This window comes from Rana temporaria, chromosome 3, assembly GCF_905171775.1.
Source record: "Rana temporaria chromosome 3, aRanTem1.1, whole genome shotgun sequence".
NCBI classification, from domain to species: domain Eukaryota; kingdom Metazoa; phylum Chordata; class Amphibia; order Anura; family Ranidae; genus Rana; species Rana temporaria.
The window spans coordinates 83,271,266-83,343,354 of record NC_053491.1 but is presented as its reverse complement, the minus strand read 5'-3'; the positions used below and the strand labels follow the sequence as shown (position 1 = coordinate 83,343,354).

At 45.6% G+C, this 72,089-nt stretch overlaps 1 protein-coding gene across 1 annotated transcript; it reads left to right on the top strand.

The window, feature by feature from the left end:
* The first annotated feature begins 19,784 nt into the window (after positions 1-19,784).
* On the top strand, positions 19,785-58,094 carry GTF2A2 (general transcription factor IIA subunit 2). The gene is made up of 4 exons (XM_040342828.1): positions 19,785-20,054; positions 28,685-28,789; positions 43,011-43,137; positions 57,796-58,094. Exons 1-4 carry the CDS (start codon positions 19,983-19,985, stop codon positions 57,819-57,821), a joined length of 330 nt encoding a protein of 109 aa, XP_040198762.1. The 5' UTR covers positions 19,785-19,982; the 3' UTR covers positions 57,822-58,094.
* Positions 58,095-72,089: the final 13,995 nt, after the last annotated feature.

The window sequence follows — 72,089 nt, the reverse complement described above, 5'->3', positions numbered from 1 at the left end:
ACATAGTCTTTCATTAAGCTATGAGTTATTAGTACGATCAGGAGGTTGCCCTCTGAGGTGCGTTCAGGAATGGGAAAGGGAATTGGAGAAGTCCTTCAGTTCGAAACAGCGACAATGCATATACAGGCGAACACACGAAACATCAATATGTGTGAGAATACAAGAGACAAACTATAAGATCTTCACAAGATGGTATAGGACACCAGAAAAGTTAAGCAAAATGTTTGCAGAGGTATCAGATAAATGCTGGAGGTGCCAGAGAAGCAAAGGAACGATGCTACATATATTCTGGGAGTGCCCAATGCTAAGGAGTTTTTGGGCAGAGATTAAAAGTGCTTTACAGTTTTGCTCAGATTATGAGATTCCGGAAGATCCGGAATTCTATCTTCTGCATTTAAACCAAATACCAGAAAAAGCCTATAGGGAAATGATTATATACCATCTATTAGATGCCGCTAAGGCCTGTATAACGAAGAGGTGGAAGTCACCAGTTCCACCAACAGCGGAGATGTGGATATGTAAAGTTAGGGAAATAAGCAAATTAGAAGAGTTAGTCCTGACAACACAATATAAAAGGGAAAAATATTTAAGAACTTGGACTCCCTGGAAGTCCTATATGGACCACAGGGGGGAAGGTTAAGGGGGATAAGGCTGAATGGTATAGAAGGAGCCCGGGAACTTGGATTGGGTATATGTGGGATTTAATGAGAAACCACAGAAATATGGAGAAGGGTCGGAGGAGAGGGAAGTAGGGTGGGTTGTTGTGTTTTTTTTTTTTTTTTTTCTCCCTTTCTTCTTTCTCTCTCAGGGATGTTCGGGAAGGGGAGAGATATGTAAGAAGGAGATATATGTTTGATTTTGACAACAAGGTTAAAGGGGATGTATAATAATAAGATGGACTGTGACTGTTGTTTTGTAATAATGTTCTGTTAATGTATTTTTTTTTTTTAAATATATATGTGTTGTACTGATTTGTTTTAAAATAAAAAAGAATTATAATCGAAAAAAAAAAAACAATGCATGTCTCATGAACAATGCCACATATTGTTGATTTGCCAACCTTGAATTCATAGTGGAGACTTCCGAAAGAATTGCCTGTAGCTAGGTACCTTAAACAAAAAGTAAATAATACATTAGTATTTTATTCTCTGTTTTTCAGTGCAATACATAAAGAAAAGGTGGCGAAGCATGCGGGATGCCTTCAAAAAATACAATCAACACCTCAGAGAAGTGAAGAGTGGCTCGGGGGCAACAGCTAGAGTACCCTATATGTATGCTGGTGACCTCTATTTTCTGAAACCACTCATAGAGATGAGAGAGTAAGTTATCATCTACATCATCATTGTATCAGGCCTACATATTATGTATTATTATTATTTTTTTTATAAAAATACAGGACCGAAGCTAGTTGGGATGAACAAGACGTGCTAGAGGATCAACCGGAGAGCCATTCTGAGGCACAATCAGAGACACCAGTAGATCCAGTTTTGAGGGAACCAAATGAGGATCTCACACAAATCCAACTAGGGTCTAATCTATGGTTAAAAAACACTGAAGAGGAATCTGTATTGGCAGAGCCAATCCCTGGGCCCTCCTCTGCTCCTGCAACCATTGCTCGGCCTGCCAAAGTGGCACGTAAGCGACCACCAGTATCGCAGACGGACATAAGTGAGCGTCTACTAGATATGTTACAAAAAATGTCGGAAAAGGTGGATGCTTTCTTATGTCCGGCTACGATACTGGCTCTCAATTTTGTTCCTTTGATTAAAAAAGTAAGACCTGAGCGATATTTTGAAATGAGAACCACTGTAGAACAAGTTCTGCAGTAATTTTCACTGCCAAGTGAGGAACCAACATCAGAAAGGCCATATGTGTCGCAAGCAAAAACTCACATTCAGTTACCAATGTCAGGCCAGTACCTGGACCCGGAACACAAACCTTACCCCTATGTTCCTCCATCCTATCCTTCCAGTTTTCAAGAGGCTACTTCTATATATGACCTACAACACAGGCGAATTCCCTATCCCATCCCATCCCCAATCCCTTCAATTAGGCCACACACTAAAATTCAGGGGATGTATGTGCCACAACAACATGTGCCACAGCAACATGGCGAGTCTAGCCATGCTTCCAGCACTGCCATTGCTGAAAAACCATCTGAAACTCTATACTCCACTGAGGCTGCATTATTTAAAAGAACATATGAAAATCTGTAAGTATGAGTTCTGCCCACAGTTAACGAGCATGTGTGCATTTTTATGTTAAAAGTTTTGTCCTGAGGTATACTTGAATTCAAAAAAATTTTTTTTGTATATTATTTAAAAAAAAAATTGTTGGCTATTTGAGCTAATTTTTTTATACAAAAAAAATATATAAAGATTTTTTTTTGGTCATCTTCTGTCTGGTTATTCATTTCTAATTACACAGGTTGGATAGTTCAACACAATAAATATTACATGCTCACAAATAACAATGACAATGGACATAGGTGGTGAAAAGTACCTTAATGTGATTAGTAATCTTTCTGCAGGCTGGATGCTTGCTCTGTAGCATGTGTTCTGTCGCTCCAACCTAGGGTACGTTAGTCCTAACAATTCATCAAAACTTAAAAAATATAAAAAAAATTGACTTCAATAAAAAAAAACATCTACTATGGAACAATGGAGGAACAAAATGTTTAGCAAGGAATTAAATAACATTACCTATTTATTGACCTTCATGCCCACGGAGATCTTCATACAATATCATGAACTGCCCTCTTTCATCCCTATTTGCAATGATGGGATGAACCCAGTATCTTCTTCTTCTTCTCCTCCTCCTTCTCCTCCTCCCAACTTCCAGCAAGATTGCTGCTGTTGCAGCAACAACTGTAGGCATGAACATGGGCAGGGCAGCACACATTTCCTCACAAATCCTAATCCAAATCCACACAATACTGATTGCTGGACAAAAAGTCCAAGAAAGTCCAAGAAAGTCCAAGTCCAAGAAAGGTCACTTCCTTTTATTAGCTACATCATCACACAGCTAACAATGATTGGCCCTCACCAAAAACGCAGCTCTGAAGATAATTTCTTCAAATTCGCAGCTGATCCACAGATAAAACGCATTGGATCCGCAGAACACCTTATAGAGAAATTCGCAAAAAAACAACGGAGCTCAAAAACGCAACGCACTAGTGTGAATCCGGCCTTAAATAGCCTGTGAGGCTAATTAGGCCAGCTGAGAAAAAGCTTAGAAGCAGCCATTCTCAGTTGTGATGGATGAGGCAGACCATTGCGTCGCATTGGCTGCAACCATCTGCCTCAAAGTTTCCTGATGGGACAGTGACAGGCCCGCCCCCAAAAGGGATGGCTGTGTCCCGCGTCATCCCGCCATTGGCGCGCGTGTAGCCCATCCCACTGTGCCCCAAGCTGGGATGCAAATAGGAAGGAGCAAAGTCATAGGCAAGACTCATATTGGGCAATGAGACACCATATCCCCCGCTGGTGAGGCAGGGAATTGGAGCTCTCACGCGCACCGAGCAGTACACACATGGCAACCAGCCCCCGCCTTGCCCCATGTGGTGAAAAAGAGAACTGGAAAAAAGAAAAATATATGTGTGTGTGTGTGTGTGTGTATAATATATATATATATATATAATATATATATATATATATAATGTGTGTATCGAACAGGTATGTCAAAACCGAAGGGAGAGATGGTGCCACCCAGTGGTGAAAGGTGATCAGCTCAGGCATGAGGACCATACAGGACATTGCATCGCCAGTCAGTTTCTGAATGAATCTAGGAACAAACAGAATAATTAAGTTACTGTTAAGTTACCACTTACTGTTATCTCACATATATATATTATTCTTATTATAGCCATATTAACCACCCCAACTCCTCCCACAGCTTTTACACTACATAGACAAGTAATATACCGAAACGTGTGGATTGTTCCCAATTGGTGTGCTTTTACTTTGTGGAACGTTTTGCCAAATGGTTCATGAAATATTGTCGTTTTACAGCGAAATTGGTCCCATAGGAATGAATGGCGAAACTAGAGTGTGAGCTGACAAAAGCTGAAAAATCAGGACATGATTTCTAAACTGCCACCACTCCCTCATTTTCAAGCCCACCTACACAAATCCACTATACATGTCCCGGCTAAGCTATGGTCCTGATAGTTTTCACAATATAACCATTTGTTTGCAACTCACGCCATCCATTGAAACTACACTCTAGACACCTAAAATTTGAAGGGCAATATCTAAACTGCGAATGTGCCTTAAATTTTAATATTTCAGAGACATACTCCAAAATGTAGGTCTGGGTCTTGTGATTCTCACAATATAAAGCTCTTTGCTGTAGGATTTATAGTTTTTAAAATACGACCGTTTGAAGAATGAAAAGTATTTAGAAGAGGCAAAATACTCTGACCTGTGCTTAGAGCCTGCATAAACAGGGCATGAGCATTGCCAGGTAACATTGGTTTCCTGGCAACGCTGAGGGGAATTATAGCTCCTTCCACACAGCTCTGAGGGGAATTGTAGCTCCTCCCACACAGCTCTGAGGGGAATTGTAGCTCCTCCCACACAGCTCTGAGGGGAATTGTAGCTCCTACCACACAGCTCTGAGGGGAATTATAGCTCCTCCCACACAGCTCTGCAGATAATTTTAGCTCCTCCCACAAAGTTACTATTTTTTTTCTAGAAAATTACTTATAACCTCCAAACATTATAACCAACCCATATACCAACTGGGAGGCCATACCTCAGACGGGTCCCTAACAATGCCTTCTAGGTGCCCATCTGACCTAGCAAGGATCTTGCACCATGTCCGTCTACGCCCCCAAAAAACCTACCTTTGTACTGATGGGGATGTAGAAAAGGGTGCAGAAACTTGTGGACTCAGCAGGAGCTAGAATAGTCCTGAAGGATGGAGATCTTTTTCCAGGGATAGGAGCCGAGGAGTAGAAGGGGTGATGGTGCTAAAAGTTGGCATCAATCGTACATCGGTTGCATCATCCACTGCCATCTTGCAAGAGCAGCTCAGAGCAAGGAAAACAAATAGCAGAGTGCTGGTCATTCCATTTTATTAAGAATGTAATAGCAGACCGAACGCACTTAATCTGGAGGTGGCCACAGCTTCACCACTATTGGAATACAGGGAGAGAGCCTGCTATACTGCAGATTCGAACAGGGTCTCTCCATTCAAGCTTCCGCTGCGACTGGTCAGATAAAAAAGCAAAGCCACGTTGGTCGTGCCAAAATGTAATAGACTAATTCATTTCCTGACACAATTTCTCAGGGTGAAACCCATCCTGCCGTTTGTCCAAATTATAAAGTGAGAGCATGCAAACCAGAGAGAGATTTCACATCCTCACCTTTCAGGGTCCAAGTCAGAGAGGCGGGCTATGGCCCACACAGCTTCCTTTTATTAAAAGCATAGAATCACAAATACATGCATTTGATTGGTTCACATTATACACCCACACACCCATTCTACCCTCCCCCTCCCTGTGACGTCTGTAGCACATGGCACCCTCATAGGTCAGTTCATATAGGGATGGTTTCCTGTTCCATGTTTGGGCATGCTGCCCACATCATCCAGTGTAAAAAAGTTCATTCAGCTCTGCACGTTTTCTTCCAAGCGTCACACAGGGGGGGGGGGGAAGGGGTGGTTTTCCTCTTACAACTGAGTCCATACAGAGCAAGGAACGAGAAGGGGGTTTTGGAATGAAGCCATCTAGGAATGCAGTAGGGGGGAAGGGCCGGAGGACACATTTGTAACAAGAGGGGAAAATGGAGAATGACAGCATCTGCTCTTGATAAAAGTCCTTTGTATTTTCAATGCTGAGTTCATAACTTTAAAACAATATCTGATATAAAATCCTCAAGGAAAATAAGCAGTATTGATCATTCCCATACATACATATGCATAATGCGTATAAAAACATATAAACAGTATAAGGAATATAGGAAAGAAAAACATTTCAGTGATTCTAATAATAAAAAGAATTAGCCTAATTTGAAAAAAGGGATTTTTAGAATCATCTCCACCACAAGTGGTTACAACAATAAATACTGCATTCCAGGTCTCCATTCCAGTGGAGCCCAAGTACTGTATATTGGGTATATTTGACACTGTCACTCAGGATAAGTTTGGAAGGGAGGCAGCAGCAAGGGCTTTGTTTCAGTCCCGTAGGCTCGTACTCCTCCATTGGATCTCACTAGTTCCACCTGCGCCACGGATGTGTCTTGAACAAATGGGTACAAAACTACGGTTAGCTACCCCAGGTTTAGCCCCTGCTGACTTGATAATAGATAGATTGCTGCTCTGAAACTCTATATTTAATGTACAGAAATGTCTCCATGGATATTCTTTAGAATGATATGGTGATTAAACTTCTCAATTGACAAAGTTTCTTCTCCTCTCACGAATATGGTCCTAATAACCAAGGTTACGTACGGCATTAGATGTGGTCTTTGTTTAGTGATGGAGTGACTTCTATGTGTTTCTATGGGAACCACGAGATGGAGATCTGCAAAAAACATCCAAGTAAAAGCAGATAGTTTACAAAAAAAAACAGCAAAAAAAAATAATTGTAATAACGTATTCTTTTTTTAAAAACCATGTATCCTGGGTCTTTTTGTACATTCAGTGTATAAAGGGGAATTACCAAAAAACACCAGCAGGGGGAGGACAAGTACCAACTATGTGTAAAGAACCATTTGACAGACTGAAAGAAGTAGTTAAAAATTGCAACAATTGTAGTACAAGAATGTCATATATTAGAAATAATAACAGCAATTACTGAGCAATAAAGATTTAAAATTCACACAAAAAAAGGAAAAAAAATCTAAAATTAACATATTAATCCACAATGATGAATAATAATGAGATGTTGACAGTAAAAGTATCATATAAATAATGTTAGATGGTGAATTATACAGGTAGTGCAGAATTATTAGGCAAGTTGTATTTTTGAGGATTAATTTTATTATTGAACAACAACCATGTTCTCAATGAACCCAAAAAACTCATTAATATCAAAGCTGAATATTTTTGGAAGTAGTTTTTAGTTTGTTTTTAGTTTTAGCTATTTTAGGGGGATATCTGTGTGTGCAGATGACTACTATTACTGTGCAGAATTATTAGGCAACTTAACAAAAAAAAAATATATACCCATTTCAATTATTTATTTTTAACAGTGAAACCAATATAACATCTCAACATTCACAAATATACATTTCTGACATTCAAAAACAAAACAAAAACAAATCAGTGACCAATATAGCCACCTTTCTTTGCAAGGACACTCAAAAGCCTGCCATCCATGGATTCTGTCAGTGTTTTGATCTGTTCACCATCAACATTGCGTGCAGCAGCAACCACAGCCTCCCAGACACTGTTCAGAGAGGTGTACTGTTTTCCCTCCTTGTAAATCTCACATTTGATGATGGACCACAGGTTCTCAATGGGGTTCAGATCAGGTGAACAAGGAGGCCATGTCATTAGTTTTTCTTCTTTTATACCCTTTCTTGCCAGCCACGCTGTGGAGTACTTGGACGCGTGTGATGGAGCATTGTCCTGCATGAAAATCATGTTTTTCTTGAAGGATGCAGACTTCTTCCTGTACCACTGCTTGAAGAAGGTGTCTTCCAGAAACTGGCAGTAGGACTGGGAGTTGAGCTTGACTCCATCCTCAACCCGAAAAGGCCCCACAAGCTCATCTTTGATGATACCAGCCCAAACCAGTACTCCACTTCCACCTTGCTGGCGTCTGAGTCGGACTGGAGCTCTCTGCCCTTTACCAATCCAGCCACGGGCTCTTCCATCTGGCCCATCAAGACTCACTCTCATTTCAGCAGTCCATAAAACCTTAGAAAAATCATTCTTGAGATATTTCTTGGCCCAGTCTTGACGTTTCAGCTTGTGTGTCTTGTTCAGTGGTCGTCGTCTTTCAGCCTTTCTTACCTTGGCCATGTCTCTGAGTATTGCACACCTTGTGCTTTTGGGCACTCCAGTGATGTTGCAGCTCTGAAATATGGCCAAACTGGTGGCAAGTGGCATCTTGGCAGCTGCACGCTTGACTTTTCTCAGTTCATGGGCAGTTATTTTGCGCCTTGTTTTTTCCACACACTTCTTGCGACCCTGTTGACTATTTTGAATGAAACGCTTGATTGTTCGATGATCACGCTTCAGAAGCTTTGCAATTTTAAGAGTGCTGCATCCCTCTGCAAGATATCTCACTATTTTTGACTTTTCTGAGCCTGTCAAGTCCTTCTTTTGACCCATTTTGCCAAAAGGAAAGGAAGTTGACTAATAATTATGCACACCTGATATAGGGTGTTGATGTCATTAGACCACACACCTTCTCATTACAGAGATGTACATCACCTAATATGCTTAATTGGTAGTAGGCTTTCGAGCCTATACAGCTTGGAGTAAGACAACATGCATAAAGAGGATGATGTGGTCAAAATACTAATTTGCCTAATAATTCTGCACTCCCTGTAATGGCATGGCTAAATGTATAGATGGATGAGGGAATAGATAATATGAATTATAAATTCGCCCCGGTCTCTTTCCGCTCTGAGCTCCGACCGGCTAGGATGTAGGCCAGCAGACACCATGGCAGACTGGGAATCTGTTCCTGTTGGGGCCGAGTCCCCTGAAATTAAACTGTTCAAGAAATGGAGTACTGATGATGTCCAGATCAATGACATGTCACTGCAAGATTACATTGCAGTTAAAGAGAAGTATGCCAAGTACCTTCCACACAGCGGAGGACGTTATGCCGCCAAGCGCACCGAAGCTCGTGAAGCTGCCTTCAGGAACATTAAGACCATTGCTGAATGTGTCGCCGAAGAGCTCATCAATGCAGCAAAGGGTTCCTCTAACTCCTACGCCATCAAGAAGAAAGATAAATCGGAGAGAGTTGCCAAGTCCAACCGTTAATGTTGTCAAAAGCCTCCTGCAATAAAATCAAAAAAATTTCACCCAAAAAAGTTAAAATAAATAAAATTACATGTATACATAAACTGTGAACATTTATAAACAAACCAAATAAAAAGGAGGAAGGGGCTAACACATGAATGGAAGGTTAACAGAAAAAAAAACAATAAAACCGAAGTATATTCCCCCAAATACCTCACATCCAATCATCTCAACCTTCGCAACATCTCCAAAATACACCCCTTCCTAACCAATGCTTTCTAGGGGTGCAACGGATCAAAAAACTCACGGTTCGGATCGTTCCTCGGATCAGAGTCACGGATCGGATCATTTTTCGGATCGGCAAAAAAAAAATTCTCCCCCACTGTAATATCCACATCTCCGTCCCCCACTGTAATATCCACATCTCCGCCCCCCACTGTAATATCCACATCTCCGCCCCCCACTGTAATATCCACATCTCCGCCCCCCACTGTAATATCCACATCTCCCCCCACTGCAATATCCACATCTCCGCCCCCCACTGTAATATCCACATCTCCCCCCCCACTGTAATATCCACATCTCCCCCCCACTGTAATATCCACATGTCTGCCCCCCCCCTGTAATATCCACATCTCCCCCCCCACTGTAATATCCACATCTCCCCCCCCCCCACTGTAATATCCACATCTCCCCCCACTGTAATATCCATACCCCCCTGTAATATCCACATCTCCCCCCACTGTAATATCCACATCTCCCCCCCCACTGTAATATCCACATCCCCCCCATTGTAATATCCACATCCCCCCCACTGTAATATCCACATCTCCCCACTAATATCCACATCTCTCCCACTGCAGTGGCGTCACTAGGGTTGGTGTCACCCGGTGCACAAAAAATGGTGTCACCCCCCCACCAACTATAGTCCCCCCTTAGTAAAGACCCCCCTCCCTTGGTGCAGACACCTCCATCGGTACAGACACCCCCACCTCAGTGCAGACCCTCCCCAGCAGTACACTCCCCCCAGTAAAGACACCCCCCTCTCAGTACAGACACCCCCCCTCTCAGTACAGACACCCCCCCTCTCAGTACAGACATCCCCCCACTCTCAGTATAGACACCCCCCACTTTCAGTACAGACACCCCCCTTCTCAGTACAGACCCCCCTCTCAATACAGACACCTCCCCTTAGTGCAGACACCCCCCAGTAGTACAGACAGTAACCCCCCTCAGTGCTACAGACAGTAACCCCCCCTCAGTGCACTGCAGACACCCCCCCTCAGTGCAGACACCCCCCAGTAGTACAGACAGCAACCCCCCTCAGTGCAGACACCTCATCAGTATGACTCCCAGTCCCCCTTACAGACCTCAGATAGCGGTGTGTGTGTCCCACGAGTGCGGGCTCCTCCTCCTCTGTGCGTGTAAACAGAGAGGAGGGCCGCCTCTCAGTACAGACGCCCCCACTCCCAGTACAGACACCCCCCTTCTCAGTACAGAACCCTCCCTCTCAGTACAGACACCCCCCCTGAGTGCAGACACCCCCCAGTAGTACAGACAGTAACCCCCCTCAGTGCTACAGACAGTAACGCCCCCTCAGTGCACTGCAGACACCCCCCCTCAGTGCAGACACCCCCCAATAGTAAAGACAGCAAAATAACAAAAACAGAACTCTCCTAAAAAAGATGATTCCTAAGTGCCCGACATGTTTCTGGTATTAGACCGTCATCAGGGGTCACAGATAGGGAGTAGTGATGTATAGAACGGTTCGCCGGCGAATAGTTCTCGGCGATTTTCGCTTGTTCGCGTTCGCCCGCCGCCGGCGAACATATGCGATGTTCGACCCGCCTCCTATTAATTAACATTGAGCAAACTTTAACCCTCTACCTCACAGTCAGCAGACACATTCCAGCCAATCAGCAGAATACCCTCCCTCCCTGACCCTAGGGCAGCATCCATTTTAGATTCATTCTGAACCTGCATTCTTAGTGAGAGGAGGGACAGTGTTGCTGCTGCTGATTTTATAGGGAAAGCGATAGCAAGGCCAGTGTACTCCAGTCCTGAAAGACTCATATGATCTCTGCTGTTAGAACAGCACCCCAAACAGCTCTTGTTAGGGCTAATCAATCAGTCTGCTTTTTTTTCTCTCTCTGTAATCTGTGCTGCGTGGTTTACAGAGAGAGTGTAATTTTTTGGAGTTAGATAGAGCAGGCAGGCTAGTCAGTTAATGTTACAGTGTGTAGAGGAAATATATACATCCCAGGAGTTGTACATATATTTATACACTGTATAGTTTAGTTATATTAGAGGTGCAGGGTACTGTGTAATATAAAGGGGTCCAGTGGTGCTGGGTGCTATGTAGAGGGGCCCAGAGCTGTGGGGTGCTGTGTAATGTAAGGGGCCCAGTGGTGCAAGCTGCTGTGTAATATAAAGGGGTCCAGTGGTGCAGGGTGCTATGTAAAGGGATCCAGAGCTGTGGGGTGCTGTGTAATGTAAGGGGCCCAGTGGTGCAAGCTGCTGTGTAATATAAAGGGGCCCAGTGGTGCAAGCTGCTGTGTAATATAAAGGGATCCAGTGGTGCTGGGTGCTATGTAGAGGGGCCCAGAGCTGTGGGGTGCTGTGTAATGTAAGGGGCCCAGTGGAGCAAGCTGCTGTGTAATATAAAGGGGTCCAGTGGTGCAGGGTGCTATGTAGAGGGGCCCAGAGCTGTGGTGTGCTGTTCAATGTAAGGGGCACAGTGGTGCCATCTGCTGTGTAATATAAAGGTGTCCAGTGGTGCAGGGTGCTATGTAGAGGGGCCCAGAGCTGTGGGGTGCTGTGTAATGTAAGGGGCCCAGTGGTGCAAGCTGCTGTGTAATATAAAGGGGTCCAGTGGTGCAGGGTGCTATGTAAAGGGGTCCAGAGCTGTGGAGTGCTGTGTAATGTAAGGGGCCCAGTGGTGCAAGCTGCTGTGTAATATAAAGGGGCCCAGTGGTGCAAGCTGCTGTGTAATATAAAAGGGGTCCAGTGGTGCTATGTAGAGGGGCCCAGGGATGTGGGGTGCTGTGTAATGTAAGGGGCCCAGTGGTGCAAGCTGCTGTGTAATATAAAGGGGTCCAGTGGTGCAGGGTGCTATGTAAAGTAGTCCAGAGCTGTGGGGTGTTGTGTAATGTAAGGGGCACAGTGGTGCAAGCTGCTGTGTAATATAAAGGGGCCCAGTGGTGCAAGCTGCTGTGTAATATAAAGGGGTCCAGTGGTGCTAGGTGCTATGTAGAGGGGCCCAGAGCTGTGGGGTGCTGTGTAATGTAAGGTGCCCAGTGGTGCAAGCTGCTGTGTAATATAAAGGGGTCCAGTGGTGCAGGGTGCTATGTAGAGGGGCCCAGAGCTGTGGGGTGCTGTGTAATGTAAGGGGCCCAGAGGTGCAAGCTGCTGTGTAATATAAAGGGGTCCAGTGGTGCAGGGTGCTATGTAGAGGGGCCCAGAGCTGTGGGGTGCTGTGTAATGTAAGGGGCCCAGTGGTGCAAGCTGCTGTGTAATATAAAGGGTTCCAGTGGTGCAGGGTGCTATGTAGAGGGGCCCAGAGCTGTGGGGTGCTGTGTAATGTAAGGGGCCCAGTGGTGCAAGCTGCTGTGTAATATAAAGGGGTCCAGTGATGCAGGGTGCTATGTAAAGGGGTCCAGAGCTGTGGGGTGCTGTGTAATGTAAGGGGCCCAGGCTCACAGCGTAAACTGTGCCCACCTGTCCAGTGCCACATCTCATCTATATTGTGTTGGCACAGTTGATAAGATATAAAAACAAAATTCACTGCAATACATAATGGTAGTCATTTGTCTGCCAGGGTGTCTTTGCCTCACAAGGTAAACTGTGCCCACCTGTCCAGTGCCACATCTCATATCTGGTGGCACAGTAGCTTGCACGGATAGTACAACTAAACTAATCTAAGAAAAATGACAGGCAGAGGCAGGCCACCCCGCCGGGGCCGTCGTGGTCTTGGTGCTGTGATTCCCTTTGGCCCTAGAATAATGCCCAGTGTTCAGAGGCCACGTACCCTGAACTCGAAAAGTTCTGAGGACATAGTCAGAGTTTGGTCTGTCACTGTGAACCCTAACCCTATTACAGACAGGGTTAGGGTTATAGATAGGGTTAGGGTTACAGATAGGGTTAGGGTTATAGATATGGTTAGGGTTACAGAAAGTGTTAGGGTTACAGATAGGGTTAGGGTTACAGACAGGGTTAGGGTTACAGACTGTAACCCTAACCCTATCTGTAACCCTAACCCTATCTGTAACCCTAACCCTAACCCTTACACTACCTGATCGATACAAGATCATACCTGATGTTTTAAAGCATGTTATTCCAAACAATTTATGAATGTTAGGTGATTTATGCCCTTTATGGATTAAAAACTGACTCTGCGACAACTACGTAATTTTCCATGGGAGTTTTGCCATGAATCCCCCTCCGGCATTCCACAGTCCCCTTGAAACAACTTTTCCATCACTATTGTGGCCAGAAAGAGTCCCTGTGGGTTTTAAAATTCGCCTGCCCATTGAAGTCTATGGCGGTTTGCCCGGTTCGCCCGTTCGTGAACATTTGCGGAAGTTCTCGTTCGCCATTCGCGAACCGAAAATTTTAGGTTCGCAACATCACTAATAGGGAGCTGTGTAGTCGTGGTTCTTTCTTTTTAGCACTATGATGATAATAAAGAAATACGTCATAGAATACTGTGCACATTGTATGGATTCAAAGTACATATCCTCAAATTCAAGAAATGCAAGTAACAAACAAGCTACATACCGATCCGAATGATTTCATAGTTACAATTAGTTCAAATACAAAGGGCCAGATTCACGTACAGCGGGCGCAGCGTAACGTAACCGGTTTACGTTACACCGCCGCAATTTTTCCGAGTTAGTGCCCGATCCACAAAGCACTTACCTGGAAATTTGCGGCGGTGTATCGTAAACAGGTCTGGCGCAAGGCGGCCCAATTCAAATAGGGCGGGTACCATTTAAATTAGGCGCGCTCCCGCGCCGGACGTACTGCACGTGCTGCCTTCGCAACATTTTCTGACGTGCTTTGCGCGAAATTACAACGCGCCGACGTTTTGTGAATCGCGCCGTGAAAAAAGATTTACGCCGGGAAAAATAAAAGATTTAGAAAAAATTCAAAAGCGACGCGGGAAAGACAGGCATACTTTAACATGGTGGAGTACTTTTACACCATGTTAAAGGTGCCCTATCTTTGCGACGGAAATCTAACACTCGCGACGACAGGAAAAATCTTCGTGGATCGCCGTAACTCCTAATTTGCATACCCGACGCTGGTTTACGACACAAACTCCCCCCCAGCGGCGGCCGCGGTACTGCATCCTAAGATCCGACAGTGTAAGTCCATTACACCTGTCGGATCTTCTGCCTATCTATGCGTAACTGATTCTATGAATCAGTCGCATAGTTAGAAACAGAAATACGACGGCGTATCAGGAGATACGCCGTCGTATCTCTTTTGTGAATCTAGCCCAAAGTATCTAACAAGATGGGTTTGCATCTGAGCGGAGGTCCAGGTAGGGTTGCTACCTGTCCGGGATTCACCCGGACAGTTCGGGTTTGGAATCATGCGTCCAGGTTTCAGACCGCCTGAAACCCGGACACATGATTCAAACCAGACTATAGCTTCCCAGCAGGGTTGTTGGCTGTTTTTTTTTTTTTTCAAAATTGTTGCTCTTGTTTTATTTATAGCGCAAAAAATAAAAACTACAGAGGTGATCAAATACCACCAAAAGAAAGCTCTATTTGTGGGAAAGAAAATGACGTAAATTTTGTTTAGGTAGAACGTCGCACGTCCATGTAATTTTAAGTTAAAGCACGCAGTGCCGTATTGCAAAAAATGGCCCGCCGTTATGCAAATTCTTTGGGTCCATAAGTGGTTAAAGAAGTTGTAAAGTCTCGAAGGAAAAACTTTTGTGCTGCAGCAGCCTCCCAGAGCCCCCCTTTAACTTGCCTAAACCCGTTCTAGCGTTAAGGATAAACCCAGCAGCTGCCTTGGATTCTCATTGGATAGATTGATAGCAGCTAGGGAGTCGGGGCAGGGCCGAGTCCTGCTGTCTGTGTCAATGGACGCAGCAGCAGGACTCGGGAGCGCACCCGCATGAGTGCCACCATGGAAAGTGTCTCTCTGTAGGGGCACTCGATGAAGAGGAGGGGCCAGGAGCGCCACCGGGGACCCCAGAAAAGGAGGATCGGGGGCTGCTCTGTGCAAAACCCTTGCACAGAGCAGGTGAGTATGACATGTTTGTTACATTAAAATAAAAGAATAAAAAACTTTAGAGCCGGTTCACACAATCACTTTAACTCACAAAGCCATCCACAACTCTGTCCCCAGTTACATCACTAACCTAGTCTCAAAGTACTTGTCCTCCCAAGACCGCCTGCTCTCTAGGTACCTCATTACCTCCTCCCATGCTCGCCTTCAGGACTTTTCCTGAGCTTCTCCCATCCTATGAAATTCCCTACCCCGATCTGTACAACTATCTCCTACTCTGCCTAGACAATCCCTGAAAACCCTTCTCTTCAGAGAAGCCTATCCTGCCCCCACCTAACAAATGCACTTTTATTTTCTTCATCCACTCATCCACCACAGTTATTACCATTTGTATCACTTAACCCTCACTTAGATTTAAGCTTCATGCCCCGTACACACGAGAGGATCCATCCGCTGGAATTGATCCGCGGACCGGCTCCAGCAGATAGATCCCCAGGTGTGTACAATCCAGCGGATCTGTTTCTGCGGATTTTTATCCCCTGGGATGGATTTCAAGCGGATAAAAATTTGAAGACATGCTTTAAAATCTATCCGCTTGAATCCATCCCAACGGATTGATCCGCTGGTCTGTACAGACTCACCGGATCAATCCGTCCGAATGGATCCCCCGCATGCGTCATGATTCGACGCATGCGTGGAAGTCCTTATATCACAGCGTCGCACACGTCGCCGCGTCATCATCGCGGCGACGGCGCGACACGTCATCGCGATGGGATTTCGGCGCGGATTTCGATCCTATGGTGAGTACACTCCATCGGATCCAAATCCGCGGAAATCCTCGAGAGGATTTATCCGCGGAAACGGTCCGGTGGACCGTATCCGCGGATAAATCCTCTCATGTGTACTAGGCCTTAATGAGCAGGGCCTTCTAATTCTTCCTTTATTAAATTGTATTGTGACTGTTCTGTCTGCCCTTATGTTGTAAAGCACTGCCCAAATTGTTGGTGCTATATAAATCCTGTATAATTATAATATATTGTAAGGGATTAGCTCGGTAGCGGGGGGGTGTGACCCCCTGGATGGGTTCACTACACACTGAATGATACAGAGAAACAGACGAAGACGGTTGAAAACAAAGAATTTGGTTTATTCTTCCATCTTGCTGGAAACAATTGCAAGCATCCAAACAGCATAAACAAAATCAAACATAAAATAAACCCTGGCCACTTGGGGCGTCTACCTTCACCACACAGGAACCTATCTATGGAGTCTGACACAGCCTACTGCTGAGCAGACACTGCTGGTCATACAGCAGAAAAAAAAATTGTCTTTTTGATTTTTATCACAAAGAAAAATCAACAGCACCTCACCTCTTCAGAAGTACTCTCCTTCACTCAAAAAGCCTAAGGATGCAGCAATCAGTAGTAATTCTCTGGGTTACTTATAGAGGCCTTAATTGCCTCATTCTGAACAGCTGAAGTTTTCCAACGCCCTTAAACCTTTCTGGTTACTTCTGCTACTTCTCCCGTCTGTGACAACACCTCTGGAGTTACAAATGCTGTTTTTTCCCTGGCCGACTCTGAGAGAGGAATTTGCCAACAACCCTTGGTCAGGTCTAACGTCGTCATGTACCGGGCAGTACCAAGGCGATCAATCAGTTCATCTATGCGGGGCATAGGATAGGTGTCAAACTTAGTGATTTGATTCAGGTGGCGAAAGTCATTACAAAACCGCCAACTTCCATCTGGTTTGGGCACTAAGACAATGGGACTGGACCAATCACTATTTGACTCTTCTATCACCCCCAGCTCAAGCATTTTTTTTTTACTTCCTTGCGAATTGCCTCTCGCCGGGCTTCTGGAATTATATAAGGCTTCAACTTGACCTTATCCCCTGGTGTGGTGATAATGTCATGTTCAACTCCGGAGACCCAACCTGGCAGGTCTCAAAACGTCTCCTTATTACAGAGCATGTGAAAACGTCCTCTTTTGCGACGAAACGTTGGGAGGCGGCGCTTTGACGTCACCGCGTTACACGTGCGAGGACCTGGATCTCTGGGCACGCGCTTCCTTACACAGACCGGCCGGCTGTGTGTTATTTTATCTGTTACATGCCATTTATTCATCGGATTGATGTAAGTGCACTACTTATTTATTATTAAAACACCTTGCAGTATCACGCTATGAGTCCTTTTTAATCTCGTTTCATATACTGGAGCATTTTATTGGGCTGCCATCAGAGAGGAATACTGCTTATCGTGGTGGTTTATTGAATGACAGTTTACCTGTTCCTTAGAGGAGGCTGGATTTCGTTTATGCTGAATATTGATTGATCTCTGGTAAGAGTCAGTGTGTTCCATTGGTGGAGGTCTCCTGTCTGCTATTCATCACAGCATCTGTGGATTCCCCCCCTTTTTTTCGGCACTTTCGGGACACTCATTATTTGGGACTGTGTCTTATTTCTTTTTAGTCCATTTCGTTTTTTGGTTCATTTCCTTTTTGAAATTTTTCACTATATGGACTATTTTATGTTGGAGCTGATATGAGAATATCAGTTCATGTCCTATATATATGTGCACTGTTCACTCACTGTGTTCACTTTATATTTGTATTCACTTTAACCATTTAGCGCGACTCCTTCTTTTTTATGTTTTATTGATGTTGTATGACATTTTGAGACGCAGCTGTTACACTTCTATTCACTCTGGTATGCGCTATATTTTTTTAAATTTTTTTCTGTTTGTACCGGGGTGGTGCCTGCATCTGCAGACATCACCCCGGTGCGATTTTATTGAGCCGACAGTCGGCTCCCTTGTAATAGTAACTAGCTAGCCACTCATTTGCAATTGCAAGCGTACACACAGGTGGTGTCCGCCTCCCTTCCGCGGCTCTCGGTTTCTCCTGTCCCACTAGGAGACCTGACCTACTAGCCAGCACGTCGCCGGATAGTCGGAGACCCATACAAAGCCGGAATCGGCCTTGATTGGGTCTCTGCTGTAGTAATCTGGAAGAAATGCATAGGCGTGCGAACAGGGTATGCCAGGTGTGCCCAGGCACACCCTAATAACTCCCTGCAGTGCAGATTCCCCCTGCTGCCCGATGCCCCCTCCCACAGCATGGCTGTCTTCCCTCCTCTCCCATTGGCTACTGCAGTGGGCACACATAGATAATATTTCAGGATGAGTGGGGAAAGAGGTAATGTCATTTACTGGCCCCTTCCCTTTCTAAATAAACACAGTGAGAGATCTGTACTGTGTTTTTGAGCTTTCAGGTGCACACCCTAATGCAACAGGCTGCGCACACTTATGAAGCAATGACATGACATCATTTCCGGTTTATCTGGATGTCAACTGCAAAAAAAAAAAAAAAATCGAAAGTATTTAAAGATGCTGATCTTGCCGTTTTGAATGCTTTCAAGTGCAAAAGAGGGATTTGGGGTCTTATTGACTCCAGATCCCTCCGTAAAGAGTACCTGTCGCTGGCTATTGCTGTCACAGAGATGTTTACATTACTTGTGACAACAATAAAAGTGCTAAACAAATAAATAAAAAAGAAGGTAAAGCAACAGTGTAAAAATAAATTAATTAATAATTTACAAAAGAAAAATATTTTTAAAGTGCCCCGTCCCCCCATGCTAGCACGCACCCCTCCAATGTCGGATCATGGGCAGTAATTCTATCACTAGACCTTCTCTGTAGATATAAAGTGGTAACCTGTAAAGGCTTTTAAACCGCTGCCTATGGATAGTTAAATTTATGTTGTTTTTCGCCATTGCGTGGGCGTGCGCAATTTTAAAGTGTGACATGTTTGGTATCTATTTACTTGGTGTAACATCATCTTTTATATTTTACAAACATTTAGGTTATGTATTTTTGTTGCATTAAAAGTTAAAAAAAGTGTATTTTTCACAAAAATTGCATTTGGAAAAACTCTGCGCACATACCGTGTGACATTAAAAAAATGCAAAACCCACCAATTTATTCTTTAGGATCTCTGCTGGAAAAAAAAAAAAATTTTATATATATTTTGGGGGATATTTATTATAGCAAAAAGTAAAAAATATTCATTTTTTTCGCAATTGTCGCTATATTTTTGTTTATGGCGCAAAAAATAAAAACCGCAGAGGTGATCAAATACCACCAAAAGAAAGCTCTATTTGTGGGAAAAAAAGGACGCCAATTTTGTTTGGGAGCCACGTCGCATGACCGCGCAATTGTCAGTTAAAGCGACGCAGTGCCAAATGCAAAAAGTGGCCCGGTCATTGACCAGCAAAGTGGTCCGGGGCTGAAGTGGTTAAAAAATATATATATATATAATGTTTGGGGGTTCTATGTAATTTTCCAGCAGCAAAATAAAATCCAAAAATGTTGTTTCACATGGAAACAAAAAGTCCTAGAAAATGCCTTGTCTTCATTAATTGTGGCCGTCTCTTCCTCTCCTACCTCGGCTAGATCGGGATCATGTGATTACACATTGTTAGATCGACGCATGCGCAGTAGTACAGTGTACATGCACAGCTAATTCTATCCCTATTGGAACACAGCGAGCAGGAAATGTGACTATTCCCTGTGTTCTGTCAAATCTAGTTCACGCCGTGCGTGCTCCGCCCATTTCCGGTTCCTCTGCATCACTTCCGCCTCCCTCCAGTGGATGGGAATTCGCCGCTGCCGAGTTACAGAGCTTCCGGTTTCTGCTTTAGCTGTACACGGCGGTTGGGAAGAGCGGGTCTGCCCCGGCAAGCGGCGGTAATTGTGTGCCGTACTCCGCACAGGAGAGCCGGAGAGCCTGGTGAGCCGTGTGTGACCTCCGTACATCATGGCTTATCAGCTGTACAGGAACACCACACTGGGCAACAGTCTGCAGGAGAGCCTGGACGAGCTGATACAGGTCAGAGGACGTACCCCTCCCCCTCTCCCCCCCACTTCCTCAGGTCTCCCGATGGGGAATGCACTTTAGCAGATGGGGGGACGTTACATTGGTAGAAAACTGAAAAGGAAAAAATAAAAAAAATGTTCCTGCAAGGCAATGTTGTAATGTGTTGGTATGCATTGCATTCTATAAGATTATGAGAGACTTACCTTAGAACAAAGCCACCCAGAACGACGCTGTCACCACTGACTGGGCTTCCATCTTCCTTCCGGGTTCCTGCCAGCTGAATGGCGGAGCCACAATGATGTCACTCCCGCGCATGCATGTGGGAGTCACGGCACTGAGCACTGAATGGGTGGTATGAGTTTGTCGTCCCGTCAGCGCGCATGCGTCAGTGATGTCACCGGCTACAGCTCACTGGAATATCTCCAAAACGTGAATTCACTTTACTGAGCTTTATTATAGGCTTACCTGTACGTAAAAGTACCAGAAACAAACAGATCTAAGGCCTCATGCCAACAGGGGGCACACCCAGTTCTTCTAGACACCTGTTCTGGCAGGAGGAAAGTGGTAAAGATTGCGCGATTGGCATTAAAGCGGAGGTCCGCCAATACATTTTTTTTGTCAGCAGCTACAAATACTGCAGCTGCTGACTTTTGAAATATGGACACTTACCTGTCCAGGGCGCCTGCGATATCGGCACCCGAAGACGATCTCTCCCTCGCCTCTCTGGTGCTGTCGCCGCCATCTTCGATAAGGGAATCAGGAAGCAAAGCCTCGCGGCTTCACTTCCTGGTTCCCTACTGAGCATGCGCAAGTCGTGCTGCGCGATCCGAATGGTCCCTTCTGTCTTCTGGGACCTGTGTGTCTGATGATTAGCGATGCCCCCCCCCCCCCCCTCGTTTTACTTACCTGACCCCTCGAATGTTCCGTGCCGTGAAAGCGCTGGCTTCTCGGCCGGGCTGTTCGGCTAATTCATTGGTTGATTGATAGCGCAGCCATTGGCTCCCGCTGCCGTCAATAAAATCAATGATGCAGCGCGCCGGGGGCGGGGCTGAGTGATACAGCCAGCAGCTATAGCCGCCAACTGCATCACAGGAGCGCGCCCGCAAGCTAACCCCCTTGGAAGAGAGCTTTCCCATGAAGGGGGTTAGATGATGCGCGGAGGAGCCAAGACAGCTGCCGAGGGACCCCAGAAGAACAGATTCAGGGGCACTCTGTGCAAATGAGCTGCAGAGTGGAAGTATGACATGTTTATTAGGGGAAATTTTAGTGTCTCTTTTAAACAGGTATCTTCCCCCCCCCCCCCCCTGAAAAGGTGTGAAATGTGACACCGGAGGGGGGGAGGTTTACGAAAAGCGGAAGTTCCATTTTTGGCTGGAACTCCACTTTTAAAGTGTTACTAAACCCAGAACAGTAAAATCAGTGTGTAAATGCAGTAAAGCATGCTTGTTATACTAAATATCAAACACGGTGCTGCGCTACTAGTAAAAAAAAAAAAAATCTCTATAAAGACGTATAATGTGACAATCCCAATATTAAAGCGGTTCTCCACCCTAAAGTGGAGTCCCGCTGATCGGAACCCTCCCCCCCTCCGGTGTCACATTTGACACCTTTCAGGGGGGTGGGGGGTGCAGACACCTGTCTAAAGACAGGTATTTGCACCCACTTCCGGCCACACGCTACGGGCGAAAGACGGGCATTCCGTCACATCCCGTCTGTCGCCCGTTGTGTGCTGGGAACACTCGGCTCCCAGCACACAGCGTGTGAGCCAATCGGCGGGCGCAGCGCGACTCGCGCATGCGCCGTAGGGAACCGGGCAGTGAAGCCGCAGCGCTTCACTTCCTGGTTCCCTGAGCGTGGATGGCGGGGGGAGCAGCAGAGAGACGAGCGATCGCTCGTGCTCTGCTGCGATCGGCGCTGGACTCCAGGACAAGGTAAGTGTCCTAATATTAAAAGTCAGCAGCTGCAGTATTTGTAGCTGCTGGCTTTTAATATTATTTTCCCGTGGCACATCCGCTTTAAATGTTTGCAGCCTCAAATTGTTGCATCACAAAGACTTTTCTTCACCAAACTGCATAAATGATATCCAAAGTGCTGCACAGCAGGGAATCCGATGCGCTCGGCCTGACTGGTGCGGTCGCCGCCGGCCGCACGCACGAGCGCCAGCACGGGGATTTGTGTGTAAACACACACATCCATGTGCCCTCACAGGAGAGGAGACAGATCGTGTGTTTCTACAAAGTAGAAGCAGCAAACTGTTATGTCTCCTAGGAAGTCCCATCCCCACACAGTTGGAACACACAAATAGGGAACACACACTTAACTCGATCAAACACACACTTGTTTGCCCCCTAGTGTTAACCCCATTCCCTGCCTGTGACATTTATACAGTAATCGGTGCATTTTTATAGCACTGATCGCTGTATAAATGTCAAGGGTCCCAAAAATTTGTCAAAAGTGTTTGATCTGTCTGCTGCAGTGTCGCATAACTGCTAAAAATCACAGAACCCCGCCATTACTTGTAAAAAAAATGCCATAAATCTTTCCCATGGTTTGTAGACGCTATAACTTTTGTGCGAAACCAATCTATATATGCTTATTGCGAGAGGTGTGTGTGTGTGTGTGTGTGTGTGTGTGTGTATATATGTGTATGTGTATATATATATATATATATATATATATATATATATATATATATATATATATATATATATATATATATATATATATATATATATATATATATTATATATTTTTTTTTTTTACCAAAAATATGTAGAAGAATACATATTGGCCTAAACTGTCGAAGAAATTTAATTTTTTTAAAAACATTTGGGGATATTTATTAAGGATGAGCTCCGGCGTGTTCGCACAGTCCACATGCACAGCCGCCAGGAAGTCGACGCTGCGCTAATCGCAGGCAGTTAGACATTTCCCGATCCCTGCAGCCAAGCATCAGGACAATGTCTCCCTGCCTGTGATCAGCGCAGTGCCGACTTCCTGGATCAGCGCAGTTCCGATTTCCTGGCCGGAGCTCATCCTTAATATTTACTATAGCAAAAGGTTAAAAATATATATATATATATATATATATATATATATATATATATATATATATATATATATATATATATATATTATATTCAAGTCTTGAGCCACTAGCCAGGCCTCAAGGGTTACTAGTTGTCCCACCCAACCCCGCCCCCAATTCTCCCGCTAATTACGCACTCATAAATTATCTTGGAAAATGTTTTATGCAGAATTAAGTTGCAAAAATAAATATTAACAACAACTTTATCAGTTCCCCTCAGCACAGCCTCACCTGTGCCCACCATTGCAGCCTCACCGTGCCCACCATTGCAGCCTCACCGTGCCCACCATTGCAGCCTCACCGTGCCCACCATTGCAGCCTCACCGTGCCCACCATTGCAGCCTCACCGTGCCCACCATTGTAGCCTAGGGCTGCACATCTTCACCGGTCTCACGATTCGATGCGATTACGATTATCTAGTCCACGATTCGCTTCAACAATGCATCACGATTGCAGCGCAAGTGCGCATGGCTCTCCCCCCAAAATACTAAAGGAGATGATCAGAGACTGCAGACATGCTACAGGAGATGATCAGAGACTGCAGACATGCTACAGGAGATGATCAGAGACTGCAGACATGCTACAGGAGATGATCAGAGACTGCAGACATGCTACAGGAGATGATCAGAGACTGCAGACATGCTACAGGAGATGGTCAGAGACTGCAGACATGCTACAGGAGATGGTCAGAGACTGCAGACATGCTACAGGAGATGGTCAGAGACTGCAGACATGCTACAGGAGATGGTCAGAGACTGCAGACATGCTACAGGAGATGGTCAGAGACTGCAGACATGCTACAGGAGATGGTCAGAGACTGCAGACATGCTACAGGAGATGGTCAGAGACTGCAGACATGCTACAGGAGATGATCAGAGACTGCAGACATGCTACAGGAGATGGTCAGAGACTGCAGACATGCTACAGGAGATGGTCAGAGACTGCAGACATGCTACAGGAGATGGTCAGAGACTGCAGACATGCTACAGGAGATGGTCAGAGACTGCAGACATGCTACAGGAGATGGTCAGAGACTGCAGACATGCTACAGGAGATGGTCAGAGACTGCAGACATGCTACAGGAGATGGTCAGAGACTGCAGACATGCTACAGGAGATGGTCAGAGACTGCAGACATGCTACAGGAGATGGTCAGAGACTGCAGACATGCTACAGGAGATGGTCTATATTTCTCCTTCATACAGCCCAGTCCCTGCCTGCAGTGACAATGACTTATCACAGGTGACACATTCGATTCCACTACATCCCCGACACGTGGTATCACTAGTTTAGCCAGTCCTGAACAGCAGAGGTCCCTTTTTCACTAATTTCATTAACTTATGCACTTTGAACGTTTAGAACACAAATAGCATCCTATTATGGTTTGCCTGATAGATGTTTGATCATTTACACCGGATAAGCTGCTTATACTGGTTTAGTTGCCATTCCCTTTATGGAGGTCAGGCGTTTTCATTCAAACAGTAAGCTTACCTCATCTGTTGAGATAGACCTGCTATAACATTTAGTGCAGTCTAAACCAAGATAAGCCCAAATTAGTGCAGTAGATTGGTGCTTAGGTTAGTCACATTAATTAGTCAGGTTAAAACAGTTTGAAAAACAGTTCGTTAGTTTTTCCAGGCTCCAGTGGGTTATATATATTTAACAGTATTGGAACGATTAAAAGTTTAAGCAACTTAGGCTATTTAAATAATTGGGTAGTTTTAGTAAAAGGTAAGAAATAGGTAGGATAGTGGGTAAGATTCAAGGTATTCTCGTATATATTTCTATGCCACTCTATTGCTGACCGTCTTCTGCATGTCTGGTAACAGCCGCTGGTATAGTGTAGTAATGTAACATGGTAATAATAGTGTGGTAGCAACAGTAGTAATGGTAGTAGCAATGGTAGTGATGGTAATGGTAGTAATGTCTCCTCTGAACATCAGTATCACCCACTCTGTCTCCGTGTGCCTGTCTACCTTGTCTTGCTGTTGTTGTCTGCTGTTTTGCGTTATTTTCCAGGCACAATTATGGGGGACGTGCTGCGAGCTGCTCACACCAGCCGGTACGGTACCTTGTGGATGCGCACAGCGTGGTTTCACTTCACTTCCCTCACTTACCTCTGCTCTGCTCGGCCCCCCCTCACGGGGGAAGAGACCGCACTGGACCCTGCCACAGAAATACCTTTACCGCGGCTCCCCGGGTCCCTGTATCACGGCTCTCGGGCTCCCAGGTCGGCTCACGCTTCACCCTTAACCAGACCTCAAACAGCAGGTTAGCGCCAGTACAACATCAGCTTAGACGGCTTACTCCGAGATCCAGGACATGCAGAATGTAACGGGCGCACAAGGGCAGGACGCCGGCATTAGACTCCAATGCCGTCGGAGGGTGGATCAGCGAGCCTCAGCATTCGCTCCGTCCCTCCGCCCTCATCAGGCTCCTCCCTCCCGCCTTTCTACTGAGAGACGTAAGAGAGCAGTCACATGAGCGCGCCTTATACAAACAAGGCATCGTCTTGGTGAACGGAGCGCTCTCCCGGATGGGGGCAGGGCCAAACATCGATTTTTACGGTCGCCTGCATCGGGGACACCTGAATCGCGATGCAGCGATTATATTTGACACCACCATTGCTGCCTCACCGTGCCCCCCATTGCCGGAGAGGAGGAGATTAAGATGGAGAGGAGGGTGACACCGGGAGAGAAGGGTGACGCACAGCTAAACACACCGGGGGGCACTACAAGTACCAGGGAGGAGACACACTGCTATACACACCGGGGGGGACTACAGGTACCAGGGAGGAGAGACACCGCTATACACATCGGGGGGGGGGGGACTACAAGTACCAGGGAGGAGAGACACAGCTATACACAGCGGGGGGACTACAGGTACCAGGGAGGAGAGACACAGCTATACACACCGGGGGGGACTACAGGTACCAGGGAGGAGAGACACAGCTATACACCGGGGGGGGGACTACAGGTACCAGGGAGGAGAGACACCGCTATACACATGGGGGGGGACTACAAGTACCAGGGAGGAGACACAGCTATACACACCGGGGGGGGGGGACTACAGGTACCAGGGAGGAGAGACACCGCTATACACACCGGGGGGACTACAAGTACCAGGGAGGAGAGACACAGCTATACACATCGGGGGGGACTACAAGTACCAGGGAGGAGAGACACAACTATACACACCGGGGGGGACTACAGGTACCAGGGAGGAGAGACACAGCTATACACCGGGGGGGACTACAGGTACCAGGGAGGAGAGACCCCGTTTTTGTCATCTCCTACCGCAGAAATATTTTTTAAGTCGGCCGCTGCAAATACTGCAGCAGCTGACTTTTAAAATAAGACACTTACCTGTCCAGGGCACCCGCGATGTTGGCACTCAAAGCCAATCTATCGCTTGGCTCTTGGATGCTGCCTCCACCGCCATCTTCGGTTAGGGAATCGGGAAATGAAGCCTTGCACTTGATTGCTCTTGCAGATCACGGATGCAATGTCAGACTCCAGCACGCTCTGTCTCCAGCCCTCTGCCTGTACCTCTATATGGCTTTTAATTAGAAAGCTGGAACAAGTGTCAGTGGACTAAAAGTGCGCTCTTATCCCATGAGAACTACAAGTTTCGTCTGCCACAGTGGTGTTTATTTACAGATCTCTAATCAATAATGTGGCTCTGTGGGGGGTGCATAGACACATGTCTGCTTTAACAACTTTAGACCCGGACCATTATGCAGGTTAAGGACCTTGCCCCCTTTTTGACATTCGGCACTGTGTCGCTTTACCTGACAATTGTGCGGCCGTGCGACGTTGCTCCCAAACAAAATTGGCAGTTTTTTTTCCCCCCACAAATAGAACTTTCTTTTGGTGGTATTTGATCACCTCTGCGTTTTTTATTTTTTGCGCTATAAACAAAAATTTGCTATAATAAATATCCCCCATAAAAACATATTTTTTTCCTCAGTTTAGGCCGATACGTATTCTTCTACCTATTTTTGATAAAAAAAATCGCAATAAGCGTTTATCAATTGGTTTGCGTAAAATTTATAGCGTTTACAAAATAGGGGATAGTTTTATTGCATTTTTATTAACAATTATTTTTTTACTACTAATGGCGGCGATCAGCGTTTTTTTTTTTTTAATTACTATTATTTATTTTTCGTGACTGTGACATTATGGCGGCGTATCGATCGAGTGATCCTTTTTATAAAGGAGACTCGATCGATGACGTCAGTCCTACAGCCACACCCCCTACAGTTGTAAACACACACTAGGTGAACCCTAACTCCTACAGCGCCCCCTGTGGTTAACTCCCAAACTGCAACTGTCATTTTCACAATAAAGAATGCAATTTAAATGCATTTTTTGCTGTGAAAATGACAATGGTCCCAAAAATGTGTCAAAATTGTCCGATGTGTCTGCCATAATGTCGCAGTCACGAAAAAAATCGCTGAAATCGTAAAAAAATTAATAAAAATGCAATAAAACTATCCCCTATTTTGTAAACGCTATAAATTTTGCGCAAACCAACCGATAAATGATTATTGCAATATTTATTTATTTTTTTACCAAAAATAGGTAGAAGAATACGTATCGGCCTAAACTGAGGAGAAAATTTTTTTTTATACATGTTTTTGGGGGATATTTATTATAGCAAAAAGTAAAAAATATTGAATTTTTTTCAAAATTGTCGCTCTATTTTTGTTTATAGCGCAAAAAATAAAAACCGCAGAGGTGATCAAATACCACCAAAAGAAAGCTCTATTTGTGGGGAAAAAAGGACGCCAATTTTGTTTGGGAGCCACGTCGCACGACCGCGCAATTGTCTGTTAAAACGACGCAGTCCCGAACTGTATAAACCCCTTGGGTCTTTAGGCAGCATTTTGGTCCGGGGCTTAAGTGGTTAAAGGGATTGTAAAATTTTGCGTTTTTTCACATGCATCCTGTGTTAAGGTTAAAAAACACCTTGCAGTGTCTGGCCCCCCAGCCACCCCGTTTTACTTACCCGAGCCCCGAATTTTCGTGAGCGCGTCCTCACCGCTGCTCTCTCCACGGGTTCCTGGTTTTTGATTGGATAGATTGATAGCGGCACAGCCATTGGCTCCGGCTGCTGTAAATCAAATCCAATGACGCGGGGATAGGCCTGAGTCATACACTTAGCGGCTATGGACGCCGAATGAATGACTCGGTAGTGCGCCCGCAAGGTAACCCCTCTCGGGAGAGAGCTTCCCAGAGGGGGGTTATCTAATGCAGGGAGGAGCCGCCGTGAGACCCCACAACAGGAGGATCGCGGCCACTCTGTGCAAAACGAACTGCATTGTGGAGGCAAGTATGACATGTTTGTTATTTAAAAATAAATAAATAAAAGAACCTTTTAGTGTCACTTAAAATACTGGTGTAACGTGTTCCCAGTCAACTTGGCCTTTTAAAATACACCTGTCAGATTAGTGAAAAGCAGGTCTGGAGTCTTGCATCCTTGTTTGCTTTAATACAAAGGCATACCTGATGTAATCCTGTAATCATGTTTGGTTTTTTTTTGTCTTCCTCCAGTCTCAACAGATTAACCCTCAGCTGGCGCTACAAGTACTGCTTCAGTTTGACAAGGCGATAAATTCTGCACTGGCACAGCGAGTCCGAAACAGAGTCAACTTTAGGGTAAGAGAGAGACACTTTATACTTGTTCTATATGGTGAGAACGTACATGGTTTAAAACACAAAGTTAACAAATGATTACGTTTTATGCCAGTAAATTATTGTATTCGTTTTTAATAATAATAATAAAAAAAAAAAACAGACCAAATAATATTATGGTAAAAAAATATTGAAAGTTTTTAAGTCATAATTAGTACAAACAGAATTAAATGGTAAAAATCTGTCTGACCTGTTAAAGTGGTAGTAAACTCTGTACTACCACTTTCACTTACAGGTAAGCCTTATTATAGGCTTACCTGTAAGTATAAAGAATATCTCCTAAACCTGTACGGTTTAGGAGATATTCCCCCTCGCAATGCGCGGCTGACTGCAACGGCGCATGCGCAGCGGGAATCTTCGGCTAAAGCCGCCGGACCTTGCCGGACAGAAGTCTCCCACGCGCAATCACAGCGCTGGAGCGGCGATACCCGGAAGACACGCAGAGGCATGATGACATCTCCCTTGACGTGGACCAGGTAAGTTCCCCTAACTTCGTTTCAAGGTAAGTATTTCATAATGCGCTAGTATGCGGTGCATACTAGCTCATTATGGCTTTTGCTTTTCAGATATGGAAAAAAAAAAACAGCAGCAGCTTTAATTCGGGGCTCGACAAACCCTGGGTGGCAGGTCACATTTGCGTCTAGAATTGGCGACCTGGCGCCTGGGACGGCACAGCTGGGGAGTTCTGTCTTTGTGTGCACATCCCTAAACCCCCCATCGTGTTGGGTTGCGCTGGCTGGTAATAGAGGCCGCGCCTTTGCAGCCTTCTGCAGTCTTATGCTTCCTTCTGGAATCTGGCGCACTCTTGTGGTGGCCATTGGTATGACAAGACAACTGGCAATGCTAATGTAGCTTCCCTGCCTGTTTTCACTTCTCTTAGAACCTCCAAATGTTTTTTTATATCTATTATAATCTCTAACCCTAAAGAACAAAATGGCGGTCGTTGCAATACTTTCTGTCACACCGTATTTGCGCAGCAGTCTTACAAGCGCACTTTTTTTGAGAAAAAGTACACTTTATTTAAAAAATTCTACCGGTTGCATGTTTTGAGTTGGAGAAGGTCTAGGGCTAGAATTATTTTTCTCACTCTACCAATCACGGCGATACCTCACATGTGTGGTTTGAACACTGCTTTCATATGTGGGCGCTACTGAGCTCGGCGGGACTGGGCGCGTTCCTGGCGCCTAACTTTTTTAGGTGGCTCCTAGATTCCAAGCAAATTTGTCAAGCCTTGTGTTAAATGGCTATAAAACGGCGCACGACCGTACAATTGTCAGTTAAAGTGACACAGTGCCGAATTGCAAAAAGTGCTCTGGTCTTTGGGCAGCGAGATGGTCCGGGGCTTAAGTGGTTAAAGTGATACTAAAGTCTTGTGTTTTTTTTTTTTTTTTTTTTTTTAATAACATGTTATACTTGCCTGCTCTGTACAATTTGTTTTGCAAAGAGTAGCCTGGGTCCCCCCCTTCTCTGGTCCCTCTTTGGTGCTCCTGGCCCCTCCCTCCTGTCGAATGTCCCACAGCATGTCTAACATTCTAAGCTCAGTCAGTGTCAGTTCAGTGAGGGAGTAGGACGCTTCCCGACGAGTCTGCTCTCTCCAGGGACCAGACAGATAGCTAGCTAGACACCGCAGACAGGCAGGCAGGCTCCTACAATCTTTGCTGCATGAACCAACTTGCAGCCCATAGGACCGGCTCCTTCCTTCCCCTCGTGGGCCCCTCTCTTCAGGTAAGACCCTGTCTTTCAGGGCCATCTTTCCACCCCCAGGAATCGCTAGTGACCGTCCTTTTCAGGACAGCCACTCCAGCGATCCAAATTGCGGCTTTTTACCTTTTCTTTAGAGCCGCGTGCACCCCAATCAGTCACCCACAATCACCCCGGCCACCCGCCGCGCAAAACGGTGCTTTTTTCTGGCGATCTGCGGCTCTTTCCCGCATCCGCGCCAGACCAGGCCTTATTCGCGGCCGCCGCAATTAGGAAAGACCGCGGCTTCAGCCGCGGCGCGCCGCAAAAAGGAGCACTGACAGCCTGGAAATTCTCCTGGAATTGTCAGGGATCATCCACCTATCTCTGTAGGATCCCATCCTCCCCTGGATTAACAACCAGGTCATGCCAAACAGCCCCCAAACCTGAGGCCTGTGGCCCGGTCGGCGGCCATCTTGGTACTCAGCTACAGTGACACCCTTCTTCCCCCCCCCCCCCCCCCCCCCCCCATTCCAAACAGTACTTGATCCAGGGTTTCGTCCAATCGCCTTTCAGGGATCAGGAAGGAATTTTTTTCCCTGCGGCAGCACATTGGCTTAGCACTGCCAGGGTTTTTTTTGCCTTCCTCTGGACCAAGGCCCAAGCGAGAGGATTCAGCGAATCTTCCCTCTATCGTAATTAACCCCCCCCCCCCCCCGGTGACTGGCAACAATGGTTAAACTGCGATACTCTGCAGAAACGATTTGGGGTCTGAGACAATTCGCAACAGTATTACCAGCCATCACCAAAAAGGCCTTAAAAATAGACCAACTTTTGAGATTCGATCGACGATCGACCATCAAAAATTTCAACCATTTAACCCAGCTCAAGCACATATAATGTGCTTTGATCAACACAAGATCTGCAGTAAAACCCAGATCAGAAATCCATGATTTCTTACTACAAAACGATCTAGACTGCCTCTTTATTACAGAAAGCTGGCTTTCAGACGACTGCAACACCATTCTCTGAGAATTGGTGCCAGAAAATTATCGAATTATAACGGAAAACAGAATAGGGCAAAGAGGAGGAGGCCTGGCGGTGATCCATAAGTTTCATATTGCAATCACTAAGCCGGTCCTTCAAAATCCTCTTCCATTTATGGAAACCCTTACTGGTCAACTTCAAACTAACCCCCAGGAGACTGTTCACATTCTCCTCTGCTATAGGCCACCTGGGCCAAAATCGCAGCTTCTACCATCATTAACGGAGTTCATATCCACTTATACCCTTAACAGCAAACACCTTTTGCTGCTCGGGGACTTCAATCTGTGGGCCAACTCCTCACAGGATCCCATTGCGGATGCCTGCATCGATCACCTGGAAGGATTAGGACTACAGCAACTTATATGCGGACCCACGCATGCTTCAGGTCACACACTCGACCTAATTTTCAGACAAAATCTGAAAATAAACATTTTGGGAAATGAACCTCTGCCATGGACAGACCACCATGTAATTAGTTTCATAATTTCCAAAATTCCACCAGTTATAAAAGCACCCAAGCCGGTGACAATACACTGGGCTAGATCTCAGAAGAAGCTCCATTCGGAACTCTTCAAATCTACCTTGGGAAACCGAATCGAAACTATTCATCCTCAGTTAGCAGCCTCAGATACACTGGATGCCATAAATGCAGCTCTGCTACAGTCAGCCGACTTAGAAGGCACCGAAACGCAAAGTCTGCATCCGGAAAAAAAAAGTCCGGCTGGTTCAACAACCAGCTGTCCCTACTGAAGCAAGAGCGCAGAAGGGCGGAAGCCGCCTGGAAAAGAAGCCCTTCAGAAGATCACCTCATCTACAAGGCAACAACAACACGATATCATAAAGAAATCTTCAAAGCCAAGAATCATCATTTTTCTATGGCGATTAACAGCGCCATGAACCGCCCACGAGAACTCTTCAAGATGGTCACCCAGACCATGAATCCGGGATGTCTTGAAGTCCCCAATTCAGACACCCAAGAGTTCTGTAATGAACTATCGGATTTCTTCATCAACAAAATCGAAAGAATCCGGGAAAGTATTCTGCAAAACAACACCCCCCTCAACCCCCCCCCTTCAATCAACCGCAAAACACCAACAGAAACTTTCTACAATCAACAAAGTTCTCTCTGGAACCGATCTCCATCGATACCACAAAAAATATCATTGGTGCCTTGCGAAACGGCACAGCACCCAATGATATCATCCCCACCAAACTGCTGAAGGAATGTGCCGACATCCTGGCGCCTCCCATCACACAGCTTATAAACCAATCATTTAAGGAAGGCATAGTGCCATCCCTGCTGAAAGAGGGCACAATCCAGCCCATCTTGAAAAAACCCAACTTGGATCCCAAGGACCCAACTCACCGCCGCCCCATAACAGGCCTAAATGTTCTCTCCAAGATAATGGAGAAAATAGTGGTACAACAGCTGCAACAGCATCTAGATACCCACAATCTACTCGGACACGGGACAGAAACGGCCTTACTCAAAATATGGGACGATGCCCTCGAGGCTGCAGACGAGGGAGAATCCGGTCTCCTGGTTCTGCTGGACCTAAGCGCAGCCTTTGACACAGTAGACCACAAAATGTTACTGATGCGACTGGCCGAGGTAGCCAGAGTCGCAGAAGGTGATTTACCATGGTTTTCCTCCTTTCTTGAAAACCGATCACAAACAGTGAAACTGGGATCTTTCACGTCGGAAAAAACGCACGGTGCCATGTGGAGTCCCCCCAAGGATCCCCCCTGTCACCGGTGCTGTTCAACATCTATCTTCGCCCTCTCTTTGATATTATCAGTAGCCAAGAACTACTTTATCACTCTTATGCAGACGATACGCAACTGTATTTTCGCATCTGCAACAAAAAGGATCATCATCTCAGTTTAGAGCAGAGGTGGGCAAACTACGGCCCGCGGGCCGTATACGGCCCGGCGGACCTTTTAATCCGGCCCCCGGGCGAATCGCTAAAAATAGCATTGTAGTGGATGGCCGTGGCGGAACTACCACCATAGCTACCCACGCGGGCGCTATGGGGCCCGCAGCTGAGTGAGGTTCGGGGGGGCCCGCAGTCCGATATTTGTTTATGACCGGGCCGCACAGCGGGAGGTAAGCGGGGACCGCGGCCTGGAGAGGGTTAACACAGGCCGCGGTCACCGCTTACCTCCCTCTATGCGGCTGTGCCTGTGTCTCCTCTAGTCTCCAGGCTCTCCTGCCCAATGTCATCTATCATCAGAGCAGAGCTGGGAGAAGCCGGAGACACTGAACAGCATGAGTGCTGTGCAGGGATCCGTGGTTGCTAGGAAGCAGGTCGGATCCAATCAAAACAGCTATTGCTGTCCCCGCACACGCTCTGCTGCCTGCAGTAGCTAGGCAACGGCGACGCTGCCAGGGCTGGGGCCGCTGATGACGTATGACGTCTGACATCTGGAGACCCCGCCCACCCAGACAGATTACGTCCATTCAAAAAACAACAGGAGGGAGGAAGACACGTGTGAAGTGAAGCCATCAGATCGGGAGACAAGTAAAGGAGACACAGAAGAAGCAAAACAGGTAAACGAGAAAGGGGGTAATGGAGGAGGAGACAGGAAAGTGTAAATCGATAAAGATGAATGGTGGCACTGGCAAAAAGGAGATAAGAAAGGGGGAAGAAGAGGGAAGAACAGATAGAAAAAAAAGGGGACTATATAAAGAGAAAAATAAGGAAAACCGAGAAGCAGAGGAAAATAAGAGAAAAAATACGAGTGAAAAATAAAAAGATGATAGAGAAATGAGAATAGGAAAAAAGGAAGAAAGGAGTGGGAAAAGGAGACAAATTAAGAGGATAAGGTACAACTGAGAAAAATGTATGAAAATAAACTTAAAAAAAAAAAAAACTGATGGCACACTGGCAGCAATTGATGGCACACTGGCAGCAATTGATGGCACACTGGTGGCACACTGGCGGCAATTGATGGCACACTGGTTTATGTATGTCTTAGTGATTGATTAACATCACAACTTCATTGATTTGAAATTGATACCCTTATTTTTTGTATGATTTTTGCTTTTGCTCATCACTGCCACACACATGCAGCCATGCATTGCACGTGTGTGGCAGTAATGAGCAAAACTAAAAATCATACAAAAAAATCATACAAAAAAAAGCTATCAATGAAGTTGTGATGTGAATCAATCACTAAGACAATAAGACATACATAAACCATAATTTTCACTAATATGAGTCACAAATAGTGAAAAATGTTCATTGTTTTGGGAAATTTTGTTTAATAAAAAATTTTTTCTTGTAAGGCAACCTCACTTTTTCATTGTTTAACTATAACAAGTACTCGTACCAGTTGTCCAACAATGATATTTACTGCTTTTTATAAAGAAATACAATTGATTTTATGCAGAATGGAGTTTAGCCTTTTGGCCCGGCCCTCCAAAATATTTTTAGTTTCTCATGTGGCCCCATCGAAAAAATAATTGCCCACCCCTGGTTTAGAGAAATGTCTCTCTTCGATAGAAAACTGGATGACTAAGAGTTATCTTAAACTCAACAGTTCCAAAACAGAACTTCTTATGTTTCACGCCAGCCGAAAGAGTCAACTGGCAACTACCTGGACACCGCCGCCCATTCTGGGCCAAATCATCGCCCCTTGCTCCAAAGTCAAAAGTCTAGGAGTCATTTTTGACACCTTCATGACAATGGACGCACAAATAGGGTCAGTAGTCAGCGGATCGCACCATTTGTTGCGCCTACTACACAGACTTATTCCATTTATCCCCAAAGAAGACGTAGCAGTCGTGGTGGGAACAATCGTGAATTCCAGACTGTACTATGCAAATGCTCTTTACCTCGGGCTCCCAAAGTACCAAATCGCTCGTCTGCAAGTCGTTCAGAATACGACCGCCAGACTTGTGACTGGGAAAAAAAAATGGGAATCAATCTCACCTTCGCTGAGAACCCTTCACTGGTTGCCAGTAAAAGACAGAATTGCATTTAAAGCACTCTGCCTGACACATAAGTGCATCCATGGGAAGGCTCCGCAATATCTTTGCGACAAGATAGAACCTCACAATTCTAATCGCGTTCTGCGATCCACCGACCAAAATCTGGTCAAGGTTCCAAAAACCAAATACAAGTCCAAAGGAGAAAGAAGGTTTGCTTTTCAAGGTCCGAGACTATGGAATGCTTTACCAACCAGCATTCGGTTGGAGGAAAACCACCTGACTTTCAGAAGACAGATCAAAACTCTGCTCTTTTGATGTCATGAGACACGAACAACAAGCGCCCAGAGGCGATTCAGTTCGCATGTGCTGCACTATATAAATTTTTCATTCATTCATTCAGCAAGCAGCTTGCTATTGGGGCACTCGAGCCGACCGTTTCTCTGTGTGTGTCCATTCAGATGTGGAGCTGCGGTTTGCCCCTGCCCCATTTCTTTTCTGATTGGCTAACTGACTGACAGCAGCGGGAGCCAATTGCGCCGCTGCTGTGTCTTGGCCATTCGGGAGGGAGAGTCCCGGGCAGCCGAGGCACTCGTGTGCATCGCTGGATAGAGATGGGGCTTTGGTAAGTATTAGGAGGGCTGCTGCACACAGCCTTTTTTTTTTTTTTTACAGCAATTTTTATGACCATGCCACTAATCTGTTCTAACCTGCAGAAATCCCTACATTTACCAGCAATAACTTATTTGCATCTCTGTTCAGCTAATCATGTGAACATACTGTGTTGGTGGGTTATTGCCAGTATCTGTGGAGGTCACTGTAGGTTAGAAGCGATCAGCACTGTCACTAAAGGCCAGGTCCACCATTTTTACCATCGTGTCTCTACCATACATGGCCAGGTATCGGCAGCGTTTTGGTTTACACCACTTGCTAACTCGCGTAGTAGCATCAACATTTAAATCTAGACCAGCAACAACCATATGGCTGACACCACTTCTGGAGGGGTCACTGAAATAGGTGAGTTTTTGTTGCAGTGGGACATGACCTTCTGATATGCGGCCCCATCAACATACATCACCAATCCTCCTGCCTGTCCTCTGCTGCTGGCTGGGAGGACTACTGCCAGCATCTGAAGTTACAGCTGACCACTCTAACCATCTCCCATCCTCCTCCCCTGCAGCACACTTACCCCATTCTTACCGCTGCATCCGACCCCCAACCACCATTCCAATGCTAGGTACTTGTGAAGCAAAATTGACTAGATCTACTAAAAGGTTGTGAGTATACAGTGTAAATATAATTTTTTTTGTCAAATATAAGGTAGCGAGCAACCAATTGTTGTGGGAGTAAACTCCCATATGTGATCTTTACCTATAGGTACTGTAAATATCTCCTAAATGTGCGCCGTTTCGATATTTACTGTAGATGCAGCCAGTAACGCCACCGGCGCATGCCCTCTGAAGGAACGGCATGCCTGTGCCTTTCCTTCAGTCCTGTGCCGCAAATAGCGGTTCCCACACACATGTGCAGGAATAATCGGGGCTCCGGCCACTCACACAGCCAGAGTCCGCGAACCCGAAAGACAGACTGCAGATGGAAGCGTCTTTAGGGGTGACGGCATGCTGCTGGAAGGCTTCGTTCTAAGGCAAGTTTCACACGATGTGCTAATATGCAAAGCATACTAGCACAATATGACATTGCCTTGCAGGTGTTAAAAAAAAAAAAAACTGCGGTTTTAAGATGCTTCTCTAAAACAAAGAATAAGAGATAATTGGTACACAGATAACTTTATAGTGTGATACTATTAAAAATTAACTTGATTGCAATTGAAAAATTTACAGAACACCATCAGAAATCTTCCCTCCAGCTTGTACTATTGACCCCTAACATTCTTACAACGATGTAGAGATAAATGGTGGTCAATGAACAGACCTCTACCTGGAGCAACCAGATAAAGCCGTTTGCAACCTGCTTTTTACTATGTTAGAAAACTGGAGTTTAATTATTTTGTCACTTATGTGACAAAAATATCTACTACTTAACTAATGGAAATTGATAAAGTGAATTTACCAGCAGAATTTCTTTAGAACGTGTAAACTGTTCATTTAGGAATTGTGCCAGTAGATGGAGCTTGTTTGCAATAAAAGTCTTAATGTGGTTTATTCATTGCTTCATCAGTCTCCAGTTTGATTTTGAAAACCACTTATTTTTTTTCTGGCTTGTGGTGTCAGGGCTCAACTCGGTAAGCTAGAAGACTTTTCTAGTTTGCAATGATGATCCTTAAAGTGGATGTAAACCTACATTGATGTCACAATGTAGAGAATAAGATTTTCCTATCATCTGTGCCCACACAGAGTTAATCCAGCGTTGAGCAATCCTCTTTTTATTGTTCAGTGGAATAAAAGACTTCAAGATAAAGACCTTGCTTTGAGTGATGGGTTATTTACATATCTCGTGCACTAGCTTGCAGACATGCACAGCTTCTGTAAAAAGTGCACAATTTACATCCCCCTCCCCTCCCCTCTCCTCCTCTCCAGCTCTCCCAGGATTGGCTGTCTTTCCTGTGTTTTGATTAAATGTTTTCAAAATATGGGGTGATTCACAGTTCAGTGTCATGAGGAAATGCTCCAATGAACAGCTATCAGAATATACATAGACAAGTGATATGGGAGATGTATTTAGTCCGAGCTTGAGTGATCTTCTTCTTATTATATTGCAGTGTCTGTGTCTGAGGTCACCTGATCACATATGCAAAATTCCTATATTACCAGGATGTGTTATGTGGGGGGAGGGGTGGATTTCTCACTTTTTATACTTACACCCAGTAAGGCTGAATGAACTTAGGGCTGGTTCACATTAGTGCGCTGTGCCAGATCGCAAGTGATTTGCACCGCACTGCTGTTCAGATCACATGCGATGTCTGTGCGATGCGATTTCAGCCATACATACTGTATGGCTGAAATCGCATCTCATTTGGACCAAACACGCACAGGACCCTTTTTTTGGTCCACACCAGAATCGCATAGGTGTTTACACCCATGCGATCCGATTCATGTCCTAACTGTCAGTTCACAGTGCGATATGCAACCTGAAATAGGGGTGTCATTACCATTGTATGACACTCCCCAGCAGTTCGCATATGGCAGTGTGAAGTGGGTGCGATGTGGGAACCCGCAGTGGATTCGCAGGATTACCGAATCACACCAGCGTTCCCTCCATTCATAAATTGAGCAGAGTAACACACAGGTTACTCTGCTCAGTTATCACAGGACGCACATCGATCGGTAACAAACGCTCTGTGTCCCAGTCAGAAAAGACAGGGGCTGGTAATTGACATACCAGCCCCTGTCTCTCTATTCTGACAGATCCCTGCGCGCCCCGCCCCCCCCCTCCTTGCAGCCCGCGGTAGAGGAGATGAGAAGATAAAGACATTTGTAAAAACACTGGCGGCTGCGTGGAACGAGGGGGGGGGGGGAGACAGTGGGGGATGTGAAAGACGCAGAGGGGGAGTCTTGTGCAGGAGTAACTGGAGCGCGCTCTGTCACTCCTGCACATGCACTTCAGTCTCCCCTGGCACGAGGCTCGTCCTCGCAACGCTGGCTGGCCAGGGGAGGGTAGCGCCGGGAATCAGAAACGCCAACCTGGGGGTGAGTAATAAAAAAAAACAATACATGCAGGAGGCATGTATATCATTATAGATATTAAATATGTTAATATCTTGTAAGTGATGGTAGTGGGTTTACATCCCACTTTAATTTCTTTCCATGTAGTATTCAGCCCTTGAAAATAATCTCTGTCAAGTAATAGATAGTACTTGTAGCTTAGTACATTGAGTCTATAGTAAATTTGATTTGCTATAAAGCTTTTTCAGGGACAAAAAACATCACAATCTTTCTGACTGCTGTTAAAGCGATTCTAAAGGTTGTGGTAATAAATAAAAATAAATAAAAAAAAACATTGCCTGCTCTTTGTAATGGTTTTGTATTTTTTTTGTACTACTTTTTAGTCCCATGCCAGCAGTCCTGGCTGGAAGAGAAAAGGAATAACCAACAATTTAGGACTGTCACATTGGTGATTCTGTTGCTGGCAGCAACAAAGTACACCTAATCCAAATGGTATCACTCCCTCACTGCCAGAAAAGCTGGGATGCTGTGTACAATCTGCAAGAGAATACAGAATGCTATGATTTGCAAATCTCATAAACCCATATTTTATTCACAATGGACACCTGAAATGTTAAAATTGAGAAATAGTACCATTTTAAAATTGATGGCGGCATCAGCACATCTCTAAAGTTGGGACAGAGCAACAAAAATCTGGGAAAGTACAACTACAATTCCAAAAAAAGTTGGGACAGGGTCGTGTTTACCATAGTGTAGCATTCCCTCTACTTTTAACACTCTGTAAATGTCTGGGAACTTGGGAGACCAGTTACTGGAGTTTTGTGGGAGGAATGTTTGTCTCATTCTTGGCTGAGCATATGCTGCCCTTAAAACCTGGATATAGCTTTCAGCATTGACAAGCCTTTCCAGATGTACAAGCTTCCCATTTCATGCACACTATTGTTCCTCTATAAAAGTGGTCTCCAAACTGTGGCCCTTTGCTTGCCTTCATCTGGCCCTTGGGCCACTATTTTCATCCACTTATACCAATGGGCTATAATTCCCCCACTGACATAGGTGATGGGGCACAATTCCTCCCAATGAAACCAATGATGGGGCTTTGTATAATTCCACTGATGTTGGGACCTTTTTTACTCCCAATGGCCACAGTCCGGCTCTCCTTAAGTCTGAAGGCAAGTAACTGTCCCTTTGTTTAGAAAGTTTGGAGACTCCTGCTCTATAACAGCAGAGATGCAGGCTTTTGAATTGAGCGCTGATTACAAGCTTTCAGTCCCTACCCTCAAGGAGCTTACAATCTAAGGTCCCCAACTCACATTATTAAAAGGTATCAACCAGGAGAAGGGTACAAATTTTTTTCCAAGGCATTAGATATACGATGGAACGCATAATCGAGTAGAGAAAATATGACACAACAGTGACATTACCAAGAACTGGACTTCCCTCCAAAATTGATGAAAAGACAAGAAGAAAACTGGTCAGGGAGGCTGCCAAGAGGCCTACAGCAACATTAAAGAAGCTGCAGGAATATCTGGCAAGTACTGGCTGTGTGGTACATGTGACAACAATCTCCCGTATTCTTCATATGTCTGCACTATGGGGTATAGTGGCAAGACAGAAGCCTTTTCTTACGAAGAAAAACATCCAAGCCTGGCTAAATTTAGCAAAAACACATCTGAAGTCTCCCAAAAGCATGTGGGAAAATGTGTTATGGCGTGATGAAACCAAGGTTGAACTTTTTGGCCATAATGCTTAACTACTTGCCGTCGCCGCACCGTCATTTTACGTCCACAAGGTGGCTCTCCTAGGCGAGACCACGTAAATGGACGTCCTACCCTTTAGCCGCCACTAGGGGCGCACGCGCGCCGCCGGAGGCGCGCGCGCGCGCCCCCCGCTCGCCCCCGACTCCCGTGCGTGTGCCCGGCGGGCGCGATCGCCGCCGGGCACACGCGATCGCTCGGTACAGAGCGGGGAACGGGAGCTGTGTGTGTAAACACACAGCTCTCGTTCCTGTCAGCAGGGGAAATGCTGATTTTCTGTTCATACAATGTATGAACAGAAAATCAGTGTTTCCCCAAGTGAGGCCACCCCCCCCCCCACAGTAAGAACACACCCAGGCATACTTAACCCCTTCCCCGCCCCCTAGTGTTAACCCCTTCACTGCCAGTGGCATTTTTATAGTAATCTAATGCATTTTTATAGCACTGATCGCTATAAAAATGCCAATGGTCCCAAAAATGTGTCAAAAATGTCCGAAGTGTCCGCCATAATGTCGCAATACCGAAAAAAAAATCGCAGATCGCCGCCATTACTAGTAAAAAAAATATTAATAAAAATGCCATAAAAATACCCCCTATTTTGTAAACGCTATAACTTTTGCGCAAACCAATCAATAAACGCTTATTGCGATTTTTTTTACGAAAAATATGTAGAAGAATACGTATCGGCCTAAACTGAGGAAAAAAAATGTTTTTTTATATATTTTTGGGGGATATTTATTACAGCAAAAAGTAAAAAATCATTTTTTTCAAAATTGTCGTTCTATTTTTGTTTATAGCGCAAAAAAAAAAAAACGCAGAGGTGATCAAATACCACCAAAAGAAAGCTCTATTTGTGGGAAAAAAAGGACGCCAATTTTGTTTGGGAGCCACGTCGCACGACCGCGCAATTGTCTGTTAAAGCGACGCAGTCCCGAATCGCAAAAAGTACTCTGGTCTTTGGGCAGCAATATGGTCCGGGGGGTAAGTGGTTAAAGATCTGTTTGGCGCAAAAACACTGCACATCACCAAAAGAACACCATACCCACCGTGATGATGTGGCAGCACCAGACTTTGGGACTGTTTTTCTTCAGCCTTCGCCAAGGTAGAGGGAATTGTCAACCGTTCCAAATACCAGTCGATATTGGCACAAAACCTTCAGGCTTCTGCTAGAAAGCTGAACATGAAGAGGAACTTTTTATCTTTCAGCATGACAACAATCAAAGCAAATCAACAGAGTAATGGCTTCATCAGAAGAAGATTCAAGTTTTGGAATGGCCCAGACCTGAATCCGATTGCTAATCTGTGGGGTGATCTGAAGAGGGCTGTGCACAGGAGATTCTCTAGCAATTTGACAGATTTGGAGTGTTTTTGTAAAGAAGAGTGGGCAAATATTGCCAAGTAAAGAAGTGCCATTCTGATAGACTCATACCCAAAAAGGCAGTGCTGTAATACAATCAAAAGGTGCTTCAACAAAGTATTAGTTTAAGGATGTTCACACTTATGCAATCCTATTTTATTTTTTTTATTTTTACTTCCCTCCACCTAAAAGATTTTAGTTTTTGTTATTTTCAATTGAGTTGTACAGATTAAAGGTGGTAAAAGTTCTGACATGATTTATCACAGAACCTGACACTACAGGGGTGTGTAGACTTTATATCAACTGTAGTTGCAGAGATAAGTCACAAGTTGTGTCTTAAAAATATCTTGGTAAGCACATGTGAGTTAAAGCTGGATGAAAGCACCCAGTTTGGGCCAAGAGGAGGATGCGTTGGTGTTTCCCTAATGATATGTAGAATGCCATAGAAGCATAGAAAGATTTCTCTTTGCAGAACTCTAGGAAGACTGCTTTTTTAAAATCCATAGACTTTGAGGGGTGTGGTGTGTTTTATTTTTTGTTCTTTCCTTTACATAGCCACTTATGATGCAAGATACATTTGGTTATTACACCTAGGCACCATTATCAATTGTTTTATGCCAGAGCTGTGGACGTGGCACACAATTACGTTTTCTGAGAGCACAGCTTTTCCGTATGATAACTACACTTTTTTTTTTTTTGTTTCTGTGTTTTCACAGTTAAGTGTGTTTATTTACATTTGGCAAGATAAGTCTGACAACTATTTTCTTTTCTTTTCTTTTTCCTTTTTAAGGGATCATTAAATACATATCGGTTTTGTGATAACGTCTGGACCTTTGTTCTAAATGATGTCGAGTTCAGAGAAGTGACTGACCTGGTGAAGGTGGATAAAGTAAAAATTGTAGCCTGCGATGGGAAAAGTAAGTTTGTTATAATGGTGCATCCCCCCCTAATGAGGCTTTTATTTTAAAACCTAAAAGAAAAAAAATATACACTATATAGACTTCCAAATAATATAAATAATATATATATATATATATATATATATATATATATATATAATATATCTCAGTCCCTGACAAAAGTCTTGTCGCTTCTCTATTTTGTAGAAACTCCTGATATTAACCTTATTTTTAACTAATCAATTGGTGTTCGAAATAGCTCATATGAAAAGCTAAAGCCCTCCCAAATGATGTTTAATGAACTGAAATAAATTAGTTTCACTGAAAAAAGATTTCTCATTTAATCAAGACAGGTCAAATTTTGGCAAGCCAAAACTTTTGTCGCCTATACAGAAATTGAACAACTTTACTGAAAATCCAAAAATATGTCCGCAAATTAAGTAGTGGTGCTGTGAGATCCAAATTTAATATCTTGTATGACTTCCATGAGCTTGAAGGACAGCTTCCATGCGGTTTGGCAAGGAATCATACAATTTATTGATGAAGTCATCGGGAATAGCAAATGCCTCCCAGAGTTCATCAATATTCTTTTGTTTCGTCTTCCATGCTTCCTCTTTCATCCTACACCACATATGCTCAATGATGTTCATGTCTGGTGACTGGGCTGGCCAATCTTGGAGCATCTTGATCTTCTTCGCCTTAAGGAAATTTGATGTGGAGATGGTAGTATGCGATAGAGCACCATCCTGCTGCAAAATTTGGCCTTTTTTATGGTTGGGATTGTAAGAGGTAGCTAAGATTTCTTGGTCTTTTAGACTATTGATGTTGCCTTCCACCCTGCAGATCCTTTGAACACCCCCATACTGGATGTAACCCCAGACCATAATTTTGCCTCCACCAAACTTCACTGTTTTCTGGGTAAATCTCGGCTCCATGCTGGTTCCAGTAGGTCTCCTGCAATATTTGCTGTGACTGTGGTGTAATTCAACAGAAGATTCATCTGAAAAATACACATTCTGCCACTTTTCCAGAGTCCATCCTTTTAGCAGGCTGTGGCCCTTGGCAAATGCCACACAGGTTTTCAATCGTCTTTTGTTTAGTGCTGGCTTATGGGCACTGATTCGACCATGGAGGCCATTTTGAGACAGAATTCGACAAACTGTTCTGGTTGACACAGGGACTTCAGGTGACCAGGTCTCGTGGAGCTCTGTTGCAGTGGAAAATGGGCTGGCCTTGGATCTTCGAGCCAACAAACGGTCCTCTCGAGCAGTTGTCTTGCGGGGTCGACCTGGCCTTGTCCAAAACGTCTCCAGTCTCTTCAAATCTGTGAATATTGGAATACTTTTTGTCATTTTCGTTTTGCAGTGAAACATTATTACAAAAGCTGTTGGGAATAAAATGACCCATTTCTTGTGCCAAAATCTTGATTAGAAATATATTTTAGTGGCACTTCAGGTCAATTTGTACACACGCGACAAGACTTTTGTCAGGGTATCTATATATATATATATATATATATATCTCTCTCTCTCTCTCTCTCTCTCTCTCACTCACTCACTCACTCACTCACTCACTCACTCACTCACTCACTCACACACTCACTCACACACTCACTCACTCACTCACTCACTCACTCACTCACTCACTCACACACACACACACACACACACACACACACACACACACACACACACACACACACACACACACACACACACACACTTGAAGTATTTACTATTCATTTCAGATCATCAAACACATGTTATTACACAAAGATAACCAGAGTAAACACAAAATGCAGTTTTAAAATGATTTAATTAAGGGAAGAAATCTGTAAAAAAAAAAACAGCTTGGCTCTGTGAAAAAGCAATTGCTGCGCCCCTCCCCCCTTTGCTAAATCATGAATGAACTCCACTTTAACCACATTTTTTGGAAAGCTTGCCACACCCAGGTCTAATTTACTGCCAGACCTATTAAATCAGTCGCTTAAATAGAAGCTGACAAATTGAAGCATGCCAAAAGATCCCAAAAAGCAACACATTCCACAATTCTAAAGAAATTAAGAAATAGATGAAAAACAAATTAATTGACATTAAGTGGGGCAAAAAAGTAGAAACACAACTCGTCGTGTTTGGAGGAGAGAGAATGCTGAGTTGCAACCAAAGAACACCACACCTACTGTGAAGCATGGGGGTTACAAAGCCATTTCTAAGGCTTTGAGACTCCAGCAAACCCTAGTGAGAGCAATTATCCACAAATGGAGAAAACTTTGGAAAAGTAGTAATCTTTCCAGGAGTGGCCGGCCTACAAAAATGACTCCCAAGAACACAACCAATCCAGGAGGAACTAAAAAAAAAAAAAAACATCTAAAGAACTGCAGGTCTCACTTGGCTCGGTTATGTCGGTGTTCATTATTCAACAATAAGACTGGGCAAAAATGGCATCCATGGGAGAGTTCCAAGGAAAAAGCCACGGTTGACCAAAAAAAAAAACACAGGCTCATGTCCTCTGCCAAAAAAACACATCTCGACTATCCCCAAATGTTCTGTGGACTGGTGAGACAAAAATAAAACTTTTTGGAAGGTGTGAGTTTTATGCCAGATGTAACGAACACAGCATTTCATAAAAAGAACATGATACCAACAGTCTAACATGGTGGTCTGGGGCTGCAGCTTTAGAACTTGGACAACTCGCCATAGTTCATGGGTGCCCAACCGCTGTGGCCCGCGGCACCCTCCCAAGTGGCCCGCCATGTCTTGTTCTGAGATGGCGGGTTGGCAAGCCCAGATCGTGGGCTCCCGAGGAAGCAGGTAGGTTTCCGTGTAGGAATCGGGTGGGTAGGTAGGTAGGTTAGTGTAGTGGTCAGTGTGGGAATCAAATGTGTAGAATAAAATGCACCGCAAAATAACTTTTTTTTTTTTTTTCTGTTTATTGACGTACACAGCAGCATCTTGACCTTTTTAGGGTATTATCCTCCTGTTAGGAGATTGACTAGGCAGAAAAACAGCATGTTAAGTGTTAAAACACATCGTACAGTACCGGCCAGGGGGCGATTCCCCCTCGGTACATCACCCTCGCCCCGCATCTGCAGCCTCGTGTTTTTTTTTGTTTTTTGTATCCTGAGATCTACAATGAACTGCTGACTGGGTGACAGGCTGGATCCTCGATCCTTGTCCCCCCCCCCCAGTTCGGCCATCGAGCATGTGCCGGCGCTGGGCCGTCCACCACATGCCCCGTTGCTCCAGGGGTGGCCGGTGAGCTATATGCTCCAGGGCACACATATGACCGGGCTCTATGTCCGTGTCGGTGTGCCGGGCCGACAGCCATGCCGTAACCGCGCGGACGTTGGTTCTGTCTGGGATGCCTTCAGCTGGTCGTCGCAGGACGGGTAAGTAGCAGTGGTACGGCTGGGCATTCCTGGGGAGGTCGATAGAGGGTCCGCCCTGCTTTTCCTTTCTCCCTTCCTCCACACCTCCCTAGGCTCTGGGTAGCTGTGTCAGCCTTCAGGTGGGGGCTCTCCGGGGGGGGGGGGGTGCATTTGTTGCGATGTGTGCAGGGGGGGGACTGCCTTGGGGTCCCAGGTGTTTGCTGCCATGCTGCTGTGTTTTTTTTTGTATGCACTCGCTGCCACCATTTTGGCGGCGCCTGGTGCTTTTAACTGGTTTTGGCGGCCATTTTCTTGTAGCCCGCATGCTCTGCTTACAGAGCGGCAGGTCGGCGAGCACTTTGGGAGGTGTGTTTTGCCTCTAGTGGCTGGAATATCGGCGCGAACGGCTCTGCACACTTCCTGAGGAACGGAACGGCACAGGAAAGCTTCTAGGAGGCGGACGGCAGCTGTACAGGCCTGGTTGAGGTCGTAAGTCCTCTGGGGGGGGGGTCCCCTGTCTCTCTGCTGCGGCCAGGAGGATGGTCTGTGGGTCTTGCCTTAGATACCTAAGAGTGACAAAGGGTGGATCAACATGGCATGGCATCTGAACCGGACACACCCCCCCCCCCCCAGACAAGCCTGAATTAATAGTGCACCTGCAGTCTCTGTGGACGCTATGGCGGCAGTCCTGAAGCAGTTTGTCGCCAGGGTGGAAGCGGCGCGTGGTCAGAGGGGGGGTAAAAAGCGCCCCCTCCCCCCTGTCTTCTCCCGGCCCTGGTTCCGATGTGTCAGAGGATGCAAGCCTAGTCTACACGGACAGTGAGGATGACTCTGCATCAGGGTCGTCGCATGATAGGGGGCTGGTAGGAGCTCTTATCACCCTGTTGGGTTCCGTAAGCCGACCCGCACTGCTAAGGTGTTTCCTTGTGTTATCTGGAAAAGCTTTTGTACAAGGAATAGGATCGGCCGCAAAGTTTTTTTTCTGCCCCAAAATGTTTAGTGGTTCGTTATCCGTTTGAGGAGATTTTCCTGAGAAAATGGACCTCTTCTCCGTCAGTGGACCCCCTGTGTCCAGACTGAACAAGGCTACCACGTTGCCTGTGGAAGGGGCTCCTGCCTTCAAGGACCCCGCAGATAGGAGGGCTGAGGCTGTGGCCCGCTCCATGTTCACGGTGGTGGGGTCGGCGGTGAGACCGGTCTTGGCCTTAGTGTCTCAGAAACTTACTGAATGGGCTAAGATGTTGCGTCAGGGGTTGGAGGAGCATTAGGCTCCTCCGGCTTGTGTGGCGCTGGCCGACCAGTTGGTACAGGGCCTAAAATTTGTCTGAGTCAGCCCTGGATACGCTTTCCTTGTTCTCCAGAGCCTCAGTCTATGCGGTGGTGTTGCACCATCTGATCTGGCTGAAGTGTTGGTCTGCGGACCAGTCTTCTAAGAAAGCCTTGGTGGACTTAGCCTTGGTGGACTTGCCCTTTATGGGTGAAAGGCTTTTGGGGGCTCTCTGGATGACATTATTAAAGATGCCACGGGAGGTAAGAGCACTCTGCTCCCACAATCCAGTAAGGGTAAGGAGCCTCACCGTAGGCAGGGGCCCTCTTTTACCGCCCACAAGCGTTTTTTGTTTCGTCCAACTGGGGCTGCAGGTAAACGTTCCCAGGCCGCTAAGATGCCCACTGAAGGGCAGAAGCATCCCTGGTTCCACAAGCCTGCAGAGAAATCTGCGTCCGCATGAAGGTCTGCCCCCGCCCGTCTCCTTGGGGGGGGGGGGGGTCGAATTTGCGTCTCGGACATCTCTTCTTTCCGACCGGTGGGTTTGCAAGGTAGTTTCCTCGTGGTACAAGATAAGTTTCTCTCTCTTGCCCACCAAACAGATTTTCTCTAGTCGTCTTCCAGGACAGCCTCTTGAGACCTTGGGCTCCTCCCTCCGGGACAGGAAACACGTACACCCTTTTCTTTAAAGGGCGGTCCTCTAGATCTCCTCCTCAGTTATTGTGTTTCCTGCCAGAAGGGAAGGAGCACGTTTTTTAAGGGACTTTTAAAATGCTGGATTCCCTCTCTGCCTGGTACCCCTCTGCTCCTGCTAGGAAGAGAAAGGTCACCGTTTTTTCACTGCTGTCTAAAGCTCAGAGAGAGTGGGAACCCTTGATGTCGGCATCCCCCCCTGCAGTACCCAGTACCTGTTGCGTTGGTCTCCTTCTGAGGGCACAGCGCGGTACATCAGCTATGGCGGCGGCGAGAGACGCTGGCTGGCCATGCCGCTCTGCACTGCAGATCCTCTTCCGGAGCGGCGCTGAGGGGCGGGACGGATGCGTTCCACAAGGCGGAAGTGCGTCACCGGAACGGCGTCATCAAGGGGCGCTGTCGAAACCTAGTCCCATTCGACTTAAAGCGCGGCAGTGGAAGAAAGGCACACGGAGCGGTGTGTTCCATACGCAGCCGGGCTGTTTAAGGACACAGGACCGATGGAGGAAGCGAGGCAGGCTACAGACTCCGGGTCCACCGGCTCCGGCGTCTCCCAGGTAAGGGGGGCTAGGCTGACTCTTCACTTACCTTGGGGGGACATGGTCTGAATTATCTCAGGACCTTTTCTCCCTCCCTGGGCAGGGCCTGTGGTGGAGGGCTCCCCAGCACTTACCTTTTCTGACACACGGGTGGTTGTCAGGGGGCATTGTCTTTTATACTAAAGCATGGTGTTTGTGTTTGATTTTAGGTCAAATCTCAGGACAAAACGCCAGCACAAGCCCCTAAAAGAAAGTGCGCTGTATGTGGGAAAAAATTGGGTTCCAGCTGGAAAAAGCCTCTATGTGTAGAGTGCATCTCCAGTCTGGTCAAAGATGACTCTGTGGCAGAATGCCAAAAAGTCTTATCATCTGTAAAAGATGAGCTAGCATCCACTTTCAAATCTTTCCGGGGAATGATGGATAGGATGCAGATGCCGTCCCCGGTATATAGGACCCCTAGTGCCCCGTCCTTGGCAACTCCGGTCGAAGGGGATGAGCATGAGGAGGAGGAAGCAGGAGGGTCCACTCGGTCCCAGGCTTCCTCTCAGGTAGATTCAGCTTCTGGCTCTGAGCTAGAAGAAGAAGACTCTTCCAGGGGGACTAGATATAGACTGTCTCTAGAAGATGTGGGAGACTTGCTTAAAGCAATATATGAAACCCTAGAGATCCGAGAGGAACAGGTCCAGCTATCTAAGCACGACCAACTTTATCAAGGTAGTGCGGTAAAAACCAGGTGTTTTCCTGTTCATAAATCGTTGGTGGAAACGATCTTGTTGGAGTGGGAGCAACCAGAAAAAAGACCTTTTTTTGCAGGGAACCTAAAGCGTAGATATCCTTTTGAGGAAGATACTACGCTCCCATGGAACAAAGTTCCAAAGCTAGATGCACCTCTGGCCAGGGTGTCAAAAAGAACTGACCTGGCCTTCGATGACCTTGGAACACTTAAAGATCCAATGGATAAAAGGGGTGACATCATTTTAAAAAGGGCTTGGGACGCTTCCACTATTGCACTTAAGCCAGCGTTGGCGGCTACCTGCGTAGCCAGGAACTTGGAGTGTTGGCTTAATCAACTCCAAGCGCATATCACTGCTGGTACATCCAGGCAGCAGATTTTAAAATCTTTCCCGTTACTCTTGAAGGCGGCTGGCTTCCTAGCCGATGCTTCCTCAGAATCGGTGAAGCTTGCAGCCAGATCTGCAGCGTTGGTCAACGCAGCCAGAAGGTCGGTCTGGTTAAAGACATGGACGGGTGACGCCGCATCAAAATTAAAGCTCTGCGGCTTACCTTTTTCTGGCGATCACTTATTTGGTCCGGGTCTCCAGGAGGCACTAGAAAGGACACAAGATAAAAAGAAAGCCTTCCCGGAAAGAAAAAAGAAAGAAAATAAACGCTTTTTTCGAGGGTTTAGGCAAAGCCAGAAAGACCGGGATTCACATCCTAAAAAACATTGGGTGGGCCAAAAGGGACGTGGAAGAGGAGGAATCTTGTTTAACCCTCCTCAGGTTCCCCCCAAAACCCAGTGACACTCAGGTCCCTGTGGGAGGAAGATTGGGGGAGTTCCTCTCACAATGGACAGAATTAACAGTCAGTCCGTTTGTACACGACCTCATAGAAAACGGCTACAGGCTGGAATTCTCAGTTCCCCCTCCCCCAATATTTTTGGTCACTCAACCTCCCAGAGACCGGGAGAAGGCAGAGGCCCTGGGTCTCCTTTTAGGGGACCTGTTGGATCAGAGGGTTCTGTTGGAAGTTCCCCAGGAGGAGGAAGGTCAGGGGGTGTATTCACATGTCTTCGTGGTGAAAAAGCCCTCAGGAAAGTACAGACTGATTTTAAACCTTCGTCCCCTCAACAAGTGGGTCCGTTACAAACGGTTCAGAATGGAATCGATATTTTCAGTCACCAGTCTGATCTTCCCAAAGTGTTATATGGCCACCGTGGACTTACGGGACGCATATTTACACATTCCGATCCGTCAGGAATGCCAAAAATTCCTGCGTCTAGCGGTAAGACTGGGTTCTGCTACCAAACATCTGCAATTCAGGGCCCTTCCCTTTGGCCTGTCTTCCTCGCCAAGGATTTTTACCAAAGTCCTAGCAGAAGCCCTGGCACCACTGAGACTCCAAGGAGTAACAATAGTGCCTTACCTAGACGATCTGTTGTTCATAGCCCCGTCTGGTCATCAGTTAGAGAGCGACCTGAAGGTAGCCCTGTCTTTCCTGCGTTCCCTGGGTTGGCTGGTCAACGAAGAAAAATCGCAGATGATACCATCACAGGAGGTGATGTACCTGGGATACAGAATATCCTCAGTAGAAAAGAAGATTTTCCTTCCCCAGGAAAAAATTCTCAAACTAGATCAGGCGGTTGCTTTTCTCCAGACGAATCAGGAGATCAGCATAAGGCAAGTTATGCGAGTTCTGGGTCTGATGTCGGCCTGTTTTCCGGCGGTACCCTGGGCCAGATTTCATTCGCGTCCTCTCCAGGCACATATGCTCAAACTTTGGAGTGGCAGGAAGGAGGATTTGGACCTCACAATACCTATCCCAAAGAGCATTCAAAGAAACCTATGGTGGTGGAGAGCCAGAGAAAACCTGGACAAGGGTCTTCTCTGGGATCCGCCAGTGGCTCTGGTAATGACCACCGATGCCAGCAGGGGGGGTTGGGGCGCCCACCTGGGAGAAGTTTGGACCCAGGGTCAGTGGTCGTCCTCGGAGGTTCTTCGGTCATCGAACCAAAAAGAACTGTTAGCCGTTCTAAAAGCCATTCAGGGCTTCAAGTGCTATCTAGTGGGTCAGCATCTACAAATCAGGTCAGACAACGCTGCCACAGTAGCTTATATAAACAAGCAAGGAGGCACAAGGAGCCCAGCCCTACAGGCAACAGCTACACAGATCTTGATCTGGGCAGAGAAAAATCTGGTACACCTTTCAGCTGTCCACCTAAAGGGCTCACTGAATACCCTGGCAGATTTCCTCAGCAGACAGGTAGTATGTCAGGACGAGTGGTCTCTAGACCAGGAGACTTTCTACCAGATGGTCTCACTCTGGGGACTACCAGAGGTGGACCTGTTCGCAGCAAAGGAGAACAGGAAGGTTACAACATTTTTTTCCATTCACCCACAAGACAAAGCGAAGGGGATAGATGCCTTTTCACATCCTTGGCATTTCAGCCTGGCATACGCATTCCCTCCAGTGAGGTTGATTCCCAGGGTAATCCAAAAATTTCTCAGGGAACCCGCGGATCTGATTCTGATCACGCCTTTCTGGCCCAAGAGGCCATGGTTCGCCAGCCTGTGGAGGCTGGCCCTGTATCCACCTTGGACACTTCCAGAGAAAGTAGATCTACTGTCTATAGGTCCAGTCCTTCATCCTCAAATAAAGAACCTGAAACTAACTGCCTGGTTTCTGAAGAGCAACTATTGAAAGCACGGGGTTTTTCAGATAAAGTGGTCACGACTCTCTTAGGGTGTCGCAAACCGGTAACTAGAGCAATATACTCTAAGGTGTGGAAAAAATTCAATTCCTGGAAGATACAACAAGGAATGAATCATTCCGGCATCCCAGTAGTGCTAGAATTTTTGCAGGCAGGTGCGGACTTAGGCTTATCAGTCAGCACTCTCAAAGTACAGGCGGCTGCCTTAAGTATTTTTTTGGATGTACCTCTCCAACAGGATCGCTTCGTCAAAAACTTTTTCAAAAGTCTGACAAGATCTAATCCAACTAGGATTAGAGCCTGTCCCTCTTGGGATCTGTCCTTGGTACTAAAGGCTCTTACTAACAAACCATTTGAACCGATGGAAGAGTCTTCTCTGAAACATGTTATCCTTAAGACAGTCTTTCTAGTGGCCATAGCCTCAGCCAGGAGAGTCAGCGATCTTCAGGCCCTCTCTATTAGGGAACCCTTCCTATCTGTATTTGATGATAGGATAATTCTTAGGACGGATCCTAGCTTCCTACCCAAGGTAGCCTCTACCTTTCATAGGACTCAGGACATTGTCCTACCAACCTTGCTTTCCTCTTCAGAAAATGATGAAGGGGAATTTTTGTCCTTATTGGATGTTAAAAGAAGTCTTTTATTTTACTTAGAAGTCACAAAGGAATTTAGACTATGTGACTCACTTTTTGTTAACTTCTCAGGTGCCCGCAAGGGTCACAGAACATCAAAATCCTCTATTGCCAGATGGCTCAGGATGTTGATTGTAGAAGCATATACGTTAGGGGGTAGGGAACCACCTACAGTTAAAGCACATTCTACTCGGGCAGTGGCGGTTTCCTGGGCAGAAAGAGCAGGAGCGTCCCCGGAAGAGATCTGTAAGGCGGCAGCCTGGACATCTTACTCAACCTTTGCAAGACACTACCGGTTGGACCTGCTGTCAGACAAGGATCAGGCCTTCGGACGAAGGGTCCTCCAGACAGTAGTCCCACCCTAAAAACCAGTAAGTTCTTGCTTGTCATCTCAAGAGGCTGTCCTGGAAGACGACTAGAGAAAGACCGGAGTTAGGCTTACCGGTAACTCTGTTTCTAGGAGTCTTCCAGGACAGCCGGAGTTTTTCCCACCCGGTGTCTGTTAAGGAACTGTAATTGTGGTGAAGATATAAAATGATCTAACGATGTGTTAGTAGACTATGTCTTTCAGGATCTTCTGGTATTTCTCGGGCAAACTGAGGAGGAGATCTAGAGGACCGCCCTTTAAAGAAAAGGGTGTACGTGTTTCCTGTCCCGGAGGGAGGAGCCCAAGGTCTCAAGAGGCTGTCCTGGAAGACTCCTAGAAACAGAGTTACCGGTAAGCCTAACTCCGGTCTTTTTTTTCCTCCGGGTCATCGGGAGGCCCTGTTTGGGGCTGTTCAGGATCTGCTGGTGATGGGGGTGATCGTGCCGGTTCCATTACAGGAATGGTTTCGGGGGTTTTACTCCAATCTATTTGTGGTCCCCAAGAAGGAAGGGGTCTGTCCAATCCTGGATCTCAAGGCCCTCAACTGCTTTGTCAGAGTGCAAAAGTTCAGGATGGAGTCGGTTCGCTCGGTTGTCGCGGCGCTCCATCCGGGGGATTTCCTGGCGTCCTTGGATATCAAGGACGCATACTTGCATATCCCCATATGCTCAAAGCATCATTGATTTCTGCGCTTTGCAGTCAGAAGACTACTTTCAATTTGTGGCACTCCCTTTCGGCCTGGCTTAGGCGCCAAGGGTTTTCACCAAGGTGCTCACCCAGATTCTGGCCCTGCTGAGGCAGTGTGGAATCGCTATTGTAGGCTACCTGGACGACCTTCTTCTGAGAGCCTCTTCAAGCTCAGAATTAAAGGAAGACGTGTATCACCTGCCGGACCCTCCGGGAATTCGATTGGGTGCTAAATGTTCAGAAGTCGGTGTTGATACTGTCTCAACGCCTGGAATACCTGGGGCTGGTCCTGGATGGAGGCGAGAGTTTTTCTTCCCATGGAGAAACTACAAATGCTGCGAGCTGTGGTGCAGCGGTTGACAACCCAAAAATGGTCGTCGCTTCGCTTTTGCATGCGAGTCCTGGGTCTCATGGTGGCCTCCTTTTGAGGCGGTGCTGTATGCTCAATTTCACATGAGTATTGCAGAAAGAAATTCTGTTGCGTTGGGACAAGTGCCCTTTGTCTCCGGATTGCCAAATCCGGGTGGGCCGCCTGGTCAGGTCCTCCCTAGTGTGGTGGCTGACGTCTCCAGTTCTTAGGGCTGGGAAGTTGTTCCTTCTGTGTCATTGGACGGTGGTCACGACGGACGCCAGCCTCACCGGCTGGGGGAGAGTGTGGAGTGTTCAGTCGGCCCAGGGGCGCTGGACTCGGGAGGAATCCCACCTGCCGATCAATGTCCTGGAACTCCGGGCGATCAGGCTGTGCCTCTCCAAGTGGTCTCTAAGACTACAAGGCCGCCGGTCAGGAGGATCCAGTCGGACAATGCCACAGCCGTGGCGTTGTCCATTTCAATCATCAGGAGGGTACAAGAAGCTTGGCTGCAGCAGCGGAGGTCGCTCACATCCTCAGGTGGGCCGAACATTTACCAGCTCTATCGGCAGTGTACATTGCCTGCCAGTTCTGTATGCCCGGAGACTACCTAAGTCGCCAAACTCTGGACCAGGGAGAGTGGTCGATGCACCCGGATGCGTTTCAAAGTCTGCGTGTGAAATGGGGCACGCCAGACGTGGATCTCCTCGCGTTACGACTCAATCGAAAGGTGTTGCGGTTTCATGGCCAGGTCAAAAGACCAATGGGCAGATGCGTTGGTGGCTCTGTGGGGTCAATATCGCCTACTCTAAGCCTTTCCTCCTCTGAAGCTTCTTCCATGTCTGCTCCGCAGAGTGGAAGCCGAAGGGATACCAACAATCCTAATTGCTCAAGATTGGCCTCGCCGTTCCTGGTGCGTCTGGTGGCAGATGTACCTTGGCGCCTGCCACTGCGGGAGGACCTTCTGTTGCAGGGTCCTATTTTACAGTCGTTGGCTTTAAAGGGATGGCTATTGAAAGCCAGGTGCTGAGGGACCGAGGTTTGTCGGACTCGGTGATCTTTACCATTCTGCGGGCGTGGAAGTCTACTTCCCGGAAGATTTACCATCATACGTGGAAGGCTTGCATCTCTGTGTGAGGAGATGAAGTGGCATCCCCGTGCATATGTGATTTTCAGAGTTCTGCTGTTTTTACAGCGTGGAGTGGACCAGGCTCTCGCCTTAAAGTGGAGGTTCACCCAAAAACTTAATTTTTAACATTAGATTGAGGCTCATTTTGTCAAGGGGAATCGGGTGTTTTTTTTTTAAAAATCGAAGCAGTACTTACCGTTTTAGAGATCTTCTCCGCCGCTTCCGGGTATGGGCTGCGGGACTGGGCGTTCCTATTTGACAGGCTTCCGACGGTCGCATACATCGCGTCACGATTTTCCGAAAGTAGCCGAATGTCGGTGCGCAGGCGCCGTATAGAGCCGCACCGACTTTCGGCTTCTTTCGGCTATTCGTGACGCGATGTATGCGACCGTCGGAAGCCTGTCAATCAAATAGGAACGCCCAGTCCCGAAGACCATACCCGGAAGCGGCGGCGAAGATCTATCTCTAAAACGGTAAGTACTGCTTCGATTTAAAAAAAAAAAACACCCAATTCCCCTTGACAAAATGAGCCTCAATCTAATGTTAAAAATAGTTTTTCGGGTGAACTCCCGCTTTAAGTACGATTAAGGGGCAGATTTCGGCCTTGGATGTTTTTCTTTCAGCGACCCTTAGCGGCGTACTCTCTGGTGCGTACGTTTGTGCAGGGGGTTTGGCATGTGGCCCCTCCGGTACGTCCTCCACTACCTTTGTGGGACTTGAATTTGGTCCTCTCGGTGCTTCAGAAGCCTCCGTTTGAGAACATTAGGGAGATCCCTTTGACTCTTTCCCAGAAGGTGGTTTTTCTGGTGGCAATTGCATCGGTCAGATGGGTTTCTGAATTGGCGGCCTTGTCTTGCAAGGCTCCCTATTTGGTCATCCACAGGGATAAGGTGGTGCTGCGTCCGCAGCCGTCGTTCCTTCCTAAGGTTGTTTTGACTTTTCATCTTAATGAGGACATTGTTCTTCCATCCTTGTGTCCTCGGCCGGCGAATCCCACGGAGGCTGCATTCCTTGGACGTGGTTCAAGCCCTACAGGTGTGCCTGTCTGCTACGGCTCCATTTCGGAGGTCGGATTCACTGTTCGTGTCGGTGACTGGTCCTAAGGGAAGAGAAAATAGGATTTTTGTACTCACCGTAAAATCCATTTCTCTGAGTTCATGGACGGACACAGCACCCACCCCTTCTTTGTTTGTACTGCTTGTTGACGAACTGAGGCTGCAGGGAGAGGGGGATGTACCCGGGGGGCGGTACTGTACTGTGTGTGTTTTAACACTTGCTGTGTTTCTGCCTAGTCAATCTCCTAATGGGAGGATAATACCCTAAGATGCTGCTGTGTCCGTCCATGAACTCGGAGAAATGGATTTTACGGTGAGTACAAAAATCCTATTTTTATGGCCAATTTAATATACAGTGTGCAAAGAAATAAGTACACAATACGTAAGTAGTCCTTAGACCAACTGTAGTGAATAATCCCAACACCAATAGATTCCTGTGCCAAGACCGAGATCTGTGAACATAAATCTGCTTCTTAGATTCCACACCCCGGTGTGTACTCCAAATTTTGCACATGTATGTTTACCAGAGTGTGTGTGACTCTTGAGATATCTATCAGTCAAATTGCACTTGTACAGATATGATCCTGCAACAGCAGTACTTGGGGATCCTCTGTCACTCCCCACTCGCATGCACCTCGCTGTACTGTAAAATCCTTTATTGTGGTTAAAATGTACAACAATTCCCACAATGCCTTTTTGTATTTGCGAATGCGTGGTAGTGTCACGACCTCCCGGCTCCCACCTACACGTTTCATCATAAATGACGTCATCGGGGGCACGCGTAAAGCCAGGTACACGCTGTTAAATCTGCTTCTGTTGAACAGTCCTGCTGGAAAACCTTCCTTGATCAGCAGTCTGCAGCCGCTGATCAGTGTACTCTTACAATACAATAGCACAGTGGGGAGGATTTCTGCAGCCACCTGGTTTGTGTGAATGTAGGAATCTTAGACTTTTATTTTATTTAGCTTAAGTGTTTCTTCTGTCTCTAGACAAAATAAGCCATTAACCCTTGCAGTGCAGGCGCTGCCTCACTGCAAGAGAATTTTCCATTTTGCCAGAGCTGGGCTTTAAGTGTACAATTGGAGAATATTGCAGTTCTACCTGCCGTCTGTTATGGGTTGAAGAAATAAATGTAACCTGTGAACTTTTATTCTTTTTCAGACACTGGTTCAAACACTGCGGAGTAAGCAGGACCGGACACAAACTGCATTGGTTTCTGAAGAACTACAGCCTTTCCTTGAGAGCCATGGACAAGACTGTTTATTTATGTCACTGAGATCTCCCAGACAAGCTATCACATCCAAACAGGATTCCAAATATTTTGGTAGTCTATTTCTCACCTCCATTTACACAAAAGGTTGTTACGAAAGTGTTTTTTTATACAGATGTGAAGTTGCCTTTTTGTTTTGGGGAAATATGTCAAATAAACTTTTATTTAATAAATGTGTGCTGAAAGATGACCGTTTTTTATTCCTTTTCAAGGGCTTTTTGAGCACAATGGAAAAGCACTAGGTAAATGTGTGATTATAGTTGTAACAGATCTTTGAACAATAATCCATCATGTCTACTGTAGAGTAACACCTTCCAGTTATACCTCCATCGTGAGTATTCACATGAGAAAATTGCACGTTTTTTAATGGTGTATTTCAATATTTTTAACAACCATAGATCCAGTGGAAATGTAAGTGTTTGATATACAGTACAAAAGTTGTCATATTTTAAATAGACGAGTGATGCTCTAGTGATAGCTGAAAACTATTTAGATGCAACTGAAATGTCAAAAATTGGTTAAAAGTGTAAAAACTGGCTAAAACCTGTTTTTATATAGGGTCTAGGAAAAGTTACAACCTCTGAGCTTTTATTGCTGTTTCCCCTATTGAAGAGCCTGGCGTTGGCTAATTCTAAGGCCTTGTGCACACAGGACATATTTACAGCTGCTGTTGGGGGCGTCTGATGGATTTTTTATTTATTTTTTTACACGAAAGTCTGTGCCAACAGGAGCTGTAAAAATGCAGCTAAACACTAACAATCATTTTGCCACTTTTACTTTCTAGGGGGTGCTTTTTGTGAAAATCTAAAGCCAAAAAAATGCCCATAGATGCTATTAAAAATGCGCTGGCAGCAGCTTCGGCATTTAATAGTCCTGTGTGCATGATGCCTAAACCACATTACCCCTGGAAGATTTACCTCTCTTCATCACCAGGCCATTTATTGGCACTGTGTTACTTTATCTGACAATTGCAACATTGTACCCAAATGAACTTTTCTTAAGGTGGTATTTGATCACTACTGTTTTTTTTTGATTATTATTTATTTATTTTTGCGCTATAAACCTAAAGATTCATTTTGAAAAAATAAAATTTATTTTTCGGCTTTCTGCTATAGTACATATCAAATAGAGTGTCTTCATATATTTAGGCAAACATGTATTCTGCTACATATTTTTGGTAGGAAAGATCACAAGTGTATATTTGTTTGTAAGAGTTTATATGGCATATAAACGTGTGTGTGTGTGTGTGTGCGCACGTGCACACTCATAAGTTTACATCCCTGGCAGAATTTGATTTCTTGGCCGTTTTTTATAGAATATGAATAACGCAAACTTTTCTTTCTCTCATGGTTAGTTTTGGCTGAAGCCATTTATTATCAATAAACTGTGTTTACACTTTAAAAAAAATCATGGCAACAGAAACGACCTTGATCAAAAGTTTGTATTGCCCCCTTTTAGTCTTTTGTGGATGAGGCTCTTTATTTTCTAGGATGGTAAAGCTGCCCGTTCCTCTTGGCAAAAAGCCTCCAGTTCCTGTAAATTCTTGGGCTGTCTTGCACCATCTTCCCAGATTGTCTCAATGATATTGAGGTCAGGAGACTGAGATGGCCACTCCAGAACCTTCACTTTATTCTGCTTTAGCCATTGACAGGTCAACTTGGCCTTGTGTTTTTGGATCATTCATGATGGAATGTCCAAGTACATCCCATGCGCAGCTTCCTGGCTGATGAATGCAAATGTTCCTCCAGTATTTTTTGATAACATACTGCATTCATCTTGCCATCAATTTTGGCCAAATTTCATGAGCCTTTTGGCACTCTCACATCCCAAAAACATCAGCGATCCACCTCTGTGTTTCACAGTATGAATGGTGTACCTTTCCTTATAGGCCTTGTTGACTCTCTCAAATGAAGCGTTTATAGTTGTGGCCAAAAATCTTGATTTTTGGTCTCATCACTCCAAATTACTTTGTGCCAGAAGGTTTGAGGCATGTCTTTGTGCTGTTTGGGGGATTGTAAGTGGCATACTTTGTGGCATTTGCATAGTAATTGCTTTCTGGTTTCTCGACCATGCAGCCCATCTTTCTTCAAGTGCCTCCTTATTGTGCATTTTGAAACATCCACACCACATGTTTTCAGAGAGTCCTGTATTTCACCTGAAGTTATTTGTGGGTTCTTCTTTGCTTCCTGAACAATTTTCCTGGCAGTTGTGGCTGAAATCTTAGTTGGTCCACCTGACTGTTTTGGTTTCAGCAGAACCCCTCATTTTCCATATCTTGATTCGTTTGAACACTGCTGATTGGTATTCTCAATTCCTTGGATATCTTTTTATATCTTTTTTTTTTTTTTTTTTTTTTTTTTTTTTTTTTTTCCTTTTTCCTACCTTTTCCCGCTGGTCCTTTTGACAAATATTTTGTTTTCCCCATCATTCAGAATCCAGGAATGTAAGTGAAACTTATGAGCACAACTGTGTGTGTGTGTGTGTGTATAAAAGGCATGAGAGCCCCCATAACAGAGTCCCTTTATTATATCAGAGTCCCGTCTTACTAGATCCTACCTTACGGCTTCAGCAGCACGACAGGGGGCAGAGCAGGTCTGAAAAGAGGCACACTGCCATAGTCTCTTGAATGCTGGGAGCGGCCCTGTAATGCTGCCTGCCCTGGATCGAAGTTATACATTGCCATGATGTAGACCAGTGTTTCTCAAACTGTGTGCCATGTGTGTTTTTTTATTTTATTTTTTTATTATTTTTATTTTTTAATATTTAAAATTGCTAGCGTTTTTGAAACCTTCAACATATTGAAAAAAATGTATTGTGTTTTTATGAGTTACTTCTTTAACTTTTGCAACATTGATTTACAATCTCTGTCAGTCTGTCATTCATTGGTTACTTTCGTAATGCAAGACTTGTGCGAAATCTTGGGAGAAAATTTGATCGCTCTATCTATATCTAGTTCCATTCCATAAAAGTTTTGTCCATTGTTTAGCGATGGAGAAATACTTAATCAAGTCTTGAAACTGTTAAATGAAAAGCAAGGAAGCAAGTGAAAGTATAAAGAAAATTACAATCGCTTCAATCTGATTTTCTCTCGAAAGCAGGCACATCTGTCATTAAATTAAAGATAAATAAGTTCTTCACCACAAAATTTGTTCAATCTTTTCAGGTGTGCCATGAAACTTTTTTTTTTTTTTTTTTTTTTTTTTTGGAGCTCAAGACAAACTTTAAGAAATACTGATGTGGACGCATGGAGCATCACTGGCTATTATAGTGCTGGCAGGCGACTAGCCAACATCATCCACCAGCGGTGGCCTCAGAAGGGAGCATCGATTAATTAAACAAAAAAAAAAACTATTAGGCCCCTTTCAGACGGACGGATAGAATGGTGCTTTTAGCTGCGGATTTTACCGCAGCTAGAAGCACACAATTCTTTCCTATGACATCATTCACACACTACGGCTACCTGCGATTGTTTGTTTTTCCCTGCGGTTTTGTGCGGATAAAAAAAATAGAACTGGATGCGCCCAGCTGCGAAATCCCGAAGCTATCGGCACATAACCGCAGTGCACTGTCAGCTGCGTTTGGTATGAATCTTGAGGAGGAACTCCACGCCAAATTTCAACTAAAAAACTGGCATGGGTTCCCCCTACAGGAGCATACCAGGCCCTTGGGTCTGCTATGGATTTTAAGGAGACACCCCCTGCGCCGAAAAACCGGAGTGGGGGGTCCCCCAAAATCCATACCAGACCCGTATCTGAGCGGCCGGTCAGGAAAGGGGTGGGGACGGGCGAGCGCCCCCCTCAACCGTGCCAGGCCGCATGCCCTCAACATGGGGGGGTAGGTGCTTTGGGGCAGGGGGGCACCCTGTCCCCATGTTGATGAGGACAGGGCCTCTTCCCGACAACCCTGGCCGTTGGTTGTCGGGGTCTGCACAAAGGGAGCTTATCGGAATCTGGGAGACCCCTTTAATAAGGGGGCCCCCAGACGCCGGCCCCCCACCCTCGGTGAATGAGTATGGGGTACATCGTACCCCTACCCATTCACCTGGCGGAATAAAAAATGTAAAAAAAAAAACACGACACAGGGTAAGATAATTTATTAGTCAGCTCCGGGGGGCCTCCCCTCTCTTCTTTAGCTCTTTCACGAGGGGGGGCTGCTTCTTGGATGTCTTCTGGGGGGGGGGGGGGTGCCGCTCTTCATCGCTGTCTGGTTCTCTTCCGCCGGGAGGGGGGCCGCTTTTATAAAAGAGCCCCCCCCCCCCTTGCGGGCTTCCTCCGACGTGTTCGGCGGGGTGACCGGGCTTCTGTCGCCGTCTGCTCCTTCTTCGATGTTGACACGTCGCTTCCTCCCGCTGTAATGGCAGGTGCGTGGCTCGCACCGATTTATATATGCCTCTTATGACGTCACAGTCCCAGCATGCTCCGGTACCGACCCACGAATAAAATTGAATTCCAGCAAAACATAAACATGCTTTTACCTGCGGTAAAACTGCTGTTCGTCTGAAATCGGCCTTAGATAAGAACCTGAACGACAACAGCATGCAGGGATATATAATGTAATATTGACATATTCACACATATAGGTTGGACTTTTTTTTCAACCTTGTAAGTAACTCTAAAAACAGCATAAAGGATCCGGCCGGATCCTTTATGCTGTTTTTAGAGTTACTTATGTAAGTGTGCTACGTTTTTATTTAATAAATGCTTCAAGCGTTATCACACCATTGTGAGCTTTTCTTCTCCATGACTGTTGATTGCCTGGTGAATCCGAGGACTGTTTTGAGAGAAGATCTTTTCCATTGGCTGCCTATATCCCCCTTGCGGTTTTGATCTATCTAGATCCAGGGCTCTGGTAAGGGTCAGTGTGTATTTTGGTGGTGGTTTGCATGTCACACTGTCCGTCTGCCAGTCACAGGGGGAGAATTTGTGTGCGATTACCTGACAATATCACACTATCTAGTTTTATTTTTTTTGCTTTCTGGATGTTCCACTGACGGACTGCTGGGAAGACCGTATCAAGATTCAGATCTCCTGTGCAGCCCAGGTGTTTGGCTACTTGCTCGGCTTGATCCATTTGGATCTGAAAAGCCGGTAAGGGTCAGCATTTTCAGGGAGCAGTGATCCAGATGTCTCTTCACGTTGTGATTCCATATGGAATTTAATTATTCACAGAACTTTTACACAATTTACATTTGTCTAAAGAAGATTTTTCTTCTCTTCCTTGGGACTTTATAATGCTCACTATTTAATTTGATAAGTCACACAATTTTTAGCGCAACTCCACTCCTTTTTTTCATAGTATTTTTTGTTTGTATAAACATCTTGAGTTTGCAGCTGTTTTAGATTGTTATAGATAAGCGCACTTTTTTTACTTTTTCCAATGACATATTGACGTCGGCAAAGTGGTTGTAGAATCCTGACTGGATGTCATATGACGTCCTCAGGATTTTGAGCCGCTGCGCGCATCGCGGCGATCGTTGTTGCGGGGTGTCAGACTGACACCCCGTAACACCGATCTAGGTAAAGTGTCTCTCACGGAGACACTTTACCACGTGATCAGTTGTGTCCAATCACGGCTGATCATGATGTAAACAGCAAAAGCCAGTAATCGGCTTTTCCTCACTCGTGTCAGACACGAGTAGAGGAGAGCCGATCGGCTGCTCCTGAGACGGGGGGGGGGGGGGGTTTGTGCTAATCGTTTATAGGCACAGCCCCCCCTGAGGATGCCCACTGGACCACCAGGGATTCCACTAGATCACCAGGGATTTAAATCAAAGGTATGCCACCCTAGACCACCAGGGATGACACATAATGGATGCCAATCAGTGCCCACAATGGGCATCACTGATTGGCAGGCATTGTTTGGCACTGATTGGCATCCATTAGTACAACACATTAGTGCCCATCGATGCCGCCTATCAGTAAACATCCGTGCCGCCTATCCCTGCCCATCCGTACCGCCTATCCCTGCCCATCCGTGCCGCCTATCTGTGCCACCTATCCGTGCCGCCCATCAGTGCCGCATATTGGTGCCCATCATCAATGCCACCTCATTGGTGCCCATCAGTGCAGTACCATCAGTGCCCATTAGTGAAGGAGAAAACTTACTTATTTACAATGTTTTATAACCGAAACAAAAAAAAGTTTTTTTTTTTTTTATTTTCTAAATTTTCGGTCTTTTTTTTTGCAGAAAATAAAAATCCCTGAGGTGATCAAATACCACCAAAAGAAAGCTCTATAAAAATGTAGTTTGGGTACAGTATAGCATGACCGCGCAATTGTAATTTAAAGTGCAACAGCACTGAATGCTAAAAATTGGTCTGGGCGGGAAGGTGTATAAGTGCCCTGTATGGAAGTGGTTAATCATGCCCCTTTAGGCCTCTCCCACTGTTAACACAAATTGGCCACACCTACTGTTTGCTGTGGCGCACTATGCGCGTTGCAATGCTACGTTCTTTAGGCCAGTGGTTCTCAACCATGTCCTCAAGTACCCCCCCCCCCCCCCCCCCCCCCCCCCCAAAAGGCCATGTTTGCAGGTTTTCCTTTATCTTGCACAGGTGCTTTAAATCAGTCAATGGCTTGGTATTTTGGACAGCTATTTTATCTAAGAGAAATTTACAAAACATGGCCCGTTGGGGGTACTTGAGGACAGGGTTGAAAACCACTCAAAACGCAGGATGCCCGTGCATTCCCTGTTCTTTCCAATGGCACCCTAATCGCAGTGTAATTTTGACGTGATTCATCGGGCGACATTTGTGGTAAAATCACGCAAACAGAATCACAGGGCGCCTGTCGCCTCAAAAAAAGTACAAGAACTTCTTTTGGGCGACAGGCGTCCTGCGATTCTGTTTGTGTGATTTTACTCTAATTGTTGCCCGACGAATCGTAGCAAAATCTCACTGCTAATCGGGATGCCATTAGAAGCGATAAGGATCGCACGGGAATCCTGCAATTTGCCGCTATTTTGAGTGGTGGCAGAATTGCGGTGATTCTGCCCACGATTCGGAACTCCAAGATGTGAACAGAGCCTAAAGTGTTCGGGTTTGATTTGAAGAAAAGGCGGCAGCCCTGCAGTTAACCCTTGCAATGCGCCCCCACTCCAAGGAAGAATTTTCAAGTTTCCTGGCTGAATGTACAGTGCCTTGCGAAAGTATTCGGCCCCCTTGAACTTTGCGACCTTTTGCCACATTTCAGGCTTCAAACATAAAGATATAAAACTGTAATTTTTTTTGGAAGAATCAACAACAAGTGGGACACAATCATGAAGTGGCACGAAATTTATTGGATATTTCAAACTTTTTTAACAAATAAAAAACTGAGAAATTGGGCGTGCAAAATTATTCAGCCCCCTTAAGTTAATTCTTTGTAGCGCCACCTTTTGCTGCGATTACAGCTGTAAGTCTCTTGGGGTATGTCTCTATCAGTTTTGCACATCGAGAGACTGAAATTTTTGCCCATTCCTTCTTGCAAAACAGCTCGAGCTCAGTGAGGTTGGATGGAGAGCGTTTGTGAACAGCAGTTTTTTAGTTCTTTCCACAGATTCTCGATTGGATTTAGGTCTGGACTTTGACTTGGCCATTCTAACACCTAGATATGTTTATTTGTGAACCATTCCATTGTAGATTTTGCTTTATGCTTTGGATCATTGTCTTGTTGGAAGACAAATCTCCGTCCCAGTCTCAGGTCTTTTGCAGACTCCATCAGGTTTTCTTCCAGAATGGTCCTGTATTTGGCTCCATCCATCTTCCCATAAATTTTAACCATCTTCCCTGTCCCTGCTGAAGAAAAGCAGGCCCAAACCATGATGCTGCCACCCCCATGTTTGACAGTGGGGATGGTGTGTTCAGGGTGATGAGCTGTGTTGCTTTTACGCCAAACATAACGTTTTGCATTGTTGCCAAAAAGTTTGATTTTGGTTTCATCTGACCAGAGCACCTTCTTCCACATGTTTGGCGTGGCTTGTGGCAAACTTTAAACGACACTTTTTATTGATATCTTTAAGAAATGGCTTTCTTCTTGCCACTCTTCCATAAAGGCCAGATTTGTGCAGTATACCACTGATTGTTGTCCTATGGACAGAGTCTCCCCCCTTAGCTGTAGATCTCTGCAGTTCATCCAGAGTGATCATGGGCCTCTTGACTGCATCTCTGATCAGTCTTCTCCTAGTATGAGCTGAAAGTTTAGAGGGACGGCCAGGTCTTCGTAGATTTGCAGTGGTCTGATACTCCTTCCATTTCAATATTATCGCTTGCACAGTGCTCCTTGGGAAGTTTAAAGCTTGGGAAATCTTTTTGTATCCAAATCCGGCTTTAAAGTTCTCCACAACAGTATCTCGGACCTGCCTGGTGTGTTCCTTGTTCTTCATGATGCTATCTGCACTTTAAACGGACCTCTGAGACTATCACAGTGCAGGTGCATTTATACGAAGACTTGATTACACACCGGTGGATTCTATGTATCATCATTAGTCATTTAGGTCAACATTGGATCATTCAGAGATCCTCACTGAACTTCTGGAGAGAGTTTGCTGCACTGAAAGTAAAGGGGCTGAATAATTTTGCACGCCCAATTTTTCAGTTTTTTATTTGTTAAAAAAGTTTGAAATATCCAATAAATTTCATTCCACTTCATGATTGTGTCCCACTTGTTGTTGATTCTTCAAACACAATTACAGTTTTATATCTTTATGTTTGAAGCCTGAAATGTGGCAAAAGGTCGCAAAGTTCAAGGGGGCCGAATACTTTCGCAAGGCACTGTATTATAAATGTGGAAGAAAATGGTGTTCAGGGAAATGTTGAGCAAATTTCAGTAAACCATAATATAGATCTATCTTATCATTTCTGTGTTCAACAGAACCTTGTGTAGTTAAGCAATGACAACCCAAATGTTTGTATACAACCTGCCAGGACTGAAACAGTAACTTTGCTGTACCCTGATGAATGGTTTATTTCTTATTGCCACACTGAACTGAGGGGGTAATCCGTAGATTACCATTATTTTAGAATTATGCTAATCTATGGATTACCTCCTCAGTTCAGTGTGGAATTAAAGGCGTTGTAAAGGCAGAAGGTTATTTATCTTAGATAAAAAGCCTTCTGTGTGCAGCAGCTGCCCTAAAACTTACCTGAGCCCCATCTCTGTCCAGCGATGTCCACAAGTGTCATGACCGTTCGGGACTCTCCTTCCTGATTGGCTAAGACAAAGTATCGGCGCTATTGGCTCCCGCTGCTGTCAATGGGAGGCAGTTAGCCAATCAGGGGGGAGGGGGTGGGGCCGAATCGCAGCTCCGTGTCTGAATGGACACACACAGCTGCGACGTGGCCAGGAGCAGAGAAGAGGGGGATCGGGGCTGTTCTGTGCAAATCCACTGCAACAGAGCAGGTAAGTATACCATGTTTGTAAAGTCTATTTTGTTTAGAAAAATAACAATCACTTTAAGTAGAAAATTAACCTTAAAGTGACACTAAACTCTGGTTTAAAAAATATATTTTCAAGCATATATTTCTAAATCAAAAGATACCTAATGTACTTTTGCTCTTAGGGCTGGTTCAGACGTGAAGGTGGTTTGGGAAACCATCATGCACATTTGCCACACCACATTTGAAACACACTGAAGTTATGGGCTGCAGCAGGTGTCAATATTAGGTTAAGGACACGCTAAACACAGGCCGCAAACTCAGTGCATTTGCTTGCAGTGAGTTTCCAAAAGTAAGGCATGCACTACTTTTGGTGTGATGTAGTGCAATTTCATTCATAATGAATAAGCTGAAATTACACAGAACTGCATATGAATTGCGCAAGAATGCACTGACTGCGCAAAGCATTTGTATACAACCTGTGTTTCGAATAAAGTGTGGCAAAATGCGCGCAGGAACAGTGCAAGGATTTTGTCTACTCTCTACTCTACTTTGTAGCTGGGGATTCCAATTTTACCACCCGCCTGCATCCTGGTGCCCTAAGACGGCTGCCTAAGCCACCCTTATAGTTGCATCGGCCCTAAATGCGTGCGGAACGCTGGTTTCCTACACCACGTTCTAGTGTGAACTGGCCCTTAGATTTCTCCAAATTCAGCTGTGATCTGACTTCCTGTTAGAGAGTGGCTTTGTCCGTTTTTAATGGCCTCACTATATGTAGGAACATAAGCACCAGTGGTGGCCCGTGCTTTGAGGGCACACGGGCGCTGCCCCCCCTATCCCTGCCGCTGCTTCCCTATCCATGTGCCCAGCCCCTTTAGGTTGGCTGGAAGGATGGATTCCTATGGCGGGGCATCCTTGAAGCACCTGATTAGAGCCTGAGGCTCTAATAGGATCCAAAAAGTGTGGGCTCGGGGCACAGACGTCCTGATCCCACCCAACTGTGTGACCATAGCAAATTAATTTTCACTATTTTTCACACTACAGTGCCTCCCCGCTAGGAGGAAGGTCTGTACTGTGCAGGACATTAATACATGAGTTACCATGACCCCCCCCGCCATGCTGCATATTAAAAAAAAAAATCACATAGTCATCACATTCACAGTTCATAATCTTCAGACTGCATTCCGTATGGCATTATTAACTGTGATGACTTTCTGTGATTTTTTTTTACTATGCAGCATGGGGGGGGGGGGGTTAAATGTCCTGCACTGGTCATGGAAACTCATGTATTAATATCCTGCACAGTGCATGGTGCTGTGTAATGTAAAGGGTTCCAGTGATGCAGTATGCTGTGTAATGTAAGGGGGCCCAGTGATGCAGGGTGCTGTGTAATGTAAAGGGGTCCAGAGGTGCAGGGTGCTGTGTAATGTAAAGGGGTCCAGTGATGCAGGGTGCTGTGTAATGTAAAGGGTTCCATGTAATGTAAAGGGTTCCAGTGATGCAGGGTGCTGTGTAATGTAAAGGGGGTCCAGAGGTGCAGGGTGCTGTGTAATGTAAATTGTTCCAGAGGTGCAGGGTGCTGTGTATTGTAAAGGGGTCCAGTGATGCAGGGTGCTGTGTAATGTAAAGGGGTCCAGAGCTGTGGGGTGCTGTGTAATGTAAAGCGGTTCAGTGATGCAGGGTGCTGTGTAATGTAAAGGGGTCCAGAGCTGTGGGGTGCTGTGTAATGTAAAGGGGTCCAGTGATGCAGGGTGTTGTGTAATGTAAAGGGATACAGAGGTGCAGGGTGCTATTTAATGTAAAGGGGTCCAGAGCTGTAGGGTGATGTGTAATGTAATGGGGTCCAGAGGTGCAGTTGTGGAGAGGGAGTACACAGTAGTGACAAAAAGATATTGAAAGATGCAGGGGGCACAGTGGGGCGTTTTTACATTTTAACGTGGGGGGCACTTTTAAGCTCTGCTAGCGGTCGAAGAAAGGGTTAAATGCGACTGTGTGTCACCGCTGCCGAAGCACCCCCCCCCTGAAAAAAATTCAGCGGACGCCCATGGATGTGACCCCTTAGATCTCACGGGTTAATGCTGTGACCTGTAGTCTTTCACTAGTTGAGGGGTCAGGGGAGGACACCTCTTCAGCTCTGAGTGGTTCATGCTGGGACAATGGGACCTGTAGTTCTTCACTAGTTGGAGGGGTGGGTTGTGATACATCCTCAGCTCTCAGTGGTCATGCTGGTACCTGTAGTCTTTCACTTTTGGGGGTCACATCCCAAAAAGTGGGGGACTACAAGTCCCTGCATGAATCACTGAGATCCGTCCTTGTGACCTCCTTCTCCCATCCCTCTACGGGTGTCATCTGCTTCCAGCAATAATGGCAACAATCAGCGACTCTCTGCCCGTCGCCGCCCGCCTCACAGCCTCTCAAGTCTTACTCTTCGGGCCCCGGCTACTACTGGATGGGGAGCGGAGGAAGATCATTCCACTAGGGAAGGCGAGAGATAGGCAGGTGGCTGGCCAGGATTTGAGGCAAGGCAGAAGAACAGAGAGGAGCTAAATGGGCATGAGCCTGAAACTGAAGAAATATTCCCTCCGCTCCGACCAGCACATGATCATCAGAAGGGGGAACAGATAATGGGACACAACCCCCCTATGCTAGTAGGCACGGCGGAGCGGGGTGTGTAATTCTATTTTTTTTTATTTTAATTCTGCACTGACTGTCTTTGAAATTGCCCCTGTCCCCTGTTAAATCCAATCTGGGGACAAAACCAGGGACAGACTTGGTCCGGGGACAGTGTCCTCAATCGAGGGACTGTCCCCTGAAACTGGGGATGTCTGGTCACCCTAGCCTAGGAGACTCCAAAAGTAAATTTCCCTGTGAACTTTTGAGGAGAATTTCTCCTGAACAGAGTGGTGTTCTGACAGAACAGAAAGAAAAGATAAGCAATCCCTTTTTAATTTTGTAGATTGGCCTGGTTTGAAAATGCCAAGAGCTGACTGGGCTACTTTTAATGTATTTTTAAGTGATTGTAAATGATTACCCATAAAACAACCTATTCCTTTTAAAATTGAAATGAAAGGTAAAACATTTGTGTCTAGATATAAAAACATCTAAATACCTTTTTTCCCCCTTTTTTATAAGTAATCACATTCCCTATGTTCTCAGCTGCATAAGAGCTGGGGGGAGGAGAAACAGCAGCACACTGAGCTTCCAAGTGATAGGCTGTGCAGAGGGGGTGTGTCAGAACCAGTCGGATCATCATAGGAAAAGAGGCTGAGTTTCCCGCACAGATAGAGATCTGACCACAGTGTGTTCTACTGCTTAGTGTGGTCAGTTTTTAATAGGAAAGCAGAGGAAATGGCAGGGACACCAAGGATTTCACGTGAAGGAAGCAATTCAAAGTGAACAGGATAATTTTTCATACAAGTACATAGTACAGTAGGCACATATCAGGAATATGAAATGCTGGGGTAACATACTTTAACCACTTCAGCACCAGAAGGATTTTCCCCCTTCCTGACCAGGCCATTTTTTGCGATACGGCACTGCGTCGCTTTAACTAACAATTGCGTGGTCGTTCGATACTGTACCCTAACAAAATGTATGTCCTTTTCCCCCCACAAATAGAGCTTCCTTTTGGTGGTATTTGATCACCTTTGTGGTTTTATTTTTTTGCGCTAAAAACAAAAAACAATATTTTTCACTTTTTGCTATAATAAATATCCCCCCCCCCCCAAAAAAATCTTCATAAGTTCATAAGCATCTTCATAAGTTTAGGCCAATAAGGATTCTTCTACATATTGTTGGTATTTTTTTTTCCTCGCAATAAGCGTATATTGATTGGTTTGTGCAAAAGTTATAGCGTCTACAAAATAGGATATGGATTTATGGCATTTGTGATCTGCTGATTTTTAGCAGGACTGCGATATTGCGGCGGACAGATCGGACTCCTTTGACACTTTTTTGGGACCAGTGACATTTATACAGCGATCAGAGCTACAAATAGCCACTGATCACTGTATAAATGTAATTGGCAAGGGAGGGGTTAACACTAGGGAGTAATCAAGGGGTTAAGTGTTCCCTTGGAGGTGTTTCTAACTATGGGGGCAGTGTAGTGACAAGGAGTAGAGAGAGATCGCTGTTCCTAATCACTAGCAACAGACGATCTCTCTCTACTCCCCTATCAGAATGGGGATCTGTTTCTTTACATTGACAGATCCCTGTTCTGGAACTCTGTGAAGCGATCGTGGGTGGCCAGTAGAGCTCGCGGCCACTCGCATCATCTCCATGGGCGCCCTGCGCCTGCTATTGCTCTTAAAGCGCCTGATGTACAGCTATGGCGATTTGAGCAGCTGAGCCAACCTACCACAGTAAAGTAATGACAGTGGCTGGTCGGCAAGCGGTTAATTACCGTTGTGTATTTTTGTATATTTAGCTGGAGGTTCACTTTAATGCCATTTCATGCTCTTGTTAGCATTGCATATATGCAGTCCATTGATGGCGTTTCCCTCTGAACTAATGCCAGCTGACAGTGTAAAAATTCCTTTCAACAGCCAAGTTCAACACCTGACAATGAATAACTCATTATAGGGTTGTGTAATGTGCCTGGTGATACTTTAAATCCTGGAACTATAACCACCTCTAACAGGTTTTGCATGGTATAATGACGTGCAGATGTTATCTGAGCAAATGATTACTACACGCTGTATAGTTGCTTGTTTTAGCCTAAAGGCACCTGCATTAATAATATCCACCATCTTGTTTTACATGGAAAATTAGCGCCTAGATGTGCACATACATATATATACATATTCTTTGTGACACACTTTCAATTACAAAATC

Coding starts and splice junctions, on each gene's coding strand:
- GTF2A2 (XM_040342828.1), top strand. CDS start 19,983: ATGGCTTATCAGCTGTACAGGAACACCACACTGGGCAACAGTCTGCAG. Junction 20,055..28,684: donor GCCTGGACGAGCTGATACAG/GTCAGAGGACGT, acceptor GTCTTCCTCCAG/TCTCAACAGATTAACCCTCA. Junction 43,138..57,795: donor TGTAGCCTGCGATGGGAAAA/GTAAGTTTGTTA, acceptor ATTCTTTTTCAG/ACACTGGTTCAAACACTGCG.